The sequence below is a fragment of the Glycine soja genome, chromosome 10 (assembly GCF_004193775.1).
Source record: "Glycine soja cultivar W05 chromosome 10, ASM419377v2, whole genome shotgun sequence".
Lineage (NCBI taxonomy): Eukaryota > Viridiplantae > Streptophyta > Magnoliopsida > Fabales > Fabaceae > Glycine > Glycine soja.
Window position 1 is genome coordinate 19124204 of NC_041011.1, and position 72089 is coordinate 19196292.

General features: G+C 36.2%; 2 protein-coding genes and 1 non-coding gene across 5 annotated transcripts in view; 2 read left to right on the forward strand and 1 right to left on the reverse strand.

The window, feature by feature from the left end:
• LOC114371916 overlaps positions 1-4547 on the forward strand; it is a 6569-nt gene extending 2022 nt beyond the window's left edge. Inside the window, exons 2-5 of the mRNA XM_028329236.1 lie at positions 1335-1447; positions 1524-1895; positions 2277-3042; positions 4316-4547. Of these exons, the coding sequence (XP_028185037.1) occupies positions 1335-1447; positions 1524-1895; positions 2277-3042; positions 4316-4386 (1322 nt within the window). The 3' untranslated portion in view covers positions 4387-4547. The remainder of the gene's footprint in view (positions 1-1334; positions 1448-1523; positions 1896-2276; positions 3043-4315) is intronic.
• Positions 4548-8781: 4234 nt separating this feature from the next.
• On the forward strand, positions 8782-16018 carry LOC114372458. 3 transcript variants are annotated; one of them, XM_028330023.1, is made up of 6 exons: positions 8782-9325; positions 11833-11945; positions 12052-12423; positions 13420-14170; positions 15450-15524; positions 15576-16018. In XM_028330023.1, the coding sequence occupies exons 1-5, from the start codon at positions 9109-9111 to the stop codon at positions 15518-15520; spliced, it is 1524 nt and encodes a 507-aa protein (XP_028185824.1). In that variant the 5' UTR covers positions 8782-9108; the 3' UTR covers positions 15521-15524; positions 15576-16018. The 3 variants fall into 3 exon arrangements, with proteins under 3 accessions (XP_028185824.1, XP_028185825.1, XP_028185823.1); XM_028330024.1 differs by having other exon boundaries at positions 15459-16018; XM_028330022.1 differs by having other exon boundaries at positions 8783-9325; positions 15450-16018.
• Positions 16019-29067: 13049 nt separating this feature from the next.
• LOC114372730 lies at positions 29068-29174 on the reverse strand. Its single transcript, XR_003658298.1, has one exon. It is a non-coding gene; the product is annotated as a small nucleolar RNA R71 (small nucleolar RNA).
• Between the last annotated feature and the right edge of the window lie 42915 nt (positions 29175-72089).

Here is a 72089-nt window from a genome sequence, read left to right on the forward strand (position 1 = left end):
AATTCTATATGAATAAAATCATTATTAGTAATCATGGCTTGGTGATAAGTAACTGTACATGTAAGCAATGTTGTTACTAAAAGTGTATATATATATATATATATATATATATATATATATATATATATATATAATATAATTTTGAAAAGTAACTCCTATCAATATGATTTTTTTTTTTGGTGCAGTGCCTGTAATTTGACTCTATTTTGCTTTATTTTATTCTTTTGCAAATTCTTTTCCTAATATAAGAGTAAAGGAACAAGTCAGCCGCTGGAAATGTGTCGGCGCTTGTGCTGTTTGAGTTGAGAAATTAGATATTTTGTTTTTGTTCTGGATATGGTACTGTAATGGCTCAGACCATGGAGTTTAAAATTTGATTGAGGTTTAAAGCTATGGATATAAAATTCTTTTAGTTTAAGCTACATGGAATTATTAGCACTCAACTGGAAAGGTCTCCTCTTGTTTTGTTTTGAGCTTTCTTTTTTATGGCTGCTTATAATTTTTATGTCAGTTTCCTACTTTACTTTTGTTTCAAGAGCTATTTATTATGTTGTCAAGTCCTACTTTACTTTTAAATGTCTGTTGAACAACTTTACCTAATGTCAATTGATTTAAGATGAAATCTAACACATTAGATCCTGGCTTTACCTAATGTCAATTGATTTAAGATGAAATCTAACACATTAGATCCTGGCTTCTGCACATGTTACCTGTCTTTGATAATTGATAATTAATGCATCTGGAAATTAGAATAAAGTTTTATAAATAGGGACAGAAGGGCTAATTGAAAATAGTATTAAAAAATATCCTTTGATCACATTAGTATAGTTACTGCTTATTGTAAGTTAAGATAAATTCAAGATTGAGCAGCCATACATGATATTCAGTTTTTATTTTGTTAGCAAAATCCAATTATAATAATGTTCACCTTTAAAATTGACAAGTTATTTCTTCCAGTTTGGTATTGGTCTTATGGTGCATTACTTTCACAGGTCTTTCGACATGCGGCTGAGTGTGGTTCTCAGTCTGATAGTAGTACAATCTTAATTTTTTAGATATAACACACAATTTCTGAAAATGCATTTTGACTGAGAGCTGTGTTGCCTATTCAAAATTTGTATGTGATGCAACATTTTATGATGAACTATTGAATGTTATCTTCGATTTTGTGATATATGAAAATGACCTTTTAATTATTATATATTTGTAAGCTTCTAACTCATGTTACCTTATATTATATTATATGATTTATATGAAATTAGAGGCTATGTAATTACTGACATAAGCATGATTATCTAATCTTTTTACTTAATGACGTTGTTTTACTTTTCCAGATCATGATATTGTTGCAAGCTTTTATGTGCAGAAGCCAGTTTCATTGCTAGAAGACAACATCTTGCTACTTTCTAAGGACATTTTTGAAGAGATAGGGGTTCCCTCTACCAAAGTACCTCCCTCACTAGTTTCCTTTTATGAAATTTTTTAATATTTGATATTGTTATCATTCTTATATTTAAAATCAGGTGGTCATCTTGTCCCTAGATCCCTTACCACGGTCAAACACGACAAAAGTGGTGTTTGCAGTTGATCCTGATGGTAAATATTCAGAAATGTCTGCAGCTGCCATTAGTTTGATAAGAGCATCATTTAAATACCTGGTTATACGCCAATCATATCTCCAGCTCACTACATCCTTGTTTGGTGTTCCCTCTGTTTTTGAGGTGCTGAAATTTAAAGGAGGGATCACTATCATTCCACAACAGAGTGTGTTCCCTCTGCAAACGGTGCAAACGTTATTCAACTTTACTTTGAATTTTTCCATTTATGAAATACAATCAATTTTTGATGAGCTGACAAGTCAGCTGAAGTCTGGACTACATTTGGCACCTTATGAGGTTTGTCACTATCATCTCTCTTCTTACTGTTTTTGTTGTATGGCTTTTGATTGTAATTATTTTATGTGCCTTCTATTCTAATGTTCAACTTCAGTTCTGATGTTATGTCAAATCTGTGAATACCGCTATGTTCTTGTGTAATTACTCTATGTGGATTCTGTTGTGGGATCTGTGTCAGTTTGATATTAGACTCTAAGCAGAAAAAATAATAAATAGCATGAAAAATAAGCAAGCTTTCTTGCGTGTACTATAATCTTTTTATTTCATGATGATGAGAAGAGTATACTATCCCTGCCTAATATACATTACTTGCTCTTAATACTTGGAAGATTTCCAATGATATACTGGTCTCACCAAGCTGATTTTCTTGTTGGTATGCAGAACTTGTATGTCATCTTATCAAATTCTGAAGGTTCTACAGTTACTGCTCCTACTGTTGTTCAATCATCTGTCCTACTTGCAGTTGGGATTCCACCATCAAAGGAGAGGCTAAAGCAACTGGCACAAACCATAATGGGACATCATTCATGGAACCTTGGGTTGAATAACACTCAATTTGGTAGGGTTAAGCAGGTTCGACTTTCATCTATCTGGCAACACTCCCTTCATGGCAATGGTGGTAATGGCTCACCTTCCCCTGCCCCTCAGCCTCATCCCCATCCTCACCACCATCACCACCACCACCACCACCATCACCATCACCATCACCACCATAGTCACCACCACCATGCCCACGTATTTCCTGAAACTTCACCTGCACCTGCACCTACACCTACACCTACAACTGGGGAAGATTCTACTTCACACAATTTTGGTGCCCCTGCTGCCCCTGCGAGAAGTTTGCCTGCTCCATGGAGAAGTTCTTATGCTCAACCTCCTAATTGTCGATTTGAGCATAGAAAGAGATCTCCCCGGAATACTCAAAAACATGCTCATCTAACACCTGCAGTTTCCCCTACTAATGTTCCACATTATCCTGTTGCCTCACCAGGAGTTGGACCCCCAGCACATCATGGCTTTCATTCTTTGGTTCCTGCTTTGAGTCCTTTACCAAATGTAGCATTTGCACATGCTGAGCCCCCTCCTAAGAATGATTCATCAGCTGAACGTCCTAAATCACATTTTCAATGGCCATCACCGTCTTTTTGTGAGTATTTTTAATGATAATTATTTGCATTAGCTAACATATTAACTCTAAGAGGCAACAAATGTTACAATTTTTGTTTTTTTTGCATTCCCATGTTTTAATATATCATTTATCAACAATCCTGGAGTTAGAAATGGTAAGCTTGATGAAGTTGAGCTTTCAACTTTCAAGGCATGTAGGAAAAGGAGGAATCTTCTCATTGTGTATGGGCTCAAACTAACACCTCCGCATATGTTCTGAAAAGGTTCTTTCACTGTTTTGCATTTAAGCACACTTTCATGCTAGGGACATACAGTGTATAGACTATAGAATCTACTACTTTGCTTTTGTTTTTATTTGCCCTCTTTTTTTTCTCCGATCAAAATGTTCTTCATCTTGAAGACCGGCAGACTTGAAATGGAGGTTTCTAGTTCTTCAGTATTAAATTAGGATTCCAACATCATATTGTTTGATACATTCTTAACTATTGAGTGAATTTTATAAGGGTCCTACTAAAGAGCGCAGATTTAGGTTTTTTTACATGAAATTCATCTGATAAAGAGTGAGTTGGAACTACTAAAAAAAGAGTTTGAAAAAGTATGTTACTAACCTCTATCTCACTTGCTCTTCCTTATGTTTGATTATTCCCTTCGTGATTGCCTGAGCTTGAGACTTGAGGGTTTCACTGTATCTGGGTATTAACTATACTTGCAATGAGATTGTTTAAGTTTTTTTTTTTTTCTGAAGGGGCATCTCATTATACATTTCCATGGTTAAGAAAATGGTACTAGAATAGCCGGTTCAATTAAAAAAAATCGGTGAACTGGTCTGGTGTTTAGTTCATTTAAAGTCAGAACTGGCTGATTTTATGACCGGCAGGAACCGTTTGAAATCCTATGAAAACCAGTAGACAACCATAGAGAACTAATTGTTTTCTTATCTTTTTTATTTTTTGCATTCTCTTAATTTTTATTATTCAATAAAAAAATACTGATTTAACCTAATAAAGGCTGAATCTTAGTTACAAAGGTCCGTACACAAGGCTTTATTTTTTTATTGCTGACTTTAGGTTACACGATATCTAATATGGCCTTTTCACACATTTAAATTTTATTTGATTGTATTTTTTATTATTTTGTGTTAGTTTATATTATATAATGTTATAAATACATAATTAATAATTTTCCATTCAACTGTGAACTATGGTTTGATTAGTCGAATCATTGAACCATAAATATTGTATATGACCATGATAAAATATTGATTCCTTTTTACTGACATTTTGATTTTGCAGCTTCTGCAGGTTGTGTTGGGACTGTCAAATGGACATCTTTAGTGTTTTTAGTAGTCGTATTACTTGTATAAACAATTTCTGAAGGTGAGCTACGCAAAGGCTAGCTTCACATCTGAGTGGATACAAGTTGTCATTAAGAGTGTAAATAGTTGATTAAAAAGATCCAAGATCAAATATAATGATCAATCAATATACTTATAAATTATTAATCAATTTATTTAGTCCCCTGAAATTATAATGACCAATCAATTTTAGTCCCTTGAAATTAAAAAAAAAAAACTGGTTTATGAAATTATAAATTAGCAATCAATTTAATCCTTCCATTATTAGTTGATATCATCCAACACAAATTAAAAAAAAAAGAGAGAGAGAGAGATGAATTCTATGGTGGGAAAGTAAAGTTTTTCCCAGACCATGGAAGAGTAAATTTTAACTATTAGATTTTTTTTAAGTTTTCATCTAATGGTCCATGTTTTTCCTTTTCTGCCAATCTTTCCTAATTTGCCCCTTTTCTTCTACCTTTCTCTCCTTCCCCTCTCCTTCTATCAGCCACCATCGTGCACCACCACTGTCTCTTTCTTGTACCTTCCTGCAACAACCAAACTCGTTCTCACGAACCCCACCCTCAACGAACTCGTTCTCACCGTCAACAAAACTCAGTCAATGGGGTTCCAGACGGTGCAGAAAGCGATCTCCCCCTCAGGCCAGCTCGTGGTGCGGAAAATCGCCAAACTTGATATTCTTTTTTGTTCATGTTGGTGGACTGATTTCATAAAACTGATTGAGGGTTTATCCCCCTTTTATGGATGAACCAGACGCATCCTTCCCTGCTTTGTTTCGTTGTTGGAACGAGGAGATCGAACATGATCTCTTTCGCGGATCAGAAATCCGTTTTCTTGCGGCTGAGGTGGTGAGGGACGAGGCGCGACAATCCTCAATCACAGAAATAAACCAACAGTCAACCCAAACAAAGCAAACCAACACCAAAACAGTGTCTGAGTTCTCATCGTTAAACTCTTAGTTTCATTTTTTTCGGTTTCTGGGAACGATTGATCGGTTTCAACTATCGAGGGTGATGCCGCAACGCTTGCAAGGGTTAGGAAAAGGTTTCTTCTGCTTTTGGGTTGTCTTTCTTTTCGTGAAAAATTGTGTCTTCTGGTTCGAGAAAAAGGGAAAGGGGTTAACTTTGTGAGTTTTGTTTATTGGGGAGGAAAGTGACTGGTGGCGGAGGCAGAGATGGAGTGAGGAAGGTGCGGTGCGGCAGTAGGGGGTGCAAATGCGAGATTCAAACGCTGATTGAAACTACGAATGTGATATCTGTGGTGGGAACAACAGAATCTACAAACCCTAATTGCTCTGGTGTTGTGTGTTGGTGAGTGGAAACAATGGTAGTAATGGTGGTCTACGGCAAAGAAGAATAGGGAGAAAAGAGACAGATGAAGGGGAAAGAAAAGATAATTTGGGAAAGTTATAATGTTTCTTATTGTTTACTGTTTGGTGGTTCACATACCACATTAACTTTGGTAGGAATTCCTTGGTAAAGAGATGTGAAAACGGGCCAGCCCGGTCCACGTGGGTTAGTATGCAACGGGTTAAGTTAAAAGTGGGTTGGTCCAGTTCGGTCCATTTTTGTGTGAGTTAACAAAATATCAGTTTGGTCTGGCTCACCAAGAGTTGGTGGGTTATGCGGGCTAGCCTACTTTTCTGTCTTTTTTTTGTAAAAAAAAAATTATTTCAAACAATTTAAAATAAAATCTAATATAAAAATTAAACTAAATTAAATCCAAACATTCAATATTAAAGTGATAGAAGTCTTCAAAATAAACATTCAACATTAAGATAATTGAAATTTAAATGTCATAAAAAATAAATTTCTAAACTATTGAAATTAAACATTAGAGTCATGCACTATGAAATCCAGAACAATATCACTAACAAGTCAAATAAATAAAACAGCACACCGATAACAAACTAAAAATTATGGAAAAAGAAATGTAAATTACCAATATCTTCAAAACCATTTATCTAATTTTGGGTTAATATTAGTGCTTGAACATTGGAAGGAAGAAACTAGCACAATACTTGTTTAGCACACGAGCACCAATGCTAAATGTCGATTTACTAGCAACAGTTGTTATAGGAAGACTTAACACCTCACATGCCAATCTACAAAGATTTGGATAACGTTCTTGGCAGTCCTTCCAATAACTCAAAATATCCAACTTAGAAAAAATTTTTGGCTCAAGCGGTGTCTCAGCCAAATAGAGATCTAATTCAGACTTGTCATTTACATTAACATTTTGGCTCACATAATTGATAATATTCCTATGACAATATAAGAGAAAAATTAAATTAAATAAATTGAATCATAAAACAATTAAATAATCAAACAAAAGAAAAGACTAACATTATATGGATTATTCATCTCTTGATTTTCTTCTATACTGAAATCTTCTTCGAACAGTAGGTTGTTGAGAACTTGATGTAGTAGATGAACTTGACTTTACACTCATATATTTAATTTCTTAACTATTATAAATTTATAATAATAATAAAATAAAATAATATATTATTTAAATTTGATGGGTTGACGAACTGACCCACCAATCCACGGGTTAAGCCCACCTAACCCACAGGCTAAGTAGGTCTGGCTAGTATCGATATTTTTAAAAAAATTGAGCCCGGCCCACCTCTAGCTCGCAGTGGGTCGGATTGGCCCACGGGCCGGAACCCATTTTGACGGCTCTAGATATATAATTCATTTCCACACTTTGATAATATGCTTCCAGGTGTATCTTTGATAATATACTTTCAGATTTAATGATTATTCTCACAATATGAGATTTCTTAATATGTTTTGTTCTCATTCCTATGTATTTTAGAAAAATTTTGAGAAAATCACTAATCTTATAACTAGTTCAACACAAATATGTTTAATGATTAAACTTTACCAAAAAGTCAACGCATAAAAATAAAATAAAAGAAGAATAAAAATATCTTAACCATCGTATCAAACCTAAAAATATCTAACGGTAAAAAATTAACTTTCCAATGGTGGAGAAAAAAAACTTTACTTTCCCACGGTAAAGGTTGTCTAAAAACAATTTTAATTAGAATGTTACATGTTAAGTGGTTGAGTGATATTCAACTAGGCACACGTTTGAAGTTGTGTGATAAAGGATGAAAATGATTGAAATATTTGAAAAATTATAATGGATTTATCTTTTTCTATTAATTTTTGTTCTTTCTTTAGTTTTGCATTAGTATTCTGATTTATCCACTAATAAAATGTGGAAATTAGTCTTTTATCTGCCCATTAAAGAAATTTTATTAACCACTAAAATTAAGTTGTTTGAACAATAAATAATTAAATGAAGTAACTCGACCTTTCTAATATTATTCAAAAGTTTGAGACCCTCCATTTAATTAGGCATGCAAGCTTCACACAACTTGATCTTTGGAGATATTACATTGACATTTTCTCACTTGATAGATTAGAAGAATAATGCAAAACTAATGGGCGGAGTAAGAAAAAATAGGTAGGATCGAAAATGAAAAATTGATTATTATTCCACTAATCTATTAGTCATTTTTATTTTTCATTCGATAAAATTTAACTTTTATATTGGTTAGATATAAGACAAAAATAAAATATATAAGTGAGAGACATCTTTTATTTCATAAAGTAGCTTTTAGATTAAATTAGATTCAAATTTATCAATTTATCATTTTTAAAGACATTCTATAAAAATCAAATTGATTTTAAATTTATAATTTTACATATCACTTTACTATTTTATTAATTTTAAAGACTAATTTGATTGACTATTATATTTGAGAAATTAAATTACTGATATATTTTGTAAAAGTATATTGAATAAACAAAAGTTCACGAATCTAATTGAAAAAATTGTTTAGAAACTTAATTTTTTTGAAATAGTTTAAGGATCTGCTAAGTAATTCTTAAATTCTATTCAAAATTTTACTATATTCTCAACTCTATCTAAACTACTTCTAAATATGGTATTGTCATTTATTTAGATTTGTAACCAGTATTTTCAACTCTTATAGGTTACTATTCTCACATCTCTATTCTAGTATTCTCACATTTGTGGATTCTTAACTTAGTATTTTTAACTACAAACTCTTCAACAAATAAATTAAAGTTTTTAAAAGATTAAAAACATAACTGAATCTAATTTGAAAAGATAAATAATAGTTATTGAATTAAACAACTTCATCACAAATTAATCTTGAAATAAATTCATCTTTCAACCTTACTCCATCATAAAAACTAAATTAAAAAACCAAATTAGTAACAATTTCTGTCAACTTAAAACATGATCACTCCTTACATTACAGCACCCTAAATTTAATGAAGTTGTTTAATTCAAAAACTATATAAGTTGGTGTGAAACTTTGAAAACAAATCATCATTTTCTTTTAATTTTTTTTTAAAAAAGATAAACCAACACCACCACAGTCCACACCAGTCTGGAAAAGTCCTGTCACTTTTACAACTCAAGTTCTCTCTCTTTCCTTCCTTCCTTCCCATCTTCTTCCCCAAACTTCCTTGAAACTTCAAACCCTAAACTAAATAAAACTTTTAATTCCCCCATCAACCCCTCATCTAATTACTATTATTTTATTCAAATAATAATTATTAAAAAAAGCATTACTCAAACTCACTCATTTTTTTCTGAAATTTTCTTTCTTTCTTTCTCTGGTTCTTAAAAATGGGCACACCAAACCCAACCCAACCCGACAATGGGCCCTGATTCATTCCGCCGGCAATGGGAAAGCCCGGAGAACACCACCTTCTGCCTTCCGGTGTCGCCGCCGAGGATCCGCGGCGGAATGCGGCGTCTCCGCCGGGATGCGCCGTCGGATTCCGATGCCTCGTCGTCTTGCTTTTCTCGGTCGCGGTTTTCCTCTCCGCACTCTTCTGGCTACCACCGTTCGCTCACTTCGCAGATCCCAAGGATCTGCATATAAATTCTAAGTACAAAGGTGGGTTGTTAATCGTTTTTGGAACTGAATTTTCGATGATGTAACTTCCACTAATTCGCAGTTAACTTTCTTTATTTTTATTTTAGGAAAAGTTTTAATTGAGAAAATAAAATGACCGTGGAATTAATTGGTGGATCTGTTTCTCATTTTCTATAATTGTTTTAGAAAATAACAATGTGAGGGAAGATGTAGAGAAAGGATTGGTTTATAACTTATATAGGTATTTAATTTTTATTTTTTAATATTAGGTTTGTTATAAAACTTGTTAATATTTCCGCGTGTCGGCAAAATAGAACGGTCCATTGCGGTTTCTAATTTTCGTATTTTTTTTAATTGACCGATAGAAAAGATTGGTATTTGTGGGGGAAAAGTGACTTGTTTGTTGGATCGTGTTTTGGTGTTTTATTGTTATTATTTATCACTTTCCTGCATTTGATGTTGTGGACATAAGAAAATGCATCTGATATTTTCGAAATATGTTTAGAACTAATTGCAATTTTAATTATAATGATACACAGAAATTAAATTAATGGTGCACCTGAATACAAATAGTTTCCCAGTTTTAGGATCTGACAAAATCATATGCGTTGTCGTGAATTGTGATTTTCTTCTGAGAAGTTAGATCTTAGAATTTTGAAGCTTTTTTTGCTTGTTGAGAAGAAATTTCTTTAAAAGGTGTCTATGATGTCCACCATAGCCACTAGTTGCTAGGTGTAATTGTTACTCCATTGATATTGATATGAGCACTGAACATATCTTTCCTCGTAAGGATATGTTTGATTTGCATAAAACTTTACCTATCAGTGAAAGAATGAATGGAGGTGTTGAGAGTGATAACTTGAAGAACTATCAGAGGAGCTAATAGTGGAAATGAAAATTCAACAATGAGGGCTTGTTTGTTTTCAGTTTTAAAAACAAGAAAAGAAACAAACTCATTTGATTACAGTAGTTTTTAAAAGTTATTTTCAAAAGTAGTACATCTTGAATTTTTTAAATAAAAAAATCAGAACATCTTTAAGCTTTTTTTGTTTTTTTGTTTTTTAGTTCTGTTGTTTATACTCTTCCTTCTAGTATTCCATTTTCCTCCCCTATTCTTACTATCTAAAAATTAGATTTTGAAAATTGTTTTATTAAATAAAGTTTAAAAAACTAAAATAAAAAACACAATTAAACACACCCTAGGTGGTTAAATACTTGAGCAGAGAAAAAGTAACGGTGGAGGCAAGGGACATAGAAAATAAAATTAACAAGAGGAAAATGGCAATTTTGTTGGCTCATGCAATTTGGGGGCAGTAAGCACTGGCATATACGTAATTCTAAATATATTTCCTTTGATAACATACCTTTTTGCCTCATGCTTTTGCATGGAATGTCTACGATATCCGACACAATATGGTCATCTATGCTGCATCAAATTTATTTTCTTGTTGATATCTAGTTTAATTGTTGGAATGTTTAATGGGAATAATTTGCTTAGTTCATAAAGACATTAAATTAACTGTCTTTATGTGTGTTTTTGTTTTCACGTGTACTGGATTTAATAACAAAATAAATATTGAATGATTAATTCTATCTGAATAAAATCATTATTATTAGTAATAATGGCTCGATGATAAGTAACTGTACATGTCAGTAATGTTGTTACTTAAGATATATATAATTTTGATTGAGGTTTAAAGCTGTGGATATAAAATTGTTATAGTTTAAGCAATATGGCATTATTAGCACTCAACTGAAAAGGTCTCCTCTTGTTTTGTTTTAAGCTTTCTTTTTATGGCTACTTACAGTTTTTATGTCAGTTTCCTACTTTTGTTCCAAGAGCTATTTATTATATTATGTTGGAAAGTCCCACATCTCTTGCCCTCAGTTCTACCTAATGTCAATTGATTTAAGATGAAACCTTTTACTTAGTTCCTGGCTTCCTGCACATGTCACCTGTTTTTTTTATGATTGATAATTTAGAATAATATTGAAAAATATCCTTTGATCACATTAATATAGTTGCCACATACTGTAAGTTAAGATATATTCAGGATAGCCACATATTCAGTTTTTATCTTGCTAACAAAATCCAATTATAATAGTGTTCACCTTTAAAACTGAGAAGTTATCTCTTCCAGTTTGGTATTGATCCTATGGTGCATTATTTTTCCTGTGTCTTTTGTCATGCTGCTGAATGTGCTACTAAGTCTGATACAATCTTAACTTTTTTAGAGATAACATCCAATTGCTGAAAATGCATTTTGACTGAGAGGCAAGTGTTGCCTATTCAAAATGTGTATATTAATATGATGCAACATTTGATGATGAACCATTGAATGTTATCTTCAATTTTGTGATATATGAAATGACCTTGTAAGCGTATGTTTGTAAGCTTCTAACTCTCATATGTTACCATATATTGTTATATATTATACTAAATGCTTTATATGATATTGGAGGCAATGAAATTACTGATATAATCATGATTATCTAAACTTTTTACTGACATTGTTTTACTTTTCCAGATCATGATATTGTTGCAAGCTTTTATGTGCAGAAGCCAGTTTCTTTGCTGGAAGAAAACATCTTGCAGCTTTCTAATGACATTTTTGAAGAGATAGGGGTTCTCTCTACCAAAGTACCTCCCTCACTAGTTTTCTATTATGAACTTTTTTATTTTTTGAAGGATATTATGAACTTTATTAATATTTGATATTGATATCATTCTTATATTTCAAAACCAGGTGGTCATCTTATCTCTGGATCCCTTACCACAGTCAAACACGACAAAAGTGGTGTTTGCAGTTGATCCTGATAGTAAATATTCAGAAATGTCTGCAGCTGCCATTAGTTTGATTAGAGCATCATTCAAATACCTGGTTATACGCCAATCATATCTCCAGCTCTCTACATCCTTGTTTGGTGTTCCCTCTGTTTTTGAGGTGCTGAAATTTAAAGGAGGGATCACTATCATTCCACAACAGAGTGTGTTCCCTCTGCAAATGGTGCAGACATTATTCAACTTTACTTTGAATTTCTCCATTTATGAAATACAATCAAATTTTGATGAGCTGACAAGTCAGCTAAAGTCTGGACTACATTTGGCACCTTATGAGGTTTGTCATTATTATTTATCTTCTCACTGTTTTTGTTGTATGGCTTTTTATTGTAATTATTTTATGCCCCTTCTATTTGACTCCCTCCGTCTCATAATGATTGATGTTTAAGGTTTTTTCACATAGACCAAGAAAGCAAGTATTCCAAGAGAATTAACATTTATTAGGGAATAATTTTACTAAAATATCCTTGTTCTCTCGCTTAATTTCAATATATTGAGAAAAACCTAAGTGCCACATTGAATAAAGATAAGGCGAAGATAGAATATAAAAGTGGGGGACAACTCTCACCCCATGAGCTAGCTTTTGGGGTTGAGTTAGGCCCAAATCCACATTCTAAGGTGATATCAAAACCTATCCTAGATTCATTAAACATGCCACCCATCATAATATTCATGCACCAAGCCCAACAGTGCTGGACATGAGGGGCTGTATTGGGCAGAACCTAAGTTTCACATTGGCTTGAGATAAGGCAAATAGAATATAAAAGTGGGAGGCAACCCCCCATGAGCTAGCTTTTGGGGTTGAGTTAGCTCAATCCCACATTCTAAGACAATATATATGTATTAATGTATTATTAAGTCTTCTAATACATTATTTATTACAGGGCAAAATTGAAATTGATGTTTTAATATCTCATTGAAAAGTAAGAACATAGTCAATTTGGAATTTTTTTGAAAGGCTAAAACTGCAGTCATTTCTGATGTTAATGTCAAACCTGTGAATACCGCTATGTTCTTGTGTAATTACTCTGGATTCTGTTGTGGGATCTCAGTCAATTGCAAGTGATTCATGTTTGATATTAGACTCTAAGCACAAAGAATAGTAAATAGCATGAAAAATAAGCAAGCTTTCTTGTGTGTACTATAATCTTTATTTCATGATGATGAGAAGAGTATTCTATCCCTTCATAATATACATTACGTGTTCTTAATACTTGGAAGATTTCCAATGATATACTGATCCCACCAAGCTGATTTTCTTGTTGTTATGCAGAACTTGTATGTCATCTTATCAAATTCTGAAGGTTCTACAGTTACTGCTCCTACTGTTGTTCAATCATCTGTCCTACTTGCAGTTGGGATTCCACCATCAAAGGAGAGGCTAAAGCAACTGGCACAAACCATAATGGGACATCATTCATGGAACCTTGGGTTGAATAACACTCAATTTGGTAGGGTTAAGCAGGTTCGACTTTCATCTATCTTGCAACACTCCCTTCATGGCAATGGTGGTAATGGTTCACCTTCCCCTGCCCCTCAGCCTCATCCCCATCCCCATCCTCACCACCATCACCACCACCACCATCATCATCACCACCATAGTCACCACCACCATGCCCACGTATTTCCTGAAACTTCACCTGCACCTGCACCTACACCTACAACTGGGGAAGGTTCTACTTCACACAATTTTGGTGCCCCTGCTGCCCCTGCAAGAAGTTTGCCTGCTCCATGGAGAAGTTCTTATGCTCAACCTCCTAATTGTCGATTTGAGCATAGAAAGAGATCTCCCCGGAATAGTCAAAAACATGCTCATCTAACACCTGCAGTTTCCCCTACTAATGCTCCACACTATCCTGTTGCCTCACCATGGGTTGGACCTCCAGCACATGGCTTTCATTCTTCGGTTCCTGCTTTGAGTCCTTTACCAAATGTAGCATTTGCACATGCTGAGCCCCCTCCTAAGAATGAGCCATCTGCTGAACGTCCTAACTCACATTTTCAAGGGCCATCACCATCTTCATGTGAGTATTTTTAATGATAATTATTTGGATGAGCTAACACATTAACTCTAACTTAGAGGCAACAAGTTTTACAACTTTTTTTTGCATGCCCATATTTTAATATATCATTTATCAACTATCCTGGAGTTAGAAATGGTTAGCTTGATGAAGTTGAGCTTTCAAGGGATGTAAGAAAAGGAGGAATCTTCTCATTGTGTGTGGGCTCAAACTAACACCTCCGCATATGTTCTGAAAAGGTTCTTTCAATGTTTTGCATTTAAGCACACTTTCATGCTAGGGACATGCAGTGTATAGACTATAGAATCTATTACTTTGTTTTTGTTTTATTTGCCCTCTTTTTTCTCCGATCAAAATGTTCTTTATCTTGGAGACCGGCACAGTCTTGAAATGGAGGTTTCTAGTTCTTCAGTATTAAATTTAGGATTCTAGCATCATATTTTTTGATACATTCTTAGCTATTGAGTGCCTTTTACGAGGGTCCCGCTAAAGAGCGCAAACTTAGGTATTTTTTACATGAAATTCATCTGATAAAGGGAGAGGTGGAACTTCTATACAAAGAGTTTGAAAAAGTATGTTACTAACCTCTATCTCACTTGTTCTTCCTTTTGTTTGATTATTCCCTTCGTGCTTGCCTGAGCTTGAGACTTGAAGGTTTCACTGTATCTGGGTATTAACTATACTTGCAATGGACCATTGTTTAAGTTTTTATAAGTGGTAACTCATTATTGCCATGGTTAAGAAAATGGTACTAGAATAGCCGGTTCAATTAAAAAAAATCGGTGAACTGCTCTGCTTTTAAGTTCATTTAAGTCAGAACTGGCTGATTTCGTAACTGGCAGGAACCGTTTGAAATTCTATGAAAACCAGTAGACAACCATAGATAACTAATTGTTTTCTTATCTTAATTTTTCTTTCTTCAAAAAAAAAAAAACTCTTCTTAATTTTTGCATTCTGTTAATTTTTTTATTCAATAAAAATACTATTTTAACTTAATAAAGGCTGAATCTTAGTGACAAAGGTCCGTACACAAGGGTTTAATTTTTTATTGTTGACTTAGGTTACAGGATATATAATATGGCCTTTTCACACATTTAAAATTTCATTTGATTGTATTTTTTTAATTATTTTGTGTTTGTTTATAATATATAATATTATAAATGTATAATTAATTATTAGCCATTCTGGTTTGATCTAGTCGAATCATCGGAGTTGAACCATAAAACATTGTATATGACCATGAGGAAATATTGATTCCTTTTGACTGACACTGTTTTCGCAGCTTGTGCAGGTTGTGTTGGGACTGTCAAATGGACATCTTTAATGTTTTTAGTACTTGTATTACTTGTATAAACAAATTCTGAAGGTGAGCTACGCAAAGGCTAGCTTCACATCTGAGTGGATACAAGTTGTCCGTAAGAGTGTAAATAGTTGATTGAAAAAGATCCAAGATCAAATGTACCCTTTAAAAAAGGGAAAAAGAAAAAAAATCCAGACAGTGCATGAGTATTCAGGTCAAAGTCTACAAGTGACAGGCCTTGATTATATGCATCACTGCTGTTCTGTAACGTTAGATGGAAAAAGGAAATGAAAGGAAGAGATTTTTTTTTATAACAATTTCCCGTTTGGTTCTCATGGCTTATACTTGATTTTGTATGGTTCACTAAGCCAGCTAAAGATGTTGGCCTAGCTAGACAAGGGTTATTGCTTTGGGCATCAGTTGAATTGCTGGTACCCCCAGTAAATTTTGTAAATCCCAGTGTTATCCCTTCCTATTATAACTTCCTGAGTTGAATTGCTGGTACACCCAGTAAATTTTGTAAATTTCAATATTATCCCTCTCTTATAACTTCTTGTTCTGTGCTTTCCTTATCCATGCGAGATTTTTATTTCGTTGCGTTCACCTTCCTTCTTGTGAGAGATCTTTCGTGAGAGTTGCTCATTCGTTGTTGTGTACTCTTTGATGGAGGTGTGTTGTTTACGGTGGTTTGTCGGTAAGTAGTGGTTGTGTTGGTGGCTCTGGTTTGGTTATTAACGTCAGAGGTAAGGTCTTGATTTGGTTTTTTTTGCGTAATATTTATGGATTGATAATTTGTAAGTTATATAAAATTTATAGATTGATAATCCATAAGTTTTATGTTACTTATGGATTGTCAATCTGGGATTGTCAATCCATAAGTTCTTTTTAATTTTTTTTTATAATTTTTTTATTGTTTAATTAAATGAAATTAGAATTGTTAATTACAAAAACTTTTAAATAGATATAGTTTCAATATTCATTCGAAACTTGTAGTTTGTATAGTTTAAGTGATATTAATGTGAAAAGAATTTATACTTTTAATTTAATTTAGTCGTTTTAACATAAATTTGTTTTTTTGTCCTTTTTAATTTAATGTATTATATTAATAAATGCAATAAAAAAATGCAAAAATTATGTGATAGTATAATTAGGATGTGGTTAGGGATTTTTTTGTTTGTTATTGAAATTTTTCAATGTTTTGTTAAGATCGACGAAGATCAGTAAATGTATGATAACATAATGTCCGAAGAAGTTGGTATGAATGAACAAAATGAAGACGAAGTTAATGTGAATGAAGAAGTGTTCATCCAATGATGCAATGGATCATATCTATGTTTCTATTGAACTTCTATTATTTTCACATATGACCAAATGCTTCTAAGAAGTGTTGAAAACAGTTGTTTCCTTTTATTTATTTATTTAATTTAATGCTAATGAGCATGGGTACAATGTTTCCTTCATAATCACAATAATTAAAGAAGCTTCTCTAGTGTCATCATGATTGATTATTGAAGAATGCCGTGTGACCTCTATTACAACCTAATATTCAATATGCTTCCTTTAAGGTTTGCACAACAGCATGTCTAGATCTATGCATTCAAAACTAAAAGTATGTTAGAGCCTTGCAAGTTACAAATAATACTGAAAAGAATAAAGAAAGAGGAAGAAAACAAAGAACATAAAAAGCATTGATAGGATGGGAGAATATTTGTTAGTGTTTCAAAATTCAAGCTTTCAATTTTTATATTGCATGTTTGTCTTATTGACAAAGGTTAATAATTTTTTTTAACAAAAATTAATAAATAATCTTCAATTCTCAAATCAATTACGATCAAATCAAAATAAAAGGAAAACTACGTTTAATATAGTTAAAAATAAGACTTTTAAAAAAGAAGTAGAAGTTGTGTTAGCTGTATTTATTTATAGCTTATAAAGTCCATTTAAGTCAAAAGTTGTTCGATTAAAATTTTAAAAGTTTTACTTAAAACTAGTTATCTCATCAAATGAAAAAAAATATATTTATAAAATATCAAATGCTAAATTATTCGCTTGTCTCCTTAACTTTATTTTAACTTATAATTTGGTTCCTAATTTATTAAAATTTTTAAAATGGTTCCTTGAGTAAAATAGATCATTTTTATTTATTTTTATTTTAGGGTACAATTTTAAATTTCTTTTTATTGATTCAAGATGTGAAATTTATCTCATTGGATTAATCTACATAAAAATTATGAAACACAACAAATGCTAGGATCCAAAAAGAACATAAAAAGATAAAAATTGAATGAAAATATCTCACGAACAATAAAAAACTGAAATATATCTCAAATTCAAGCAAAAAAATTGTTCATAAAACTTGTTTTTCATGTGATTTTTCACCATGTTTATATTCCTTTTTGGTTTGAGTTTTATAATTTTCATGTCGATGAATCTAATGGGACAAGTTTCACGTCTAGAACCATTAAAAAAGTTTAAAATTGTTCCCCGAAATTGAAAACCAATAGTGTTTCAAAAAATATAAACGTGTTATAAAAGACATTACTAAAAAGATCATTTTACTGTTATTAATAAATAAGGAACGAAATTGTAACTTAAAATAAAGTTATTAAACCCCATGAGTAGTTTAGCCAATAAAGAAAAGTAATATGTAAAATTAACTTAATTTACATGAAATAATTTCAATTATAACAATGAGCAAAAATATTAGGTTTAAATAATTTTTAGGTTCCTGATATATATCCGATTTTTATTTTGAGTCCCTGATAAATTTTTGGTTAAATTGTAATTTTGGTCCCCTAATTTCTCAAATCCATGATTTTGGTCCCCTAATTTCTCAAATCCATGATTTTGGTCCCCCAGTCTTATAAATTGATGGTTTCAATCCTCCTGATAGATTAATTACAAACAATTCAAATTAATTGACTTATTATAAATTATTTAAAACTATTAATTATTAAAAATTAAATAAAAAACTATTAATCTTAATTTTTCACAACACTGTGCTCCTTCTCTTCTCTTCAAATACCTCTCTACCTTGACTGCTAACGCGACTCCATCAACAGTAACACTATGTTATGGTTAACGGTTTTTTATTAATTTTTTTAATGATAAATAATTTTTATTTAATTTATAATTAATTTAATATCTCTAATAATCACAATTATTAGTTAATAACTATAGGGGGCCAAATCGTAAATTTATAAAATTAGAAGGACCACATGTTACAACTAAAAATCAAGGGGACAAAATCACAAATTTGGAAAACTAGGGGGACTACAATTATAATTTAGCCTAAATTTTTCCGTTGTTTTGAGTCTTTGATATATTTAAAATTTTGTTTCAGGTATCTGTCATCTGTTAAGTAATGATGTGACACCATCCTAATGATTGATATATATTGGATGAACTGATGATATGATGTCACATCATCACTTACTGAAGGCAGAGACCCATAACAAAACTTTTAATATATTGGAGACTAAAAAAACAAAAAAATTGATTAGAGACTCAAAATAAAAATCAAATATATATCAAGGATTTCAAACATATTTAAGCCAAAATATTTTAAAAATTTATTTTAAAAAATGTCAAGATTAATTTAATTAATAAATTATTTAAATAATGATTTACAAATAATATATGTAACATTTATTGAATAAATTAAATTATTAGTATAAATGATGAAATAATTAAGTTATTCTATATTGTTAGAACACTTAGAAAAACGGTTACAAGAGTTTGAATGCTTGAGATAGAATTTATTACATGTTTGTAATTTCAACACTTCAAGTATTTATAAAGTTGCTGAGGAAGTAACCGTTGTGTCTAAATAACTACCTTCTTTTGTTTGATCATCGTCTGTTAGTGGAGCGATCCATTAAAGCATTAAATGCTTGTCACCAACTTGTCAATAAATTTTATAGAGCATTCTGCTTATCTTCCTTAATAAGCACTCCAAATATTGAAGTGATCAAAATATCACAAGAAGGGACTTGAATTGTGACTTTGCCAAATTTTCTTGAAACTTTAATCTTTTTGAATTTTTACTCAAGATTACCTTGGTGTTAAAAAAGTCTTGACATAGAAGTTCAAACACTTAGATAACTAAGCTCTCTAAGTGATTAGTCACAACACTCATTATTAAATGTTTGATATGATTATGTGAACCTAATTTCAATGCATATTTGCTCATGGTCAGAAAATCAATACTTAAATAAAAATATTTCTCATATTACTATTATTATGAAAGACCCAGTTTATGTTATGTAGATAAAGTACTCAAAATGTTGTGCTCAGAAAGCTATTGTTCAAAATATTGTTTCCAACTTTTCACCCCCAAAACTCTTTTCATGTTTTATGAAAGCTTTCATACTTTGATGCATATAATTGAACTGGTTTAAAATAGATCTTATGATCACAAAGATGAATTAGTTTCGATATGTCATTTTGCAAAACAATTAAGCTTTTTATGAAAACCTTCTTATGTATGCATTTTGACATGTGCCATTCTGATGCTCAAAATGCTCCATGCTCATAATGTAAAAAGGAGGGAAGAGAAGATTCAACATAGGCATTTTTATACTAGTTCACCCCAACCTTGGGCTACATCCAATTCTCACCCAAACTGATGAGATTTCCACTAACACAACCAACAACATGCTAGAACAACCAACTATTGGATTTTTACAACCTGCCAACAACCCATTGGGCTTCCAAACTAGCCAACTACTAGACCAACAACCCACTGGATTTCAACCTTGCCAGCCACTACTCGACTTACAATAGTAAATAGTTTCTATGTTTTTGACAACTTAAACACATATCTTTCACCTTTTTGAGGGATCCCATTTAGGGATGTAGTCTCTCTCTTCTATCTACTATCTATTACAAATTAAAAACTCAATATAGAAGTGGGTCACTCTCATAGAGAGGGTTTAAGAAGAAAATGCAGATTTCTCACTCAAAGATTTTGCTCAAGTTGTTCTTGTTTGGAACCTTCAACTTAGCTTCAAGATGCTCTTCAAAAAATCCCTTAATGCTTCCAAGAAGACTGTTGAAGTGGAGCCCACACAACTGATAAGCTTTTGGTGCAAGTAGACAGACATGACAGTTGTCATTATTCTTGTTGGGCTAATCGGGAATCTAGAAGGGGGTGAATAGATTCTTTTGAAATCTTTACCACTTCGTTAGTTAACTCAATTAAAATGACCCTCTTGATTAATCAACTTTTTCTCAAAAGATTGTTCCAAAAAGATTATCACAATCAAGAAAACAATGAAAACAAGATCATATGAAAAACATAGTTTTATGGTCCTTTAACATCAATGTTGAACAAGTGACCTCAATAACTTAAGAGGGGGGTGAATTAAGTTTACAAATTTCCCCTAATCAAATTTTTAATTCCCTCTTGAAATAGAATATGCAGACTTAATATGAATGAAGTAAAGAGCAATTCAATTGATACTTCTTTAAAATAAGCAAAGTAAAAATAAAATGCAATAAATTAAAGAAGTTTAGGGAAGAGAGCAATGCTTTGAACCACATAGGGATACCCTTCCCTTGTGTTCAAAGATCTTTACAAATCAAGAGACCCACTGTCTCTTGAATAATAGTTGTTTGCTTTGAAGTACGAAGAAGATTTCTCTCTTATAGAGAAGAATGTTGCAAGATGAAGATCTTATAAGAATCCTTATTGATTTTGCAAGTGTTTGACCAAGACATTCTTTTGAGAGGATAGGACAATTATTGTTCTGAAAAAATCTAAAGAATTTCGAACTCAAGTCACATATTTATAGGCCTTTGATGACCTTTCAAAAACTTGTGAACAGTTGTGACTTTTCAAAGTTATTTTCAAAATTTCCTCATTAGTAATCGATTACAGATATATGGTAATTGATTACACAGTTAATTTTGAGGAGTTATGACTCTTCAGATTTTTGAATTTCAAACTTTCGTGACTGGTAATCAATTACACAACTGTTGTAATCGATTACAGGTTTAAAATTTAAATTCAAAACTTTCTGAAAGTTGTTTAAAATAGTTTTGTCTCTGGTAATTGATTACAATCTCTTTGTAATCGATTACACATTCAAAATTCAAATTCAAATGTTTTCTAAAACTGTTTAAAACTTATTTTTGCTTCTGGTAATCGATTACAACTTCTGGTAATCGATTACCAGAGAGAAAACATATTTTCAAAAATAGCTTTACTTAAAAACTTTTGTAAGATGTTTTGAATAATTAACCTAAGGCCAAACCTTTGCAGTCTCTTTTAAGGGATTCTTTTAACATACAATGGACTAATTGTTAATCGTTTCTCTTGAATTCTTGATCTTGACTTTGATCAATCTTGAATAGCTTTCATCTTTTTGGCATCATCAAAAGCTTCATACAACATATGCTTTTACAATCAATTCCATTTCCAAGATTGAATTACAAAACTAAGGGTTTGGGAGAAAGAGAATCACACAAGAGTTTATGTTGGTTCAGTTCATACATGACCTACATCCAATTGTTCTAAGACCACTTAGAATTTCCACTCTTAGAGAATTAAGTACAAACATTATGCACATGCAATTCTCTAGATTCTACTTTTCCCTTGATCCCTACAGGAGAGACAATAAAAGTTGAAACCCTATCAACTCACAAAACTCTTGGTAACCCTAACCAAAAATTGAATCCAAAAAGAATTTCAGAATAGGAACGAAAACAATTGAATTTGTAGATCTCAATATCTTCAAGCTCTTCTTGTAAGATGATCAAATCACGATGCAAAATGAATGGATCTTTGATCAGCTTCAATCTCCAAAAGAAATGCAGTGAAATTCCTTAGATGACTCTGTTGAAGTATTTCTCAAAGATTGAATGTATCAAGAGTCTCTAAGGAAAAGAACATAAGAGGGTATTTATAATTTTGACATTTAAAGCAGATTTAGTCAATTATAGAATATGGTAATCAATTAATACATCAAAATCCTCTTTGTTTTGCATTTCCAGAAACTTGGAAATTGATTACATGAAATGGTAATCGATTATTTCATCACACAGTGAGCTTCTTAAGTTTAGAGAAGCAGTCTAATCAATTATCTGCTAGGGTAATTGATTATCCTAAGTTACATAATCTTCCTTCTTCTAAAACTGGCTTCCATAATTGTTTACTAAACCAAGCAGTCGATTAATTTGATAGTGCTAGCCAAATTTCAAGTAGAAGTGAGATCTGGTGCTGACTCTTAGAAAACTTAAGAGATCAATCCAATTGTTCCACATTTTTTATCCTCACTAATCATGTAAAAGAACTGAATCTATATATCACACAACATGCCTAGTCTAAAACAATCAATACAAGTGTCACATCTATTAAACATGTTTGGTATTGTAAAATTATCAAACCAAAACTAAAACAAGGGGCTTTAAGCTTTGATCCAATAATCTCCCCCTTTTTGGATTTTGATAATGCCAATTCCATATGTGTTTTGATGTTTTTCTCCCCAATGTACCTGTTCTACAACATGCTTAGAAAAGACATTAGTAGCATCTTTCAATCCAAGCAATTAGGTATGTTGACCTTCTTCCACAGTTCCTTTTTCCAAAATTTGTAATTACTCTTTTTACGCATAAGTGGTTTACCGGAAAGTGCACCGGATCGTCAAGTAAATAATTAAAACGGAATGATCCGAGTATCAAACACAGGGAACTTGTTCATTTAGCAAAGTTGTGTTCAATAATCAGACATTTTGTAAATAGAAATTAATATGTGTGAATTGAAGTAAAAGTGTACTCTATCCTAATGAAAACAATAAACGCAAGCAAGAAAGTGTGAAAAACAAATTATCTAAAGGCGTTGGGTCTTCCTACCAAGCATGTTGATGCAATTAAAGATGTTTCTCTAATTAAGGATGTTCCTGTGTTCTATGCTGAAGGCTCAAGTACTAAACCTCGATGTCTCACAATTTTAGACTAATTTAAACTAAACTTCGTTCTTAGATCCCTCTTGTTGAACTTGGATTAATTTAAACAGCATTATAATCACATCATAATAAAAACTAAAACCCTGCACCCTATCCCTAGCAATGCAGTTATCTAGCCCTGCTCTATCAATTTCTAAGGAAACAATACATTTCCCAATGCTAAAGTTCCTAACAGCACACACCAATGGTTGATCAGACCAAAAGCATGCAACAATCAAGCACCGATATAAGCAATGAACACATAAAATACACTTAATTAGATATGAAAAAGGTTTTACATCAACTATTCAATAGAAATCCCCAACTGAGGGGTTTAGCCTTCCATGGCAAGGAAGCTCCTTTTACAATAAAGAAAGGGAATCAAGAGAAATTGCTTGCTTACACAGGAGGGGGGATGTCTCCTCCACCTCTTGGCACCTCACAATCACTCAAAATCTCCCTAACCTCTCTAAAAGTTGAGAACTTGCCTCCATGCTCTGCTTCTTCGTTCTCTGTAGTCCATACTCAGAGGCTCTCTGTTGTCTCCCTCTAAAAGCTCTCTCCTCTTTTATGTGCAAATCAGGCTTAAAAAGGGCTCAAAAACCTAAACGTCGTGCTTAGCGCTAATTTCACGCTTAGCGCGAGTAAGTGAATTTGAGCTTAGCGCCAATCTTGCGTTGTGCCTGGAAAGCGACAGATGACTCGCTTAGCAAGCTGATATCGCGCTAAGCGCAAGCTTGCATAGCAGATGCTCTTCCAGATTCCCTTGACTTGCTAAGCACTCTTGTGCTGGGCTTAGCCGTTGATACGCACTAAGCGCACGAAGCTCACTTAGTGCGACATCCACTTTGGCACTTCTTCAAATTTGCTCGTTTTTGCCTGAAATTGAAGAGAATTTAACATTAATTCCATATAAAGAGGCTTCTAATGAACAAAGATCAAAGAAAAGAAAAATTCATGTACAATCCTAGAAAAGAACTATAAATTGGGGAAAATATACATATTTTGTAAAAGTTTTCTGTACAAAAGTTAGTCGTATAAGACGACTAACAAGGTACAACTGAACAATACAATCAATCATCAATCTTTCTCCCCCTTTTGTCATCGCAAGGCCAAAAAGTGTGTATAAAAAAGAGAATAACAAATAAAATCATGACACACAAGGTAGGAAAATAGAGCGATAGCATATTTCATTGATTAAAAGAAATCTTACAAGCATGATTAATCATATCACAAAATAACCAAAGCATAGTAATCATAGCAGAAAACATAATGTTAAGCCTAGACTATATCCTAAAGATCTTAGAGGCAAACTATCCTAGGCTCTAAGGAGGTCCTAGGGGGATAGCTAAGGGGTTAAATGTCATCCACATGAGGTGTGATGCAATTCTCCCTAGGAAGGGACCAGTTGTAACACCCTAATATATATCTATATATTGTTAGTAAATATGTTTGATGTTTGATTATATTCGTTGTGTTATTTTTATCCGTAATTATTTTCAAGGAGGTGAGTTTAATTAATAGAGAGGTGTGGGTAGATAAGGGTCTAGCTTCTCAAAGAAGCCTCTTGAGAAAACTTCTCAAAGAAGCCACGATGAAGCTTCTTGAGGAAGCCTCTTAATGAAGCTTCTTGAGGAAGCTACATGAGCTGCCTCGGTAAAAATGCTTCCCAGCCTTCGTTAACTGTTGGATCTTCTGGAAATGAGGTTTGCAGCTTCACAAGACACTTGTCCATGATCTAACCGTTGGGATCTTTGAGAAAATGTCTGGAGTATGCGCAAAGCTTCTATTCCCGAGAGTATTTCTCATTTATGGATTTCAGCCTTTGCTTTCGTGTAGCTTAGGAAAAACACCATTTCTTCTTCTTTCTTTCTTCCAAAGCCATTTCTAACGTCCCAAGCACTTTCTCCATCACCCACAACCACCATTAGCCACCACAAACTGCTGTTGTTCTCCGTTGCAACCCCACACTGAGAGGAACCCTTCGATCGAAGCGGAATCTTCCAACTTGGCTCGCGGTTTCGGTAAAGAACGAAATCCTAGTCTGACCTTTCGTTTTCCTTCGAGGTAACCATGGTTCTACGCTTGTTTCTTGTTAGTTTCAACTTGTCTTTGCATCTTTTCTGACTTTGGAACAGCCATTGCATGTCTTATGCTTCCTTTGAAAAACCCTAGAGAAAGAGACTTTGTAAACGTTATCCTTTCATGAAATGCATGTTATTTTCGTAACCTACACTGAACCCCGGTCACATTGGCATGGTCAGAATTTCCAAATGATGTTCCTTTGTAAAACCTGAAATGCTCTCAGCGCTCTTATGTAGTGACGTGGGTGTTTGACCCAGAGCATTGTTATTAGCTTTGTTTTCTAAAATCCATATTAAGTGTCCTTCGTTTTGGTATGGTAGAGGATTGCATGGAACCGACGAGCAAGGAAGAAAAGGAATCTTCAAGTGACGCGACGAGGAACACGCGGGGTAGCTCACGATAGGTGAGGGGAGTTTATTATAAAATTTACCGTTTTAACACCATAGTTAGGGTCAGGGAACCTAGCTATGAGGATATTTGCCTGTCCCTGTTGCATGCTGATTTTTCTTCAAAGAAAATTACGTTTTGACTAATGGGATGCGATAAAATTGTTATTGATATGCATGCTGGTTTTTTTTCAGGAGAACCTATGTTTTTGATGAATGGGATGCGATATATATATGTGTGTGCGTGTGTGTGTGTGTGTGTGTGTGCGTGTGTGTGTGTGTGTGTGTGTGTGTGTGTATGTGTGTGTGTGTGAAATGCGATTTGTTGTTGATGTCGCTATTAAGGATTTTAATTGATATGTGATGATAATGATAATTATGATGATATTGATTTGAGATGACGTTGTTAATAAAGACCATGTCAACATGAATTGTTATTATTGATGAATATGTGAATATGAAATGAGGTTGCTGTTGTTGTTGATAACGTCATTGAGATGAGATGATATTTATGTTGTGAATGACATGGAAATGGAATGTTGATTGATGTTGGAAATGCATTGGCATGTGCATGTTGTGGAAAGAAAAACAAGAGAGAAAAGGAAAAGGTAATGAAAGAGTGGAAGAAATAAGTCAAGATGAAAGAGAGAAAATAAGAGAGGAAGAAAGAAGAAAAATAAAGAAAGAAATGAAAAGAGAAAGACATGCCTCCTATAGTAGTTGATGTGCCATTATTTTATCCTATTTCTTAAACCTTTTTGCACCATTTTAATTACTGATTAGTCTTAATTGTCAAATTAATTAGGCAGTTTTATTATTTGGGCTCATTCAGCTAATTTGATGTTTTTAATCTAATTTCAGGAATTAATGAAGTATTGAGCTTGAATCCAGAATTGGGCTTGGACTTGAAGAGGGCAGACTATTTTATTCTACAAAATTTTATCTGATCTAGACTTTATTTATCTTATCTAGATATTATTTAGATTTGATCTCATCTAGATATTATTTCATCTAGATCTTATCTTATCAAGATTTTATTTTATTTATGGGCTTGGATTTAAAACAGATTTGTAAGCTTTGGGGCTGGGAAACTATATAAGAGCACCAAGGTTCTAATTTAGTTCTCTTCTCTCTCTCCTCTCTCTCCTGTTTTTCGTTTTTAGTTTTAGGCTTTTCTTCTTCTTTTAGACACTTTTTCGTTTCGCAATTCCAGTTTTTACTTTTCGTTTCAGCAATAAAATTTCGTTCTTCAATCTATAATTTTGTTCTCTATTGATTAATGAAAGGCTAACTCTCCAGCGTTGTTTTCTCTTGAGGATCAAGCACAGTTCTCTTTGAGGTTCTATTATTACTATTAAATTCTGTTCAGTTTTTCCTCTTCACTAATTACTCTAATTTGTTGCTATTAATTCATGCATGCTTAGTGCTTGACTAATTGTCTCTGCGCTTAATTTACGTTCATGCTTAATGATCGTTTATGATTAATTGGTGTATGTGTTGCTTAATCACATAATGAATGCCTTATGTTAAATTTCGCTTAGTAATTTAATTTAGGGTTAGATTAAGTGGTTGAACTGATAAAGGATAAACTCTCGTAGCCTAGGATAAGAGACTTGCTTGTGAATCAAGGGGAAGCAACGTGTTTTAATTCTGATATTTTATAATTCACATCTATTCACTGTTTAATTTACAAAAGCAAACAACCCCCCCCCCCAATTCGTTACTATTTTCCTACTATCTGTTATGAACATTTGATTTATCATTGCTCGTTGGGAAACGACCTAGGATCACTTCCTAGTTACTGCATTTTAATGTTTATTTGATTCGGGTACGGCGTCGATCAAATTTGGCGCCGTTGCCGGGGAGCAGTGTCCAAAGGTTCATAATAACTAGTGATTCGTGTTTTATGTTTAGTTGTTTTAAGTTTTCGTGTTGTGTTAGTGTTGTTTAGTGTCGTTTAGTGTCTTGTTATTTTGTTTAGTGTGGTGTTTTGTTTTAGTTTTTCTGTTTAGCGCTTTCCCTGTTTCAGTTTTTGTGTTTTGCTGTGAATAGTGCTTTGCGATGGATTTAGCGACCACTTTTGCTGATATGGAAAATAGAGTTGTAGTGCAAATCCCTTAGCGACTGAATTAGTGACTACTATTGACAATTTAATTGGTGATTTTTGTTTTGATAGTTAGGGTTGTTATTTTTGGCTGAATATTGGTGTTGTTGGTTCTTTTGATCCATATTTTGTGGGAAAAATAGCTGGAGCCCTTAGTTTGGTTAGATTTGAAAGTTCCAAAAAAAAAATTAGAGAGTTTGATTTTTGTCAAAACTTCAAACGGCCATAACTTTTGCTCCGAGTATCAGAATGACTATTATTATATATGTATTTGGGGTAGAAAAAAATCTCATGTTTACTAGTTTTTTTTTTAAGTTTTATTGTTTTATTTTTCTAAACTTTCCTTAGGTAGTTTCCACAGTTAGACTTTGAATTTTTGTCTGAAAATTTTTGTGCTATCTTTTCATGATTTTAGGGTGTTGCTCACAAAATTTCAAGTCATTTGGATATTATTTGAGGGTAGTTGTAGTTCAAGCCTACACTGTTACTTGCATAAGAAGGCAACTAGTTGTGCATGCTGAATGTAGTGTATGACTAGAGGCAATCCATCTGACTTACAACCCTTTGATCCTGAGATAGATAAGACATTTCATAAATTAGTTAGGCATCATCTTGTACCTTTTGAGCATCCTGAGCATTCTGTTATTGGTGATTTTGAGCATCCTGATTTAGAGCATTATAATTTTGAACATTCTGAGAACATGACACAACCTCCACCCCGTGAGAGGACTCTAAGGGAAATGGCTGCACCTGATTTCACTTACGAAAGCTTGTGCATCCAATACCCTGATGAGGATGTCCCATATGTTCTTAAAATTGGACTGATCCATTTGCTTCCAAAGTTTCATGGCCTTGTAGGTGAAGACCCGCACAAACATCTGAAAGAATTCCATATTGTCTGCTCCACCATGAAACCCCCAGATGTCCAGGAGGATCACATATTTTTGAAGGCTTTTTCTCATTCTTTAGAGGGAGTGACAAAGGACTGGCTATATTACCTTGCTCCAAGGTCCATCACGAGCTGGGATGACCTAAGGAGAGTATTCTTAGAAAAATTTTTCCCTGCTTCCAGGACCACAACCATCAGGAAGGATATCTTAGGTATTAGACAACTCAGTGGAGAGAGCCTGTATGAATACTGGGAGAGATTTAAAAAACTATGTGCCAGTTGCCCTCACCACCAGATTTCTGAGCAGCTTCTTATGAAGGACTCAGTAACATGGAGAGAAGTATGATTGATGGTGCCAGTGGTGGAGCCCTTGGAGACATGACCCCTGTTGAAGCCAGAAATTTAATTGAAAAGATGGCTTCCAACTCCCAACAGTTTAGTGCCAGAAATGATGCTATTGTCATTAGAGGAGTGCATGAAGTAGCCACGAATTCATCTTCATCAGCTGAAACTAAGAAGCTTGAGGGTAAACTAGATGCCTTGGTTAACCTAGTAACCCAACTGGCCATGAATCAAAAATCTGCACCGGTCGCAAGACTCTGTGGTTTATGCTCCTCTGCTGACCACCACACAGACCTTTGCCCTTCTATGTAGCAACCTGGAGCAATTGAGCAGCCTAAAGCTTATGCTGCAAACATTTACAATAGACCTCCTCAACCTCAGCAGCATAATCAACCACAACAGAACAATTATGACCTCTCCAGCAACAGATACAATCCCGGATGGAGGAATCACCCTAATCTCAGATTGTCTAGCCCTCAACAACAACAATAGCAGCTTGCTCCTTCCTTCCAAAATGCTGCTGGCCCAAGCAGACCATACGTTCCTCCACCAATCCAGTAATCGCAACAGCCCCAGAAACAACAAACAGTTGAGGCTCCTCCACAACCTTCCCTTGAAGAACTTGTGAGGCAAATGACTATGCAAAACATGCAGTTTCAACAAGAGACCAGAGCCTCCATTCAGAGCTTAACTAATCAAATGGGACAATTGGCTACACAGTTAAATCAACAACAGTCCCAGAATTCTGACAGATTACCTTCTCAATCTGTCCAGAATCCCAAAAATGTGAGTGCCATTACATTGAGGTCGGGAAAGCAGTGTCAAGGACTTCAACCAGCAACATCCTCCTCATCCGCAAATGAACCTGCCCAATTTCACTCTACTCCAGAAAAAGATGATGACAAAAATTTAAAGAGTAAGTTACCTAACAATTTCTATGCAGGTGAATCTCCCACTGGTAATTATGATTTACAGAAGCAACATATCCCTCTTCCATTCCCTCCAAGAGCAATTTCCAACAAAAAAAATGGAAGAGGCAGAGAAGGAGATCTTGGAAACATTTAGAAAAGTAGAGGTAAACATACCTCTACTGGATGCAATAAAGCAAATTCCAAGATATGCTAAATTCTTGAAGGAGCTGTGCACTAATAAGCGGAGGCTTAAAGGAAGTGAAAGAATTAGTATGGGTAGAAATGTCTTCACATTGATTGGTAAATCTGTTCCCCAAATCCTTGATAAATGTAAAGATCCAGGTACATTCAGCATACCTTGTATTATAGGGAACAATAAGTTTGACAATGCCATGCTAGATTTAGGAGCTTCTGTTAGTGTTATGCCTCTGTCTATTTTTAATTCTCTATCTCTTGGTCCTTTGCAGTCAACTGATGTGGTAATTCATTTAGCTAATAGAAGTGTTGCCTATCCTGCTGGTTTCGTAGAGGATGTCTTAGTTAGAGTTGGTGAACTGATTTTCCCTGTTGATTTTTATATTTTGAATATGGAGGAGGGATTTTCTAAAGGATCAGTTCCCATCATTCTAGGCAGACCTTTTATGAAAATTGCTAGAACTAAGATAGATGTATATGCAGGCACACTATCTATGGAGTTTGGTGATATAACTATTCATTTTAATATTCTTGCATCTGAAGATCTTTCTGTATTCCGCGCTGAAATAATTGACCATATTGTTGATGAATACATGATTGATCTGCATTCTAATTTGCATGCCTGTCACTCCTCATGCATTGAATTTGAATTTATACTTGATCATATATCTGAATTTGATGTTGAGAGTGAATTTGAATTTGATATTGATTACATGTCTGGTGATGTTTTACCTCTTGAGATTGATTTTAAAGAGTCAGATAGAACTAACCATGTTTCAGGAAGTACACATACTTCTGACTTTCTTTATGAGGTACAGGCTGAGAAACCATCTCTTTCTACCACTATCCAGTCGACCACACCAGAATTGAAGTCTCTACCATCAAATTTAAAATATGCTTACTTGGATGATAGCAAAAGTTTTCCAGTAATTATATCTGCCTTCCTTGCTGATGAGCAAGAGGAGAAGCTGTTATCAGTTCTCAAGAAGCATAAGAAGGCAATAGGCTGGACCCTAGCGGACATTCCTAGTATTAGCCCATCCACATGTATGCATTGGATAAATTTAGAGGATGGGGCTAAACCAGTAAGACAGCCACAAAGAAGACTCAACCTGGTGATTCTTAATGTAGTGAAGAAGGAGGTAACCAAGCTTTTGCAAGCTGGAATCATTTATCCTATCTCCGATAGCCAATGGGTGAGTCCCGTCCAGGTAGTCCCGAAGAAAACCGGCCTCACCGTCATAAAAAATGAGAAGGAGAAGCTGATTCCTACTCGGGTGCAGAACAGTTGGAGAGTCTGCATTGACTATAGGAGGCTGAACCAGGTTACCAAAAAGGACCATTTTCCCCTGCCATTCATTGACCAGATGCTTTAACGCCTGGTAGGTAAATCTCACTACTATTTCCTTAATGGTTTTTCTGGTTACATGCAAATCACTATTGCTCTTGAGGATCAGGAAAATACCACATTCACCTACCCCTTCGATACTTTTGCCTATAGGAGGATGCCTTTTGGCCTGTGCAATGTCCCCAGTACCTTCCAGCGGTGCATGATTAGTATTTTTAGTGATTTTTTAGAAAATTGCATAGAGGTGTTTATGGATGATTTCACTGTATATGGATCCTCTTTTGATGTTTGTTTGGATAGGCTGGAAAAAGTTTTGAATAGATGCACTGAAACTAACCTTGTTCTAAATTTTGAAAAATGTCATTTTATGGTTGAGCAAGGTATAGTTTTAGGCCACATTATTTTCAAAAAGGGCATTGAAGTTGATCCTGCAAAAATTTCTGTTATTTCACAATTGCCTTACCCCTCCTGCATGCGAAAGGTGCAATATTTTCTTGGTCATGCAGGATTCTACAGGCACTTTATAAGAGATTTTAGCAAAGTAGCCCTTCCACTATCCAACTTGTTGCAAAAGGAGGTGGAGTTTGACTTTAATGATAAATGCAAAGAGGCTTTTGATTGCCTCAAAAGAGCACTGACTACCACCCCCATCATCCAGGCACCCAACTGGACAACCCCTTTTGAGCTTATGTGTGATGCATCCTTTTATGCATTGGGGGCTGCCCTTGCTCAGAAAATTGATAAATTGCCCAGGGTGATATATTATGCTTCTAGGACTTTAGATGCTGCCCAAGCGAATTATACTACTACTGAGAAAGAGCTACTAGCCATAGTTTTTGCTCTTGAAAAATTTCGTTCTTATTTGCTTGGTACTCGCATTATTGTTTATACTGACCATGCAGCTTTAAAGTACTTGTTGAAGAAGGCTGATTCAAAGTCTAGGTTGATCCGATGGATGCTCTGACTCCAAGAGTTTGACTTGGAGATCCGTGATAGGAGCAGAGCACAAAATTTAGTTGCTGATCATTTGAGTCGGATCGAACATGTGTCTGATGAGGACTTACCTATTTGGGATGATTTCCCAGATGATCATTTATATATATTGTATAGTATTTCTGATTCTCTTTCTACTCCCTGGTTTGCTAACATTGTCAATTATTTAGTTGCTTCTGTTTTTCCTCCCTTAGCATCTAAAGCTCAAAATGATAAAATTAAAAGTGATGCTAAGCATTTTATTTGGGATGACCCCTACTTGTGGAAATTGTGCAGTGATCAGGTCATTAGACGATGCATTCCAGATCATGAGATTGACTCAGTCCTGCAATTCTATCATTCTTCCGCACCGGGAGGTCATCTGGGTGTTCATAGGACAACTCACAAAGTTCTTGTCTGTGGCTTTTATTGGCCCACCATCTTTAAAGATGCGTGGAAGATTTGTAGCACTTGTGAGCAGTGTCAAAGAGCAGGAAGTGCACTTACATGGCGACAACAAATGCCTCAGGAACCTATGCTATTCTGTGAGGTGTTTGATGTCTGGGGCATAGATTTCATGGGCCCTTTTCCTATCTCTTTTGGTTATGTTTACATTCTCCTTGTAGTTGATTATGTTTCAAAATGGGTGGAAGCCAAGCCCACTAGAACTAATGATGCCAAGGTTATTGCAGATTTTGTCAGATCTAATCTGTTTTGCAGGTTTGGAGTACCTAAAGCAATTATTAGTGATCAAGGAACCCATTTTTGCGACAAATCAATGCATGCCTTGCTTAAAAAGTACAGGGTTGTACACAGGGTATCCACACCATACCACCCCCAAACCAATGGACAAGCAAAAATTTCTAACTGGGAGATCAAGAGAATTTAAGAGAAGATTGTGTAGCCAAGCAGGAAAGATTGGAGTACCAGGCTTGATGATGCTCTTTGGGCACATCGGACTGCCTATCGGGTTGTCTTTGGAAAGGCATGTCATCTTCCAGTGGAGATTGAGCACAAAGCATTCTGGGCAATGAAGACTTGCAACTTCTCTATGGATCAAGCTGGTGAGGAAAGAAAGTTGCAACTGAGTGAGTTAGATGAGATCCGCCTAGAAGCCTACGAGAATGCCAAGTTCTACAAAGAAAAGACCAAGAAGTTCCATGATAGCATGATAATTAAGAAGGACTTCATGGTTGGGCAAAAAGTGCTATTGTATAATTCTAAGCTTGGACTTATGAGTGGTAAGTTGAGGTCTAAGTGGATTGGTTCTTTTGTTGTTACTAATGTTTTTCCTTATGGTACAATTGAGATCAAAAGTGACTCCACAAACAAGAGCTTCAAGGTCAATGGACACCGACTTAAGCCATTCCTCACAAACACTTCTTTAGTGGACGTAGTGGTGGAAGAGACTTCCTTACTCCACCCTACTCTTCCTCCACCATGACTTAGGGAGTTTTTCTTTTCCTATCTCCTTCTTTACTTTTATTACATTTGTCCGATTCTATTTGATGGTTTAATTGCTTTTAATCTTTTACTTGTGCTACATTGAGGACAATGTGTTGTTTAAGTATTGGGAGGACAATGTTTTGTTAATTTTATTAGTTTTGTTGGGTTTCTAGTTTAATATTTTAGGTCAATTCTGTTTGCACGTACAACTTTGCATGTTTTTCTTTGAATTATAGGATATGTTCAAGAAATGGGTAATTGTTATGAAAATAAAAGTCTCTTGACATTTTGTGATTTGAAATCCTTGTTTTACCTCTACATGTCATGATAGTTTCAAAAGCTCAATTTGGAAGTGATAAGTTTACCTTTGTGAGAATTTGAGCCATCCATCATCATAATCTTTTGGTGTGTTTTGCCCCATTGATTGCTTGCACAATAGCCTTGGCTTGATTCTTGTTGATGCTTCCTAATTCACATGCATATTTGGAAATGATTTAGGCAATTTTGTTCTTATAAGCCTTTAGCCAAATGGACTTACCTTGAATTAATTCCTTTTATAGCCCTTTTGAGCCTTGTTTCCCTTTCCTTGTTTTGAAGCTCACTACAAGCCTTAAGTGAAAAACCATGATATCACCTTACCCTTAAGGAATTTTGGAGCTTTGGAATTGTTTTGGGAATAAGTGTGGGGGGTTTTGTTTGATAACATATTTCGTTGGCTATGCTTGATGATGTATTTTGGGCCATACTTGATGTACATTGTATACTGGTTAAATGTTGGACATGCTGAATGATATGCTATTTCTCAAATGCTACAGTGCAAAAAAAAAAAAAAATTTAGTTGAATCAATTCGAAAAAAGAAAAAGAAAAGCAATAAAGTTGAGTGAATAAGATCTTAAATGGAAAAAGAATGATGAGACTCTTGGCTCTACTCTTTGCGTTTAAATTTTATCTTTAGGTTTTCTTATTTTTTCTTAATGCACTTATTCCCCATTGCTCCTCTATTCCTTTGGGATTTAGCTACTTATTCCATATTTTTCCCTACCTTGTCCTTGGCCCCATTACAACCTTAAAAGACCTTTTGATACTCATGTGCTTGTGTTTATGGGTTGATTGTCAATTTTAGAATCTTGCCAAGTTTATGTGGTGTTGGTTTTCATGGGTGCTTTGAGGGTAAATAGTAGCCTAGACACTTGAGAGATAAAGTGTATATCTTGTGAGGCTTTATCACTTTTCATTCTTGAGTTGATTAACTATTTTGCCATGATTGGGTTGCTTGGATGATTTTCACGAATGTCCTAACTCTTTGGATCTCTTCATGTTAGATGTTACCCATTCCTTTCACGAATGTGAGGCAGTTTTATTATTTGGGCTCATTCAGCTAATTTGATGTTTTTAATCTAATTTCAGGAATTAATGAAGCATTGGGCTTGAATCCAGAATTGGGCTTGGACTTGAAGAGGGCAGACTATTTTATTCTACAAAATTTTATCTTATCTAGAATTTATTTATCTTATTTAGATATTATTTAGATTTGATCTCATCTAGATATTATTTCATCTAGATCTTATCTTATCTTATCTTATCTTATCTTATCTTATCTTATCTAGATTTGATTTGATTTTATTTATGGGCTTGGATTTAAAACAGATTTGTAAGCTTTGGGGCTGGAAAACTATATAACAACACCAAGGTTCTAGTTTAGTTCTCTCCTCTCTCTCCTACTTTTCGTTTTTAGTTTTAGGTTTTTCTTCTTCTTTTAGACACTTTTTCGTTTTGCAATTCCAGTTTTTACTTTTCATTTCAGCAATAAAATTTCATTCTTCAATCTATAATTTCGTTCTCTATTGATTAATGGAAGGCTAAGTCTCCAGCGTTGTTTTCTCTTGAGGATCAAGCACAATTCTCTTTGAGGTTCTATTATTACTATTAAATTCTGTTCAGTTTTTCCTCTTCACTAATTACTCTGAATTTGTTGCTATTAATTCATGCATGCTTAGTGCTTGATTAATTGTCGCTGCGCTTAATTTACGTTCATGCTTAATGATCGTTTATGATTAATTGGTGTATGTGTTGCTTAATCACATAATGAATGCCTTATGTTATATTTCGCTTAGTAATTTAATTTCGGGTTGGATTAAGTGGTTGAACTGATAAAGGATAAACTCATGTAACCTAGGATAAGAGACTTGCTTGTGAATCAAGGGGAAGCAACGTGTTTTAATTCTGATATTTTATAATTCACATCTATTCGCTGTTTAATTTACAAAAGCAAACAACCCCCCCTCCAATTCGTTACTATTTTCCTACTATCTGTTATGAACATTTGGTTTATCATTGCTCGTTGGGAAACGACCTAGGATCACTTCCTAGTTACTGCATTTTAATGTTTTTTTGATTCGGGTACGACCTCGATCAATAGTCATGACTATTGCAAGAGTTTAAGTGAAGAACTTAGCGACTATTATAGAAGGCGCCATAGTTCACATACTAAACATCGTTCCCAAAGAAGAGAAAAGGATAGAAGGCTTCAAGAGGTTAACATTAGTCTCCCATATTTCCATGGAAAAGATAATGTTGAGGCCTACTTAGATTGGGAAATGAAGGTTGAACAACTCTTTGCTTGCCATCATATTAGCGAAGAGAGAAAAGTTCCATTGGCTACCCTTAGCATTCAAGGGTATGCCCTATATTGGTGGACTTCCCTTGTTAGGGAACGAAGGATTCATGGGGATTCTCCACTAGAGTATTGGAATGATCTTAAGAGTGCCCTTAGGAAGAGGCACATTCCCTCTTACTATGATAGGGAGCTTATGGACAAGCTCCAAAGGCTTAGACAAGGGAGTATGATTGTTGAAGAATATAGACAACAAATGGAACTACTCTTTTTAAGAGATGGACATAGGGAGGAGGAAAGAACAAGCATAGCTAGGTTCCTTAGTGGGCTTAATATGGAAGTGAGGGACAAGGTTGAACTCCTTCCATATAGGGACCTAGATGAGCTAGTCCAACTTTGTATAAGAGTGGACCAACAAATTAAAAGAAAGCCTTCTTCAAAATCTCATGGCTCTCACTCTTGTCCAAGGAAGGACCAAGCCTGTGGAATTTTGGGGGCTGCACCTTCAAAACCCAAGGAAGCTAAGGGTAAGACCATAGAGAAATACACCCCTAAGACTAGTTCCCAAAAAAGGACTAGCAACATTAAATGCTTTAAATGTCTTGGGAGAGTTGTTAGTCGGTGAATACGACTAACTTTTGTGTATAAAACTTGTGTAAATTGTATCAAACTCCTCCAATTTATGGTTATTTTGTAGTGCTGTAATTACTTTTTGTTAAAGATAGGTAATAAATACGTAGTACTCCCATTTTGTATATTTAATAATCATTTTCTCTCAATTTCAGGATAATTAGGCAAGTTTTGAAGTGCTAATTTTCACCCTCTCGCTAAGCCAATCTGTTGGCTTAGCGAGCTATCCGCTGAGCGCAACAATCCTCAGCTAAGTGCGAGGAAGAATCTGGAAGAAGGATGAGCTATGCTTGTTCACTGAGTGAAGGGCCATCCTGCTAAGCGAACCGCTTCGATCCATCCGCTGAGCGAGAAAAGTTGCACTAAGCCGAAATTCACTAATGCGCGCTAAGCGGTTCAGAATTGGGCTAAGCGCACGAGCACGAGCAAAGCCACCTATTTAAGCCTGAAATTAGGTTTTGGAAGGGAGTTTGGCCTTTTAATGAAGCTTCTACATAATTGGAGAGTTCTAGAGAGAGACAGGTCCAAGTTCCAGAGAGTTCGAGAGATTTTGTTGTGTGAAGATCTGCAGAGACCAGAGCTGGAAGACGAAGCCGTCCTAAGAGCTTGAGATGACTTTGTGAGTGATTGTGAGGTCCTAGAAGTAGAGGAGACATCCCCACTACTTGTATTTCTGCAATCTTTCATCTTTCTCTTCTCTTTGTTGTAAAGGAAGCTTCCCAGTTATGGAAAGCTAAATCCTCTGTTGGATCTTCCTTGTAGGTACTTGATGTAAATATCTTTTTTTATCTATTTAATGATGTTTTGTGTGTTCATTGTGCTGTCAGATCTTCATTCTACCATGCTTTTGCCTTGATCATGTAGATGCATGTGTTTTTAGGATCATTCAATAGTGGAAACTGGTCAGATTCTTAGAACTTGATAGGACGGGGCTAGTTTGTCGTATTTTCATGAGGAATCGGGGTACGGTAACCTAGTCTTTGTATGTTTGTCTTAATGTGGTCCTGGCCGAGTTTAGTCCAACAAGAGGAATCTGCGGACGATGCTTGATCAGAATTAGGCTAGACTATCATGAGGAATAAGGGTTTAGCATTTTAGGAGACACCATAGAACACATGAGCATTGTTAAGTAGAGAATATCCTTCCAACATCAGGCACCTATTAGGAAGACCAACGTGTCGTCTACTTGTCTTTGTGCATCATTACTCACGTGATTTTCCCTTTTAATAGTTAGTTTACACATCTCTGTTCACGCTAGACACCTATTCACTGAAATAGCTTTACCAAGTAACACAAGTTCCTCGAGAGTTCGATACTCGGTTCTTACCGTTTTATACTACTTGTGCGATCAGGTGCACTTGCCGGAAGAGAGCAAGATTTTGGCGCCGTTGCTGGGGAACTTTTTTTTATTTGGAAAGTTAGTTCGTTTTTAGGTGCCTATTCTTTATTCGTTATTCTTTGATTATCTGTGAATATTTGTTCTCAATTCTTATTTGTCTTTTCTTATTGAATTGGATAACCACTGTGTCTGTTAGTATTTTATATGCATAGATCTCCCATAGGAAATTTAGTTCCTCTGGACTTAGAAATTGAAGCTACATTGAGAAGGAACAGGGCCAAGAGGAGAAGGAAACTTCTGCAAGACAGAACAGTTGCATCCATTCTTGAGGAAGAAACTCATTTTTCTGATTCATTATCACCTGATTCACCATCATTAAGGGAATCCGCTACTCAATTGCCTGAAGCCACTATCATGGCAGACGAGCAACACCAGAGGATCATCCTTGAGGATTATTCAAGCAGCTCAGTACCACAATTCTTTACTAGCATTGCACGTCCTGAAGTGCAAGCTCACAACATCAACTAACTGTATTCTTTAATTCATTTAATACAGGGGAATTTATTCCAAGGATTACCCAATTAAGATGTGACATCCTAGAATTTCTACCCGGAATTTTGTAAGAGTTATATTTTAAATAATTATATATACATACATATATATATATATATATGTATGTATTATTCAGTATATATATATATATATATATATATATATATATATATATATATATATATATATATATATATATATATATATATTCTTTTGGTAAGTATGTACATTGGGGGAAAGATACGCGGGTTAGACTAATTAGCGAAGAGAAATCCATAACTGGACAGTTATAGATTAATCCTCCATGAATTAGTCTAAAAATTATCGTTTTGTGTGCAACTTAAAATTTAACAAAACCAACCTCTGAACCACGCCCAGGGTCTCATTCGGAGCGTTTTGATATATATTTTGCCTACTTTTGAAAACAGGTCCCGACGGGTGCAGAGAAACATGGGGAACTGGAACCAGAGAGGCAGCACGCAAACTGAGGCAGGATTTCAGCATCCAAAAGGTCAAATTTTCCTCTCCTTGTGGCTGAGTATGAAGTCACATCAAGGGGGAAAGGTGGGCCCCTTTTTGCTCCACTTAAAATGGGACAAGTGGCATTGCTTTATGAGAAAAAAAAAGGGAAAAGAAAATCATTTTTTTAATAAAAGCCAAATTCTCTCTCTTCCTTCAGCAAAAATTCAGAAGCTTTTCCTCACCTTCCACGTAGCTTTTTCTTCTTCCTTCTTCTCCACCATTGTTGCCCTTTGAAGCTCCAAAATTCCTCCACATTTCTACTCCAAATCGCAAGGAGAAGCCATTTTCGGAGTCTTGGAGCACACCTCTACATTGTGGGGCTTCGAATTTCAGGTATGGGTAGACTTCTTCTCACATGAAATTCGTGGGTATTGGGTTTTTGGGAGATATGATGGGTAGTTCAACTAGGCTAATGCCTTATGGTAGTTATTTGTGAAGGAATTTGTTGAAAGCATGCTAAACTTGACATGTTTGATGTGAGTAAAGCTACCCATTCTATTTTAGGGTTTTATGATGATGCTTTGTGATATTTGTATGCTGAAATTGTTGATAGAAAACTGGTAGAGATGATGGGGAGAGTTAACTTAGGGTTAAATGTGAGAATGACAATGTTGTAGGTAGAAAAGTGTGAGATTTTGAGGGTTAGAAAAGCCAAATTTGGGGTTAGTGGAAATTGGAGTCTAAAGTGAGTTGATTCTAGTTTAGAATGTCAATTAGGACTTGTAGGAAGGCTTGGGCAGAGCAAATGAGAAAATGAGTGACAAAGGTGAAAGCAAGAGCCATTTCTAGGGTAAATTGGGTGTTGAGGGGTCAAATTTTGAATCGGTAGAGTTTTCACCTTAAAACCAGTTTGAACAAGTCTAAATCAATGTTATAGACTTGATTGAGATGAGAGTTTACCCCAAAATTACCCAATTCTCATTTTCACTTCTCAAACCTTGAAAATCGACTAAATTGATGGGTTTTGGATACCTAGATTTTGATTTACCTTGATCTGAAGCTTGTCTTTGGTTTAAATATGATTTATACATGATTTAGGACTTGTAGGATCCAATTTGAGAAAAATTGGATGTGGGCAAGTTGGATTTCGAAATCTGCCACATTATGTAGAAAAATGTTGTCAAATTGTGCAACCAACTTGACCAAATGTGTAGAAAAATGCTTGTGCATTGCTAGTCATAAGAAGAGTAGTACATTTCGGGTTCCAGGCATTTTATAGTAGATCCCAACGGTCAAAATGTAGATTTATGTACTGGGAACCTCCAGTAAAATTTTCAAGTCGATCCGATGGTTAACGAATCGGAACGAAGGAAATGTTACTGGGGTATATGAGGAAAGCTGTGGTATTTGAATGTGCTTTGGCCAGAGTTTTTTGCCTCTACCCTATTTTCTTGGTTTAGGGTAGTTTCATGATATTTGGAATTGAATTGCTTAGATATTGGGGAAGCTTGGAGGGATTGATGGGGACCCGGTGCTGAGAGGAACGAGAATAAGGGCTACGTGGGAGTGCGTGAGCTCAGTTGAAAGGTAGGCAACTGGGGATGGTGTGTTTATGTTTGACTTGTGGAAGTGGGAGAGTTGATTTGCGCCATTGCCCGATCGCCACCTAGTACCACATATGACGAGTACCCCATAATCCACTAAGCTTGATGTGAGAAAGCGTGGAAGAGTCAGTCTTCCTACTTTTGTTTGTTGACCACAGAGTGGTACCTGGAGATATGTCGCGGGGGTCAGGAGACCTTGGGGACGTCAGGTGGGGTGCTATTGCCCAAAACCAAGTTTGACTAATCCCGACCCAACCCGGGCATAATCAGTCAGTGAGAACCTGTGATGTACCTAAACAGGCGAGGTCCTGGCAGTCAACCAATAAAAGAACAAAGTCCACAAAGCAAGGAGGCTTGTGTGGCGGCTGACCAACTATGTATCTTGGGTGGTATCTGGAAATTAGCCTCTGGTAATCAATTACCATTCGTGGGTAATCGATTACAGGGCTTAAAATGGAGACAGGATGTTAAAATGGCCTCTGGTAATCGATTACCAATGGGTGTAATCAATTACACAGAGTGACAGGGCACTAGTAATCGATTACCAGTTGGGTGTAATCGATTACATAGGGAGATAGGGCACTGGTAATCGATTACCATTTAGGTGTAATCGATTACACAGTGTAATTTGTAGATTTCCATGTGCAAAAGCTGTGTAATTCGTGTTTGGGCACTGGTAATTGATTACATACTTTGGTAATCGATTACTAGAAATGAAATCCCTAGAAAAAGATATTTTGACCATGCGTAGCCGTTATGGGACACATTGTATTGTTACCTGTAGTTAGATTTCTTGTGAAAGAGTCTACCCTCTTTCTTTTATTTCTTGTAGATCGCGATGGCAGCGCAGTTGATCCATGATCGTGTTGTGATGGAGTTCCTAGAGGGTGTTTGGGAGACCCTCGAAGGCAATGAGAGGTGTCGATTCCATGGCACGATTCGACTCACTGCTACTTCATTAGTACATCCGGAGGAACCCGCACGCACGCTTCAGCAGTCTGTGGAGTGGATACTACCTATACCTACTCCATATCAACTAGTGGAGCCAGTTCAAGTGATAGAGGTGTCATCCTCTGAAGAGGATCTTGAAGAGGACCCAGAGGAGTTACCTCCTGAACCTACTGTGGATGATCTTGACTTACCTGAGGATGATGAAGACCCACTCCCTGATGTTGATTTTCCAGAGGATATCATGTTAGCATCTGAGGCAGACTCTACAGAGGAGAGTGGCCCTGGAGGGACAACGAATAGTGACAACTCTTCATCGTAGCAGATGGCTCCTTAGACTAGGCGTACATACTTTTTGTGGGTGGGAGTATTTAGTTCAGACTGCTAGGTTTACTCTTTTGATTTTTGGGTGGGTAGACCTATTGTATAGAAATTTTGATGATTGTATATATGTGGCTGAAGCCACCATAGTTGATACCTTTGCTCTAGATGTCACTATGTATTTTGCAAACTCCCATATCTTGGACAGTTTTAGATGATGAATGTAATTATGTTTAATCTTGTTATTTGAAAAGGAAGTGTTAACAAACTTTGTTGATAAGAGTTTACCGATCGCATCTTATTATTTTTCACGTGACGACCTAAAATGATGGCTGGTATATTTTTCTTTTTGAAAGAGCAAAATAGTTTAGAGGTTATGAGTGATCAGAAAGAAATGACTCCCAATAGAGTTGTGAACTGGCCATTCAGGACTCTATAGTGATAATTTTCCTTCTGAATTTAATTACTGTGAAAAAGAGAGAGAAAAGAAAAAGAAAAAAAAATTTCCCATGGTTTTCTGCTATTTAATTTATTACTATTAAACCAGTCATTATTTAGGGACGCCACAGAAGACCCCTATGCACATTTGGAAAAGTTCATTGAAATATGCAACACAGTTAAGATTGTTGGTGTGCCAGATGAAGCTATTAGACTCAACCTATTCTTATTCTCATTGACAGGAGAGGCCAAGAGGTGGCTTCACTCATTTAGGGTAACAGTCTAAAAACCTGGGAAGAAGTTGTTGAAAAATTTCTAAAGAAATACTTCCCAGAGTCCAAGACTGCAGAAGGGAAAGCTGCAATCTCTTCATTTCATCAGTTCCCTAATGAATCTCTGAGTGAAGCATTGGAAAGGTTCAAAGGTTTATTGAGAAGAAATCCCACCCATGGGTTTTCCAAGCCAATTCAATTGAATATTTTCATAGATGGGCTGAGACCACAAACCAAGCAATTGCTAGATGCTTCTACAGGGGGAAAAATAAAGCTGAAGACCCCGGAAGAAGCAACTGAGCTAATTGAGAATATGTCAGCCAATGATCACGCCATTCTGCGCGATAGAACCCATCAACCCACAAATAAAAACTTGTTAGAATTATCATCACATGACGCTTTATTGGCACAGAATAAGTTGCTTTCTAAGCAACTTGAGATTTTAACAGAAACACTTGGTAAGTTGCCAACTAAACTGTCTATTGGTCAACCTTCACATTCTTTTGTTTTGCAAGTTACAGGTTGTACCATCTGTGGTGAGGCTCATGAAATAGGCCAATGTAATCCCATTTAAGAAAACACTTAAGAAATTCATTATATGGGAAATCAACAGCGACAAGGGTATACTCAAGGAGGATTTTTAGGCTTCTAGCAGGGTCCTTATAATCAACAAGGACAATGGAGGTCACACCCTGATAATCAGTTCAACAAAGACCAGGGTGGACCTTTGAATAGGCCAATCCAACAAGGGCCTAACATTTTTCATAGGACTACTAAGCTGGAGGAGACTTTGACTCAGTTTATGCAGGTAACAATGTCAAATCATAAAAGCACTGAGTCAACACTGAAGAACCTTGAGGTCCAGGTGGGACAACTGGCCAAGCAGATAGTTGACAAGTCATCCAACAGTTTTGTGGAAAATACAGAAAAGAATCCCAAGGAGGAATGCAAAGTTGTGATGACAAGGAGTAAAAGGTTTGTGGAGGATGAGGATGAAGAGAGTGTTGTGCACAAGAAGAAAGCTGCTGAAAAAAAAGGTATTGATGGCATGAAAAATGATGTGAGAGCTGAAAGCAATCAGGAAAAAGAGAAACAAATAATGGTCAAGAAAAAAGAATTTAATGACCAAGAAAAAGAAAAAGAAAAAGAAAAAAGAAAATAAAAAATTGAAAAAGATGAAAAAAATGAAAAGGAAGGGAAGAGTAGAAGTGATAAAGTTGTGAAAGAAAGTATGGAAGTACCATATCCTGTGGTACCTTCCAAGAAAGAGAAGGACCATTATTTGGCGAGATTTTTAGATATTTTCAGAAAACTAGAAATAACCATGCCCTTCGGAGAAGATTTACAGCAGATGCCACTATACTCCAAGTTCTTGAAGGATATGTTAACAAAGAAACATAAGTATATTCACCAGGAAAACATCGTAGTGGAAGGAAATTGTAGTGCTGTGATTCAAAAGATCCTTCCACCCAAGCATAAAGACCCTGGGAGTGTAACTATTCCTTCTTCAATTGGAGAAGTCACTGTGGGAAAGGCTCTTATTGACCTGGGAGCCAACATTAATTTAATGTCACTCTCCATGTGCAGAAGGTTAGGAGAATTGGAGATCATGCCCACAAAGATGACTTTACAACTGGCTGACCGCTCCATTACCAGACCATATGGAGTAATTGAAGATGTGCTGGTCAGAGTGAAACATTTTATCTTCCCGGAAGACTTTGTGGTATTGGATATCTGTGAAGATACTGACATTCCTGTAATATTGGGAAGGTCATTCATGTTAATTGCAAGCTGCATAGTTGATATGGGTAGAAAGAAGCTGGAGATGGGTTTTGAAGATCAAAAAATTGATTTTGATTTGTTTGTTGAAGATAAGCCTACTCCATAACAAAATGTTTGCTTACAGGTAATGGAAGTGGGTCAAGAGGTTCTGGAGGTAAGAACCAAAACATGATATCACCCATTGAGGTTGTCAAGCTAATGATGTTAAAGAAATGCTTCCTGGGAGGCAACCCAATTTTAATTTCTGCTATCTTTGTTTTTCATGCATATATCATGTGGAACTTGCTTTATAATCAGTACATTGGAGTATATTAGCTTATGCTTGAATTTTAGATATAAGGGTTTCAATTTCTTGAAAAAAAAAGAGACTGAAAAATAACTCAGAAAATATTTTCTGAAAAACAGTCCTTTCGCTAAGCACAAGCCTCATGCTAAGCGCATCTTTGGTCATGTGCTAAGCCGAGAGTCTAAAGCGCTTAGCGCCCAACCCTTGCATCACAGACTGATTTGGTCCGCTAAGCTGGCCAAGGCTAAGCTAAGCCCATTTCAATTCGATCTGAATTTGGCTAAGCGATGGCCTAACCGCTAAGCGTAGTATATTGTTTGGCTAAGTGTAACTCGTTGCCACGAAGCTCATTTCCTTGCGACCAGAACTAGGGTTCATGGAGCTAAGCGCTAGTCACGGTGGGTAAGCTGAATTCCTTGCGGCAATGTAAGCGCTAAGCGATTCCGTATTTGCTAAGTGCTCTCTCCTCTGTACTTAAGATGCATCATTTTAGCTAAGTCGGCCCAAAGCCTGGCTTAGCGAGAGTTGCATGTTTTTTTTATCTGCATAACTCGCTAAGCGGTCTTATCCGAGCGCTAAGCCAAGCCCTCCGTGTGTTGAAAAAAAAAAAAAACTGATTTTGAATTTCAAATGTCGGCTAAGCGTGCGGATCCGCTAAGCGAGCCTCATTGAGAAACCAAACGTCTCTCTGGCTCGCTTAGCGTAGCTGTCCGCTAAGCGAGAAGGTCAAAAACTGCTTAAGTGAGTGTAACGCTAGTTATACTCACAATTGCCAGATTTCACAAAATTCTTCTCTGCATTCTCTCTCTCCAAAAATTTGTGCATTTTGTATCTGTGCTTTCTTTTTGCATTATCTACTTCCAATCACAAAGCATCAACGATACAAGTAAGTTCCTTACTTCCTTTTCTCTTTTACTTGTCTGAACTTTAGGGTAGAAAACCTTACATTTAGCTTTAGATTTTTAGGGTTTTAATGTTTTTTTAGAAATAGTTTAAGTTTAGGACTTTATATACATTTGTACTGTATTGATTATTTTTGGGAACATTGCATGTTTGATATGCCTTTTAGAGGCTTGAAAAGTGCAAGAAAACGAACTGCGTTTTCTGCATTTTCTGGAAAACGCGATGAACTCGCTAAGCGAGCATGCTGTGCTAAGCGAGTTCATCAGTATTCATTGAATATACGCATTCTTGGAAGAACTCACTAAGCGCACCTACCACGCTAAGCAAGTTCATCTTTTGAGGATGAACACTCACCCTCTTGCTGAGATGCCTCTGACTAATTGAGGCTGAATCGCTAAGCCCAGGTAACTTAGTCAAATTTTTTGTTGATATTCATGCGCTAAGCCGAGCTTTCCTGAGCTAAGCGCATTTTGTCACGGCATCCATCGGGCTAAGCGAGCCCCGCTCGCTAAGCTCCCATACTTAGTGTATTTTTTGAACTGTATGGTGCCGCTAAGAGCAGCCTTTGAGGAGCTTAGTGCAAATCCTTGTGGCAGACGTTCGACTTAGCGGGCATTTGCCAGCTAAGCCAATTATGCAGAAGCTGAAGTTCTGCAACTTCCACTAAGCGGCCCCACCTGTCGCTAAGTAGTAGTTTGTTTTTGTGAAAACCAGCTAAGCGGACCATGTCTCGCTAAGCCGCCAATACCTTTTCAGTTTTATTTTTCAGTTTTTGAATTTGATCAATGTGTGTCTTGTTTAACTGTTTGGTTCCTTTATATGCAGATGGCTTCGAGGAAACGCAAAAGTATTGGTTCTAGACCCACAACACAATATGATACAAGGAGATTTTCGTCCTTAGATGCTTGGAACTGGTACACAGATAATGTCTTGGGGAGAAACATCTTGCCTGGGAGGAAGGTAAAGCTCTATCACACTGAGCTAGATGATTTTAAGACTGAATTGGAGAGGCGTAATTTCCATAAACGCCTCACCAATTTGGTTGATGGGAGCATAGACTTGGTTTTGGTGAAAGAGTTCTATGCAAAGTTATACAGCTCTAAGGGCCCTTCACCAAAGCAATCCAGAGTCAGAGGCCATTTAGTGAAGATTGATGCTGACAGTCTCAACACATTCCCGGAGACACTTGTGATATTGGCAGAGGGTGAGACTTTACCCACATACTCCAGATACTGTAGGTTGCCCACAAATTACAGAGAGATTGAGGTTGCCTTATGCATACCAGGCCGAGGGTTCATCTTGAACACTGAGGGCCATCCTGGGAAGATTCTCAGGAAGGATTTGACTACTCTAGCTTAGGTGTGGAGTGTTCTCTCATACTCCAACCTGGCCCCCACTTCACATACCTCTGATCTGACAGTGGATAGAGCTAGGCTGATCTTTGGCCTAGTCTCTTGCATGGACACGAACATAGGAGCTCTTATTTCTGGCCAGATGACTTCTATAGCCCAGTCTAACACTTCTAGACTTGGGTTTCCTACTCTGATCACCGCATTATGTAGAGCCATAGGGGTTATCTCTGATAGCCATACTTTTGAGCGCCTGAGCCCGATCATTAACTTGGCCTACATAAGGAAGAACTATTGGAATCCTGAGGATCTAACAGTTTCTATCTGAGGGGCTAGGAGGTAGAGGGCAAGACTAGCTGAGCTTCCTTCCACTTCTGCAGCTCCTACTCCAGCATCCACTTTAGGAACTCCTTCTGTCCCAGCCCAAGCAGATTCTTAGCGCTTTGAAGCCATGCTTCAGAGCATTCATCAAGGATAGATCATTTTATTACAAAGTTTACAAGTGGTGGCGCCTCCAGGATCTATTCCTTCAGTTGAGCAGTTCAGGGAGATGGTAGCCTGGCCTGGGACCCAACCTTCTCTTCACAGGGAAGATGAAGGTCCCACAGTCCAGGTACTACAACATGTGGAAGATGAGTCATCTAAGGCCACCATCCATGAGCCATTTGTTATAGGGGAGGAGGCAGGTGAGACAACTGCTACCACTCCTGAGTGATCTCTTGTGGCCACTTCAGAGCCTCCTGCACCAATTGATGTAAGCTCCATTGGAGCTTGTAGGCCTAGGATCTTCTTCATCAATGGATTCCTTTGCTTCTTGGAAGATGAATGACAGCGGAATGAAGAAAGGAAGAGAGAGAGGAGACGCCACTTCAAGGAGAAGATGAGTCTTGAAGAAGCTCACCTCCATAGGAGGCCATGGATAAGAGCTTGGAGGAAGAAGGAGATGAATGAAGGGAGAGGAAGAGAAGAGCACGAAATTTTGTGCTCTAAATGAGCTTTGAAATCTGAAGTTTAATATTCAAATGATCAAAGTTCCAAAAAATGCACACACATGACCTCTATTTATAGCCTAAGTGTCACACAAAATTGGAGGGAAATTTGAATTTCAATTCAAATTTTACTTGAATTTGAAATTGAATTTGTGGAGCCAAAATTTCACTAATTATGATTAGTGAATTTTAGTTATGGTTCAGCCCACTAATCCAAGATCAATTCCAAGATTCTTCACTAAGTGTGCTTAGGTGTCATGAGGCATGTCAAGCATGAAGGACATGCACAAAGTGTGACTATATGATGTGGCAATGGGGTGTAGTAAGCAAATGCTCACCTCCCCCTCTAAAATTTAATTGGATTGGGCTTCTACCAATTCAATTAAATTTATTTCCAACCACACACATCATATATTCACTTAGTGCATGTGAAATTACAAAAATACCCCTGATACAAAAACTAGTCTAGGTGCCCTAAAATACAAGGGCTAAAAATCCCTATATTTCTAGGGTACCCTACCTACATTATGGAGCCCTAAATACAAGACCCAAAATTAATGAAACCTTATTCTAATATGTACAAAGATAAGTGGGCTCGTACTTAGCCCATGGGCCTGAAATCTACCCTAAGGCTCATGAGAACCCTAGGGCCTTCTCTTGCATCTTTGGCCCAATCTACTTGGAGTCTTCTATCCAATGCCCTTGCAGGGTAGGATTGCATCACCAGTGGTGGACCAACCCTCACCTCAACATACAACAGACCCCTCCATTCTTCTTCTAGAGATGCTAGAGGACCCGACTACACCAGTCCTGGCTATGGACACTTCTCCTCCAACTACTCCAGTACTTCATCTGACAGATGAGGAGGATGTTCAGACACAGGACACCCAGGACCAGTCACAGGAATTCTAAATTCCTGATGATGCTTTTTGCTTTTTAGATTATTATTATGATTATGGTTTCAGTACAATATTTCTTTTATGATTATATACACTGCTAGTTTTATTTATGGGTAGTTGGTTTGCTCATTCTGAAGCATGTGGAACAGTTTGACTTGATTTTGATGACATGACAGTAAAAAACTTTTATCTTTTTGTGAAAATTGGTGTATGATTTGGTTTTGAATTGAATGCATGATTGTGATGGAGGCTGTGTTTCTTTTCATGAGTTGAGCAAGTGTGTATGTTAGACAAAGAAAGAACAAGAATAAGAACTTGCAATTAGAATTGTTAGTCAGTAGACAGATTGATTGTGAAAGAAAATCTTGAACCATAACCGGTGAGAGTGTGAACTTAAACTGTGAGTAAATGACTAGCTATGAGTAATAATCTTTGTCATCGTCTGTCTTGACTACACGTGTGTCTTTGTTAAAGGAGACAATATAACCATTGTCACCAAATTGACTTATGCTCAATAGGTTATACTTCAGACCTTTAACATATAAGACACTATCTATGGAGGCTAGTAAGGGCATACCAACTTTACTTATGCTAGTGATGTGCTTAAGCCCCCAAAGGAGATGACTCTACCTTCAATTGGATTTAGGTATAGGAAAATAGACCTTTCTCCCGCCATATATCATGAGAACCCATTGTCCAGGTACCAACTCAAACCATAGCCTTTTCCTACCAAGGATATTTTAATAGGAATAATCTAAGACACATCCTTGATTATTTGTATCTACCATCAAACAAAGTAGTATAAAACGGTAAGAACCGAGTATCGAACTCTTGGGGAACTTGTATTACTTGGTAAAGCTATTTCAGTGAATAGGTGTCTAGTGTGAAAAGAGATGTGTTTACTATGAACAGGTGTGTAAGCTAACTATCAAAAGGGAAAATCACGTGAGAAAAGATGCGTAAAAACAAGTAGACGACACATTAGTCTTCCAAATAGGTTCCTGGTGTTAGAAGGATATTCTCTACTTAACAATTCTCATGCGTTTTATGGTGTCTCCTGAAATGCTAAACCCCGATTCCTCATGACAGTCTAGCCTAATCCTGACCATGCATCGTTCGTAGATTCCTCTTGTTGGACTAAACTCGGCTAGGACCGCATTAAGAAAAACATACAACAACTAGGTTACCATACCCCGATTCCTCGTGAAAATACAACAAACTAGCCCTGTCCTATCCAATTCTAAGAATCAGACCAGTTTCCATTGTTGAATGATCCTAAAAAAACATGCATCTACGTGATCAAGGAAAACGCATGGTAGAATGAAGTTCTGATAGCATAGTGAACATACAAAACATCATTAAATAGATAAAAAGATATTTACATCAAGTACCTACAAGGAAGATTCAACAGAGGATTTAGCTTTCCATAACTGGGAAGCTTCCTTACAAAGAAGAGAAGAGAAAGATGAAAGATTGCAGAAATACAAGTAGTGGGGATGTCTCCTCCACCTCTAGGACCTCACAATCACTCACAAACTCATCTCAAGCTCTCAGGACGGCTTCCTCTTCTTGCTCTAGTCTCTGTGGATCTTCACACAATAAGTTCTCTCAAACTCTCTAGAACTTGGACCTTTCTCTCTCTAGAACTCTCTAATTATGAAGAAGATTCAAGAAAAGGCCCAAACTCCCTTCAGAAATCTGATTTCAGGCTTAAATTGGTGGCTTTGTTTGTGCTCGTGCGCTTAGCGCAATTCTGAACCGCTTAGTGTGCATTAGTGAATTCGGCTTAGCTCGGCTTTTCTCGCTCAGCGGATGGACTGAAGCGGTGCCCTTAGCAAGATGACCCTTTGCTCAGTGAACATGCACATCTTATCCTTCTTCCAAATTCTTCCTCGCGCTCAGCATAGGAGTGTTGCGCTCAGCAGATGGCTCGCTAAGCCCGAAGATTGGCTTAGCGAGATGGTGAAAATCAGCACTTCAAAACTTTCCTAATTAACCTGAAATTGAGAGAAAAATGATTATTAAACATACAAAATGGAAGTACTAAGTATTTATTACCTATCTTTAACAAAAAGTAATTACAACACTACAAAATACTCATAAATTGGAGGAGTTTGATACAATTTACACAAGTTTTATACACAAAAGTTAGTCGTATTCACCAACTAACATCTTTGCATGTATTTCCAAGGGGATTTCTATTGCTTCATGGTGTAAATCAAGCCCCATTGAACATATTTGAAAGTGACACACTGTGTAACATCCTTGATTGTTGACTTCTTGGTGGCTTACACACTAAGACATTTCACACGATGACACTTCACTCAACATCCTTATTGGTCCCCTCCACTATTCAAAATCCTCCATATGTAGCCCTTTTTGATACCTCGACAATCCGCTTCAGCTGCTTTTAGCTTTTAGGATCAATGACTGTCCCCACAAATCAACACGAGACTTTTTAGCGTGCTTTGTCCTCGCTCACATGCTTTTGGGAAACTTCCTAGAAGGTCCCTCATTCTATAACTACTCCAAGCCAAGCACGCTTAACTTTGGATTTCTTAAGTGATAGGTTATAGAAAAATAGATACATCTTGGTGGTATAGGTAGTACAAATTAGTTCCTTTAAGCCATCCTTAGCTATACAGTTCCATACTATTACAAGCTCTAGATCCCTCTCATTTTGGTGTGATTTGATTGGGGTGTTACATGTCCACCACCTTCTACCTGGTTCATCCTAGAGCCACACCATATTGGGAGAAAGGTATACTCTAATACCATTTGTAATGCCCCTTATTGTTGACTTCTTGGCGGCTTTCACACTATGATACTTCACACGATGATACTTCACTCAACTTCTCATTGGTTAGAACCCTCCACCAGTTATAACTCTCCGTAGGCAGCTCTTTTCGAGGCCTTGACAATTTTCATTGGCTGCTTTTAGGATCAGTGATTGTCCTCACAAGCCAACATGAGATTTTTCAACAAGCTTTGCCCTTACTCACATGTTTTTTCGAGAAACTTCCTAAAAGGTCACTGATCCTATAACTACTGAAAGTCAAACATGTTTAACTATGAAGTTCTTAAGTGATAGGTTACTAAAAAGTAGATGCATATTGATATTATAGGTAATATCTATGAATTCCTTTAAGTCATCCTCAAATATTCCCATACTTGCATATCCTTTAGATCCCTTTCCTTATGGTGTGATTCATTTGGGGTGTTACATGTGAGTCACAGGTTGCGATGCAATGCTGGTATGCAATTTATTCAACACTGCTAGAGCATAGGGGTGCACTTTTCTCCCAACCATTTTGGGTCTTATAAGTTGGTTCTTTCATTATGAGGATGGTCACCAACTTTGGGTTTGATCATGTGATCATGTGATGACTACCAGTGGTGCTCAACTGTATGGATGCTCAAGATGCTTGATTTGAGGAGCATCACTAGCTGATGACTGAGAGCTTCTTTCAGGGTCAAGCTCCATCTTAGGGAGGTTTATTTTCTTTTTCCTTAGTTTCATATTAGGATGCCTTTTCTCTCATTTTAGGTTGTCTTTTATTTTGTTTTATGCATTGAGGGCACTACATGTATAAAGTCTGAGGAGGGGTATCATCGCTTCCCAACTCTGAGTTTATATGATAATATATATATATATATATATATATATATATATGTGTGTGTGTGTGTGTGTGTGTGTGTGTGTGTGTGTGTGTGTGTGTGTGTGTGTGTGTGTGTGTGTGTGTGTGTGTGTGTGTGTGTGTGTGTGACTTCTTGCATTTATATTGATTCTATGACTGTGTAAAAATATTTTATTAGGTTTAGAATTTTTTGTTTTCAGTTCTTCCTTTATAAATAAATAGGGTAAAAATTGAGATTCTCTTTAGGAGGGATCATTAACATGTAAAATTGTGAGCTGCTCTTAAGAGCTACCCTCAAATATGTGAGTTTTGAGATTTAATTCTCTTGATATGCGTGATTTGATCCTTTTCTGTAGCATTATTCTATTCTCTTTTTTGACATGCATATCCTTTTTTGAATTCTGAATTTTTTTTTGAAAAGATAAGACATTAGTAGCCTTTCTTGAAACTTGTGATTTTCTTTTGATAAATTTTCCCTTAGTTTACCTTTTTTAGCCTAAATGATCAATTCCTTTGGTCCCTTGCACTATGGTTATGCGAAATATTAATATGAGGAGAAAGAAGGGGGAATGAATGTATTTGGCAAGTTGTGCCAGTAAGTAAATCCCAAATCCTTTTCTCAAGTGAAATAAAGAAAAGAAAATAAATATAAAGGGATTGACAAATAAAAAGAAAGAAGAAAAGAATTTTTTTGAGATAAAGCACATAAATAAAAAGAAAAAGGAAGCAATCCCCCAAATAAAATAAGAAAGAGAAGGAAGAAGGATAAAAAAAATAAATTAAAAGGAAGGTGCAAAAATAGGTGAAAGTTTCCACAACTATTGAGTGTGTTTATATGATTAAGTAAAACCCTTTGATTAGTCTATTTCTTCGAGTACTACCTTACATCACATGCTTTGCCCTATTACAATCCATTATGTCTCACTTGTTTTGAATTTTTGGGATTTATTTGAGTTGAGTTGGTTGATTTACAAAGTTGTGAATGTGTTATTAAATTGTGATTATGAGTGTAATTATTCATTTGTCCAAAGATTGAGAGATAGTGAGAAAAGTGAACTTGAAGCTTTTTAAAGACTGTTTGAATGTTAATTATAAGACTAATGTATTCCTGAATTCATCTCTGATACCCTTGTGTACGAGTGTTACTTGTGAATAAAAGGGGATCTCAAATGCTTGAGTCTTGACTTAAGATACTTTGTTGAATTGGAAATTAGAATAATTGCTTGAGTACAAGCAATGCACAAGTGTGGGGAGGTTGATAAACCATATTTTGAGTGATACTTTGTATGAGTTTTTGTGCCATTTTCATGTATTTTCTTGAGAAAACTCATGTTTGGAGACTAGTTATATGTGAAATACAATAAATCACTAAAATAGGGGTTGAATAGTGTGTTAGAATAAACATTATTAGACTTTTCATAATGAAAGAGATTGTTGATTAAGGCTATTTTTAAAGTACTATTGTCCAATAAAAGGAAATTATTTCCTTAAACAAAAGTGGACTGTTGTGTGGTGGATTACAAAAGACAATTCTTGATGATGTGTCAATAATATGCTTTATAAAATACTTTGCCAAGCTAAAGGAAAGTAGTAGAAACATTTAGTTTTATACTGGTTCACTCGATCCAAGTTACGTCTAGTTCTCCATTACTAACCAGTAAAGGTTCCACTAATTAAAGTTGATTACAACAAGTATTTTATCATGTCGCTCCTGGTTTACAAGTATTTGTTTAGCCCATTACTAGCACAATCCTTAGACTCCCTATGAATCTAGGAACACCCAAGTATTATTTAGTCACTAAGTCACTCTTGGCTTTCACAAACAACAGTTTGATATCGAATCAAAGATTCTTTAACACACACAGAGTGCGTTTACAATGAAGATCTTAATCTCAAAAACAAAACTTTGTAATACAAAGAATAAAACTTTTAAGCTTAGTGTTTCTGTCAAAAATGATGTTCTTGTGTTTCTCTTTCGAATGCACGATTTTTCACTTTTCTACTTGTTTGTCGTCCTAGTTTGAGTCCTCGATGTCCTCTTTATATTGAGAGATATGTAAAGTAGGAGAGGATATTCAACGTTGAAAATATGACTGTTGTTGATCTTCAATTCTTGTTTTCAGCTATTGGCAATTATGCATGTCTTTGATTGATTCTGGATCAATACTTTCTAAATATGTCCTTCATAGCTTAACATAACGGTTAGATATATAAAAGGAAAGATAAAATAGACTTACAAATATGTTCCTTTTAATGATATCATTTAACATGGCACACACGAATTTATTTTAAGAAGTATTGATATTTAAATATGTATTTGGATCGATTGTACGATAGTTAATCAATGAAGAATTTTATGTCTTTCTTCAAGTGGACGAGGTATGCATATTTGTAGAAGTCTTACCTCATGTTGCTTCCAGTCATCAACCCTGTTAACTTACATATAACCAAATAGTTAACACATTTATATCTTTTTTTCATCAAAACCTTAAGAGATGTGTGGATCATCCAGTGATGGATTGTCTAGTTTCTAACAATCTCTTCATTTTTTATGATGACAAACTATATAAATTTTGATCAATAAAGAAAGCAGGTTTGTTATATGTATTAGAGAAATATCAAAATAAATCTGATATGTATGATAAAATATTAGAGTACTATGTATGGAAGTTCTCAACTCCCCCTAAGTTAATAGTTTAATGCATGATAGTATGTAAATAAGAACATATGTATACCGGACTTTTCAAAAACCTATTTTATTGAGTAGTAATGGTATTTACATAAAAAAAATTGCATAAGAATTTTCCCCTTTTGCTTTAGCAAAAAGACAATGGGTTTGAAGGTGAAATAAGTGATGAAAGACATCATTGTTGTCCTTGAGTAGGGGATGGAGCTGGGATGGTGGTGATGGTTAGGAGGCAGTGGTATATCAGAGTTGGTGATAGATGTGGAAAATGTTTAAGGGTTGGTTGATTATGGTAAAGGGTCAAGGCTAAGTGTTTGGGCTTGGACGAAGGATGGAAGAGTATGTGCAACACCCTGATATATATATCAATATATTATTAGTAATTATGTTTGATGTTTGATTATTTGTTGCATTATTTTCATCCGTAATTATTTTTAAGGAGGTTAATTTAGTTAATAGAGGGGTGTGGATAGATAAAGACCTAGCTTCTCAAAGAAGCCTCTTGAGAAAGCTTCTCAAAGAAGCCACGAGGAAGCTTCTGGAGGAAGCCTCTTAATGAAGCTTCTTGAGGAAGCTACATGAAGCTTCCTTGGTAAAAACGCTTCCCAGCCATCGTTAACCGTTGGATCTTCTCGAAATTTGGTCTGCAACTTTACAAGACACTTGTACATAATTTGACCGTTGGGATCTTTGAGAATATATCTGGAGTGTGCTCTAAGCTTCCGTTCCTGAGAGCATTTCTTATTTAAGCACTTCAGCCTTTGCTTTCGTGTAGCTTAGGAAAAACGTCATTTCTTCTTCTTTCTTTCTTCCAAAGCCATTTCTAAAGTTCCAAGCAGTTTCTCAATCACCCACAGCCACCATTAGTCACCACAAACCATCATTGTTCTCCATTGAAAACACCCACACCAAGAGGAACCCTTCAACCGAAGCGGAATCTTCCAACTTGGCTTGCGGTTTCGGTAAAGAACGAAAACCCTAATCTGACCTTTCATTTTCTTTTGAGGTAACCATGGTTCTATGCTTGTTTCTTGTTAGTTTCATCTTGTCTTTGCATCTTTTCTGACTTTGGAACCGCCATTGCATGTCTTATGCTTCTTTTGAAAAACCTTAGAGAAAGAGACTTTGTAAACGTTATCCTTTCATGAAATGCATGTTATTTTCGTAACCTACACTGAACCCCGGTCACATTGGTGTGGTCGGAATTTCCAAATGATGTTCCTTTGTAAAACCCGAAATGCTCTAAGCTCTTTCATGTAGTGATGTGGGTGTTTGACCCAGAGCACTATTACTAGCTTTGTTTTCTGAAATCCATACTAAGTCTCCTTCGTTTTGGCATGGTAGAGGCTTGTGTGGAATCGACGAGCAAGGACCAAAAGGAATCTTCAAGTGACGCGATGAGGAATCCGCGGGGTAGCTCACGATAGGTGAGGGGAGTTTATTATAAAATTTACCGTTTTAACACCATAGTTAGGGTCAGGGAACCTAGCTATGAGGATATCTACCTGTCCCTGTTGTATGCTGATTTTTCTTCAAAGAAAATTACGTTTCAACTAATGGGATGCGATATATATATATATATATATATATATATATATATATATATATATATATATATATATATATATATATATGTGTGTGTGTGTGTGTGTGTGTGTGTGTGTGTGTGTGTGTGTGTGTGTGTGTGTGTGCGAAATGTGATTTGTTGTTGAAGTCGCTATTAAGGATTTTAATTGATATGTGATGATAATGATAATTATGATGATATTGATTTGAGATGACGTTGTAAATAAAGACCATGTCAACATGAATTGTTATTATTGATGAATATGTGAATATGAAATGAGGTTGTTGTTGTTGTTGATAACGTCGTTGAGATGAGATGATATTTATGTTGTGAATGACATGGAAATGGAATGTTGATTGATGTTGGAAATGCATCGGCATGTGCATGTTGTGTATGTTCGTGGGGGGCACTGTGCACTGACCTTCATGGGTCTTTGGCACTAGCTTTTGGTCACGATCATACGTCGTATGGAGTGTATGTCATGGGGGGTAGAGTGCACTAACCTTGTCGGATGGCCCAGACGTGGGTAACTAGCATGGTTAGAGAATCTAAGCATTTTCTGAGGGGATGCTTAGGCGCTTTAATTGGTCCATGGTCTTTGGCACTTACTTTTTGCCGTGATCATAGCTCATACGACACAGGAAATAGAGTAATTGTGGCCAAGTGTACTTTGTACTAGGGGGCTGTCACCTGGTAGGGAACACCTTTGGGCTCCCAAGCTGATCACCTATGGGAGGGGGGCTGTTACGTGCACAATCGGGTGGTCTCGACAAACTCAGCACAATTCCCTAAGTGAGAGTGTCGTGTGGACACGCTTGGGCTATTTCCTGAGATTTGGTTGTTGTTGGTACTTACCACATTGCATCTGAGTGTTGAGTCAGGTGCATGCATCATTCTGTGCAGTCTTGATTGGGCCCATGGATGGATGATGAGTAATTGTTGGATGTGAATGATGAATATTTGTTGGATATGAGTGTTGAATAATGATTGTTGCGTATTCTTATCATGTTTGCCTATGTTCCTTGCTAATTGTGGTTATTCGGAATCGGTATTGGTTCTTTTATAATAAACTCACCCTTGCAATTTTGTATCGTGTGGTTGATACCTGTGATGATCATGAACCTTGTTCATGGGAGAAGAATGACAGTGGCATGGTGTAGGGAGTAAGATTCTGGTGAGGAGCCGTCGAGCCGACATGATGACGTTGGCGTTATTTTGGGAGAGAGTTGTGTTTTGTAATCAACTCCTTCGTAGTTGGTTTTTAAGTTTTATTTTGAGTTAAAGATGTAAAACTAGAATTTTAATTATATATATGAACATATTTAATTTTCGTTATGTGTATGACATGTACCGAATTATTGTTTCTATGTAATTATGCATATTCACTTAAGTAATGGCGTGTTGTTGGACGAATTTATGTTGTGACAAAATCACTTCTATTTTCATAAGCAAAAATTAAGGAAGTTCTTTTTATAAAAATTGAAATTATTGAATATTAGAGTGTGGATACCGTAGCGACGACCCGGGTCGTTACATTTAGTGGTATCAGAGCAGGTCGAACCTTTCGGCCAGTGAGTTGTGAGTCTGCTATGTTTTTCCGTGCATTCTCTGGTTGTTTTGTTGAATGCTTGGTGTTGGTTGTTTGCTGATGTTTGATGTTCGTTGTTTGCTATTAGCACTTACTCACTAGTTGTGTTTTAATGAGCTATAGAGATTTGATTGTTGTAGTCGTATTGAATTTGTTTTTCTAATGTTTGCTATACCATGAATTTCAATGCCGAGTCACGAATTATTAGACTGGCCATCTGTATAATTTGTGAAGGGCAATGGAATGATATGGAAAGCGATCAGAAAATGCAAATGATGGAAAGTGGGTGTTAATGTCTTGAGGTATCAACTCTCAAGAGTAACTGAGTAGGAATTTGTGATGGTTGTGATTGTTGTGTGGTTCTTTGTTTGTGTGTATTCCTTCCACGTCTAACTCCCTGGTGTGTATAGGGAGTGATGGCTGGACAGAATGATCGTGCGATAGCGGATGCCCTTCAAGCCTTAGCTTAGGCTATAGGGAATCCAAATAGAGGAGATTTCTGGTTGGACATTCTTGATTGATTTGATTTGTTTGCCTTTGAGCCAGATTGATGTTATTCTTGGTATGGACTGGTTATATTCCAACCATGTCTTGTTGAACTGTTTTGATAAAAGTGTGGTGTTTGATGATTCTGGAGTGAGTAAGGATATGATGTTTATCTCTGCCAATCAAGTATACATGATCTTGTCTAGCCTAGAAGTAGAGACAAAGGTTTCTATGTGTGACCTCCTTGTTGTTAAAGAGTTTCCGGAAGTGTTTCCTGAGGATATATCCGGTCTGCCACCTGAGAGAGAGATAGTGTTTTCCATAGACTTAGTACCTGGTGCTAGACCCATATCCATAGCTCCTTATAGGATGTCTCCTATAGAGTTAGCTGAGCTTAAGAAACAGTTAGAGGACTTGTTGGATAAGCAGTTTATTAGGCCTAGTGTATCTCCGTGGGGAGCCCCAATGTTGCTAGTGAAGAAGAAAGATGGAACCATGAGGTTGTGTGTGGATTATCGCCAGTTGAATAAGGTAATGATGAAGAATAAGTACCCTTTGCCTAGAATAGATGACCTTATGGACCAGCTAGTAGGAGCTTGTGTGTTTAGCAAGATAGACCTTAGGTCGGGTTATCATCAGATCCGAGTGAAGTCTGAGGATATACCAAAGACTGCTTTTAGGACCCGTTACGGTCACTATGAGTATCTAGTCATGCCCTTTGGTGTGACTAATGCTCCATGAGTGTTTATGGACTACATGAATAAAGTTTTTCACCCTTACCTTGATAGTTTTGTGGTAGTATTTATAGATGATATTTTGGTATACTCCAAGACTAGAGAGGAACATGAAGAACATTTGAGGATTGTATTGCATACCCTTAAGGACCGACAACTTTATGCTATGTTGTCAAAGTGTGAGTTCTGGTTAGAGAAAGTTAGTTTCCTAGGGCATGTGATATCTCAAGGGGGTAAAGCTGTGGATCCCTCTAAGATAGAAGTTGTTCTTAAGTGGGAGAGTCCTAAGTCTGTTTTTGAGATTAAGAGTTTTCTAGGTTTATCAGGATATTACTGGAGATTCATAGTAGGTTTCTCCAAGTTGGCTTTACCTTTAACTAAACTGACTCATAAGGGTCAAGCTTTTGTGTGGGATACCCAATGTGAGCATAGTTTCCAGACCCTTAAGGAAAGATTGACGACCGCTCCAGTGCTAGTTTTGCCTAACCCGAGGGAACCCTTTGAGGTGTATTGTGATGCATCAAAGATGGGTTTCGGCGGAGTGTTGATGCAAAATGGCCAAGTGGTGGCCTATGCTTCTAGACAACTTAAGACTCATGAGAGGAATTATCCCACCCATGATCTAGAGTTGGCTGTTGTAGGTTTTGCCCTTAAGATTTGGAGACATTATCTGTTTGGCTCTAAGTTCGAGGTGTTTAGTGATCATAAGAGCCTTAAATACTTGTTTAGTCAGAAGGAGCTGAACATGAGACAGAGGAAATGGTTAAAGTTTCTTAAGGATTATGATTTTGAGCTTAGCTACCATCCCGGTAAAGCCAATGTAGTGGCTGATGCCTTGAGTAGGAAATCTCTTCATATGTCTTCCTTGATGGTTAGAGAGATGGATCTCCTGGAACAGTTTAGAGACCTTAGTCTTGCATGTGAGGTTACTCCTAATAGTGTAAGATTAGGAACTTTGAGGATCACTAGTGAGTTACTAGGTGATATCAGGGAAGGTCAGAAGATTGATCCTTTTCTAAGGACTCAGTTAGAGGCTATAGAGTCAGGAAGGGACAATAGTTTCAATGTTGGATCAGATGGAGTTTTGAGACTCCAAGATAGGATTTGTGTTCCCAATGTGCCTGAACTTAGGAAGATGATCTTAGAGGAAGGACATAGGAGTAATTTGAGCATCCATCCTGGTGCTACCAAGATGTATCATGATTTAAAGACGATGTTTTGGTGGCCCAACATGAAGAGAGAGGTTAGTGAGTTTGTGTATGCATGCCTAGTCTGTCAGAAGGCTAAGATAGAACATCAGAGACCTTCAGGGAAGTTACAACCCTTAGAGATACCCCAGTGGAAGTGGGACAATATTTCCATGGATTTTGTGGTAGGACTACCTAGAACCCCTAGAGGTTTAGATTCTATCTGGGTTATTGTCGATAGATTGACTAAGTCTGCTCACTTCATTCCCATTAATATCATATTTTCCTTGGAAAAGTTGACCAACTTGTATATAAGTGAGGTTGTCAGGTTACATGGTGTGCTGTCTAGCATAGTATCTGATAGAGATCCTAGATTTACCTCTAGGTTTTGGGAGAGCTTGAATAGAGCGTTGGGAACCAAGCTTAGACTGAGTTCAGCCTACCATCCTCAGACTGATGGCCAAACTGAATGGACCATTCAGTCATTGGAGGACCTTTTAAGAGCATGTGTCTTAGAGCAGAAGGGAAGCTGGGAGAGTTTTCTTCCATTGATAAAGGTCACTTATAATAACAGTTTTCACTCTACCATTGGCATGGCTCCCTATGAAGCTTTGTATGGTAGAAGGTGTAGGACACCCCTATGTTGGTTAGAGCCTGGAGAAGGCCTCACCTTAGGACCAGAAGTGGTACAACAAACCACTGAGAAAGTTAAGTTAATTCAGGAAAGGATGAGAACTGCTCAGAGTAGGCATAAAAGTTATCATGATAAGAGGAGGAAAGATCTGGAATTCGAGGTTGGTGATCATGTATTCTTGAGAGTCACTCCATGGACTGGGGTTGGTCGAGCATTAAAATCCCGAAAACTCACACCTCGTTTTATTGGTCCTTTCCAAATTCTTAAGAAAGTTAGCCTTGTGGCATACCAAATTGCACTACCCCCGTCTCTTTCTAATAATCACAATGTCTTTCATATATCTCAACTTCGTAAGTATATCCGTGATCTATCCCATGTGATTGAATTGGATGATGTACAAGTGAAGGAGAATTTGACATATGAAACATTGCCTTTAAGGATCGAGGATAGGCGAACAAAACACCTAAGAGGGAAAGAGATTCCGTTGGTCAAGGTGATCTGGGGAGGTGCATCAGGAGAAGATGCCACGTGGGAATTAGAAAGTTAGATGCGAGAAGCTCACCCATCCTTGTTTGATTAAGGAAAATTTCGAGGACGAAATTTCTAAAAGGGTGGGAGAGTTATAACACCCTGATATATATATCTATATATTATTAGTAATTATGTTTGATGTTTGATTATTTGTTGCGTTATTTTCATTCGTAATTATTTTTAAGGAGGTTAATTTAGTTAATAGAGGGGTGTGAATAGATAAGGACCTAGCTTCTCAAAGAAGCCTCTTGAGAAAGCTTCTCAAAGAAGCCACGAGGAAGCTTCTGGAGGAAGCCTCTTAATGAAGCTTCTTGAGGAAGCTACATGAAGTTGCCTCGGTAAAAACGCTACCTAGCCTTCGTTAATGGTTGGATCTTCTCGAAATTTGGTCTGCAACTTCACAAGACACTTTTCCATGATCTGACCGTTGGGATCTTTGAGAATAAATCTGGAGTGTGCTCTAAGCTTTCGTTCCCGAGAGCATTTCTTATTTAAGCACTTCAGCCTTTGCTTTCGTGTAGCTTAGGAAAAACGTCATTTCTTCTTCTTTCTTTCTTCCAAAGCCATTTCTAAAGTTCCAAGCACTTTCTCAATCACCCACAGCCACCATTAGTCACCACAAACCATCATTGTTCTCCATTGAAAACCCACACCGAGAGGAACCCTTCAACCGAAGTGGAATCTTCCAACTTGGCTTGCGGTTTCGGTAGAGAACGAAAACCCTAATCTTACCTTTCGTTTTCTTTCGAGGTAACCATGGCTCTATGCTTGTTTCTTGTTAGTTTCATCTTGTCTTTGCATCTTTTTTGACTTTGGAACCGCCATTGCATTTCTTATGCTTCTTTTGAAAAACCTTAGAGAAATAGACTTTGTAAACGTTATCCTTTCAAGAAATGCATGTTATTATATGAACATATTTAATTTTTGTTATGTGTATGACATGTACCGAATTATTGTTTCTATGTAATTATGCATATTCACTTAAGTAATGGCGTGTTGTTGGATGAATTTATGTTGTAACAAAATCACTTCTATTTTCATAAGCAAAAATTAAGGGAGTTCTTTTTATAAAATTTGAAATTATCGAATATTATAGTGCGGATACCGTAGCGACGAGGCGGGTCGTTACATTTAGTGGAACACTTACTAGTGGTGGTGGTAGAAGTTGGATAGGTGGAGGTGGAGCATGAGTAGTAACATTGAACATATTTAGTTGAGCCTGTTAGAGATTTTGAATGAGAGATGCACCAAGGCTGTTGAATTGAATGTTAATTGCCCCTGCATGGAGCATCTAAACTCCTCATTTTCAGCTCTCTACCTTTCACCAAAGCTATCCATGGCTTGACCAATCATGTATTTCATCTCAGATTTGGTCATAACTTATGGAGGCGCATAATTGATATGAGTGGGTCCAAAAGTGGTTGTGTGGACAGTGACAACAAAATTGTCTTTGGATGTGGCATCATGTGAGGTTTCTGATTGTTTGGGTTCAGTCATAGTCTCGTCAACCTTCTCCACTAGTGTCTCAGCAGTTGAGGCAGGAATGGATACATCCACCTCCTGCATTGTTGCAGCAACAATGGGTTTGGAAACCACCTAGTTGGGTTTTGTTTTCACAGCCTCTACTTTGGCTTTTCTTGTAGCAATGGCTTGGCATATGGCTCTTGCATCAGATTTATGTTTTGCCTTAATTTCCAGCCTTGCTTTCCAAATATCTTCATACTAAGCCCCGTCTACTCTTTATTGTTTGTGCAAGTGCTTGACACGAGCTTCGAACTTCTCTGGATCCATCTTTCTGAGGTTGAAGACATTGTGATTGAAAATTGTTAGAGATAGAGGGAGCAACATGAGCAACATGGTGAACAACCTAAAGGCTAAAGCTTGAAGCTCAAGGAAAAGCTTGAAGAAGTTTTGGCTATTACATGCCCAACTCTCTTAAGTGGCATTTGTATTGGTTGTTATCTTGGTTGTTTCTTCTTAGTACATTTGATATTTGTATTGCATCATGCATCATCATGGTTTGTGTGAAGAAAAGTTTCTAAGTTAGAAAAATTTCTTCAGAGGCAAAAACACTATTTTAATCGATTACAACCTTATTGTAATCAATTACGACAAGCTGTCTGAAGCTTATAGAGTTGAGTCTCGTATCAAATTAATCGATTACAGCTATCTCACAATTGATTACATTATTGTTCGAGACAATGACTGATTTATTCAAGAGTCTCTGCTTTAATCGATTACTTCTTTCTCGTTTAAGTGTTTAGAGGTGAACAAGAACACTTTAATGAAGGATCATGTTTAAGGAAGGATTGATTAAATGTTGATTACATTTGATTCATATATGTGTTTGTGATACAATCCATACAAAAGTTTTTTTAACTCTATTTTTTTAAAAAAAGGTACATTTTTTTTAAAACCAATTCACCCCCCTCTTGGTTTATTGAGTTCCCTCATCCTTTGTTTGAGGGTGAACTTTTTTCTTTTTGGCAAACGAGAATGAAAATCTTTATTCAATAATTTGATCCCAATGCATGGAATGCCATCATTAAAGGTCCTTTCATTCCTACTAAAGAACTGAATGGTGAATTGATACCTAAAGAATGGGATGAAATGAGAGATGATGAGAAAAGAAAAGTGAAAGATGATTAAAAAGCTAAAAATATTTTAACTTCTGGTTTATCTTCTGATGAATTCTTTCATACTGCAAGGTGCATAAGTGCAAAAGAAATTTGGAATATGCTTGAAGTCACTCATTAAGGCACAATGGATGTGAGAAGAGCAAGAAAGCACACTCTTATATCTGAATATAAGCATTCCAAAGGAAGAATGGGGAAACCATTTCAGAACTTCAAACAAGATTCACTCACATTGTGAACCATCTCCTTGGTCTAGGAAAAACGTTTGAAGATGAAGAGCTGAACATCAAGATTTTAAATTGTCTCACAAGAACTTGGATACCAAAGATTACAACAATCAAGGAATCTAAAAATCTAGCTACAACGACGATGGAAGCTCTCTTTGGTAAATTGCTAGCTTGTGAACATGAACTGACTCAACAATCTTATGCAAAAGAAACAGAAAAGAAAAGGAAAGAAATTGCTTTGAAAGTCAACTCCTCAAGGGAAGAATACAAAGATAGTTCTAGCAGTAGCAAGATGTAGAGAAATTCAATTTAATGGTAAGAAAATTTTGAAAATTTCTCAGGAAATGTAAGGACAGAAAATTCTCCAAATCCTCCAAGAAGATTGAGAACAAAAACAACAACACATGCTTTGAATGTGGTAAGCAAGGTCATAACAAATCTGAGTGTCCTATCTATCATAGAAAACATGGTGAAAAGAAAGGAAAAAAGGATAGAAAACAAAAGAAAGCCTGCATAGTATGGGAAGATAGTGCATCAACAACCTTCGACTCTTCAAGTTATGAAGAAATTGCAAAAGTATGCTTAATGGCGAAGTCCATGAATGATCCATCAACAAATGAAGAAACTGAGGTAAATCCTGATTTTGAAGAACTTTTAGAAGCATTTAATGAAATGCATGAGGAAGCTCAAAGGCTTGTTGTGTTAAACAAAAAGCTTAAAAGTAAATTGAAATTGCATATCAATAATTTGGCTTCAATACAAAGTGGGCTGAATGAATTGAAGCAAGAAAATGAAAAACTTGTTTCAAGATGTAAAGCCACGCTTGTGATGATACCTCTACTTCCTTTAACATGGATGATTACAAGTTTTTGCAAACTAAGTTTGAAAATTTAAAAAAGGATCACTACGTTGAATGTATGAAATTGCAAACTAAACTTTCCTATTTTAAAGATCTGTTTGGAAAATTAAACAAAGGAAAAAGTGATCTTAATCACATACTTAGCGTGCAAAAGCATACTATAGATAAGACCGGCTTGGGGTATAACAAGCAAACTGCCTTTTCAAAGAAAACCAAGTTTGTATCCTTAAAAGGGGTGAACCCAAATAAGGTCTCCAGAAAGAGGAACATGGTGTATTCTTAGAGAAATGCAAAGACATGTGATTATTGCAAGAAAAAGGGTCATACATCATATAAATTCTATGTTAGAAGGTTTGATGTTCCAAGAGGAAAATTCACGTGGATTCCAAAAGATTTATTTGTGAAGATTAACCCCATTGGACCAAACTTAAATTGGGCACCACCTCTCTCTAACTGATTTTATCTTGTAGGTGTGCCTAAAAGCAAGGGATTCACTATGGTATTTGGATAGTGGTTGCTCTAGGCACATGATGGGTGACAAGTCCAAACTCTCTGACTTTGTGTCAAAAGATGGAGGATACATCACATTTGGAGACAATAACAAAAGAAAAATAATGGGAGAATGAAATATCAGAAATCAACACAAAACTCAAATAAAGAATGTGTTATATGTGGATGGACTAAAGCATAACCTTCCAAACAGTAGCCAACTTTGTCAAAAAGGCTTCAAAATTAAGTTCAACAAGAACTATTGTCTTATAAGTGGAGCCATATCTGATAAAGCTGTCCACATTGGCAAGAGAATAGGTAAGGTCTATATGCTAAATGTTGAACATGCATCATTTCATGAGCTGAGTTGTTTGGTAAGTAATATAGATGATTCTTGGTTGTGGCATCGTAGGGCTACACACATTAACATGCATTATCTTAATCATCTAGTTAGAAAAGACTTAGTAATTGGTCTTCCAAAACTCAAGTTTGAGAAAAATAAACTGTGAGAAGCTTGTCAAAAAGGGAAGCAAGTTAAAAATTCTTTTCAAAGTAAAAATGTTGTTTCTACTTCAAAACCCCTTGTACTTATTAGACCTATTTTGAAGAAAACTCCTTATGAACTGTACAAAGGAAGAAAACAAAACATTTATCACCTGAGAATTTTTGGTTGCAAGTGTTCATTTTAAATAATGGTAAAGACTCTCTTGGAAAATTTGATGCAAAGGACGATGAGCCTATCTTTCATGGTTATTGATTGCATAGTAAGGCATATAGAGTATTCAATAACAGAACTCTGAATGTTGAAGAATCTCTACATGTGCTTTGTGATGAAACTAACTCTATTGTTCAAGAAAATTCTTTAGAAGAAGATACAAGTTTTTAGGAAAATAATTCTGAACTTGAAGATGACATCAAGGCTGAAGAACTAGAACAAAGCAAAGAAATCTCTATGACAATGCCAAAAGAATTTCCTAGAGAATGGAGAATTCAGAAAGATCTCTCCTTAGATGACATAATTGAAGAAATCTCAAAGGGTGTTTGTACGTGTTCTAGACTCAGAATTATGTGTAACAACATGGCTTTTGCTTGTCAGGTTGAACCAAGAAACATTGATGAGGCCTTATGTGATGAGCACTGGTTAATGGCAATGCATTAAGAGCTAAACCAGTTTAAGAGAAATAAAGTGTGGGACTTAGTTCCTACACCAACCTCTCATGAGCCAATCAGAATCAAATGGGTGTTTCGAAATAAATTTGATGAATCTGGCATCATAGTAAGGAATAAAGCAAGCTTGGTTGCAAAAGGATACAACCAAGAAGAGGGAATCGACTATGATGAAACCTACGCTCCAGTTGCAAGGTTAGAAGCTATAAGATTGCTGCTTACATTTGGATGTATCATGAACTGCAAGAAGCAAGCTTGTGTTGCACTTTCAACTACTGAAGCTAAATATATAGCTACAGGAAGTTGCTATGCTCAAAGTCTCTAGCTGAAGCAACAACTAGAAGACTTTGGAGTAAACCTTGATCACATTCCTCTAGAATGTGACAATAAAAGTGCTATCAATCTAACCTAAAACCCTGTCATGCATTCTAGGACTAAGCACATAGAAACAAGGCATCATTTTCTTAGAGATCATGTGTTAAAAGGTGACTGCTACATTGAGTTCATTGATAGTGAGCATTAACTTGCAAACATTTTCACTAAACTGCTTGCTTGAGATAGGTTCTTTTTCAATAGAAATGAACTAGGCATATTAGATGCATCAAGCATAGGATAAAATTTTGTTTGCATAGTGTATCATTCACATTGCTACTCATATTATTTGTTTTGCTTAGCTTATGTCTTAGTTTTTTGATTCACATGTGTTCACTTCCGGCAAGTGCACCGGATCGCGCAAGTAGTATAAAACGGTAAGAACTGAGTATCGAAGTCTTGGGGAACTTGTGTTACTTGGTGAAGCTATTTTAGTAAATTGGTGTCTAGTGTGAAAAGAGATGTGTTTACTATGAACAGGTGTGTGAACTAACTATTAAAAGGGAAAAATCACGTGAGAAATGATGCATAAAACCAAGTCGACGGCACGTTGGTCTTCCTAATAGGTGCCTGATGCTAGAAGGATATTCTCTACTTAACAATGCTCATGCGTTCTATGGCGTCTCCTGAAATGCTAAACCCCGATTCCTCATGATAGTCTAGCCTAATCCTGACCAAGCATCATCCGCAGATTCCTCTTGTTGGACTAAACTCAGCCAGGACCGCATAAAGACAAACATACAACCACTAGGTTACCGTACCACGATTCCTTGCGAAAATACAACAAACTAGCCCTGTCCTATCAAGTTCTAAGAATCATACCAGTTTCCAATGTTGAATGATCCTAAAAACACATGAATCTATGTGATTAAGGCAAAAGCATGGTAGAATGAAGTTTTGATAGCACAGTGAACACACAAAACATCATTAAATGGATAAAAAGATATTTACATCAAGTACTTACAAGGAAGATCCAATAGAGGATTTAGCTTTTCATAAGTGGGAAGCTTCCTTTACAACAAAGAGAAGAAAATGAAAGCTTGCAGAAATAGAAGTAGTGGGGATTTCGCCTCCACCTCTAGGACCTCACAATCACTCACAAACTCATCTCAAGCTCATAGGACGACTTCCTCTTCCAGCTCTGGTCTCTGCGGATCTTCACACAACAAATTCTATCAAACTCTTTGGAACTTGGACCTTTCTCTCTCTAGAACTCTCCAATTATGCAGAAGCTTCAAGAAAAGGCCCAAACTCCCCTCAGAAATCTGATTTTAGACTTAAATAGGTGGCCTTGTTCGTGCTCCTGTGCTTAGCGCAATTCTGAACCGCTTAGCGTGCATTAGTGAATTTCAGCTTAGCGCGGCTTTTCTCGCTCAGCGGATGGACTGAAACGGTGCACTTAGCGAGATGACCCTTCGCTCAGCGAACATGCACAGCTCATCCTTCTTCCAGATTCTTCCTCGGGCTCAGCCGAGGAGTGTTGCGCTCAGCGGATGGCTCGCTAAGCCCGAAGATCGGCTTAGCGAGAGGGTGAAAATCAGCACTTCAAAACTACTTGCCTAATTAACCTGAAATTGAGAGAAAAATGATTATTAAACACACATAATGGAAGTACTAAGTATTTATTACCTATCTTTAATAAAAAGTAATTGCAACACTACAAAATACCCATAAATGGAGGATTTTGATACAATTTACACAAGTTTTATACACAAAAGTTAGTCGTATTCACCGACTAACAACTCCCCAAAATTTATAGTTTTGCTAGTCCTCAAGCAAACAAAGAACAGTTCACTGGTCCTCAAGTGACAATAACATGCAGTTACTATGTACAAAGGTGTATGCAACAAAAGTTATTGATTGCATGATAAGGGAATGAAGCAAAATGCCCTCATCAGTTGTCTTTTACAAGGCATGCAGTTATCCAAAGAGAAGAATAAAATGTAACCTGACCAATTAGATGAAGTTAGGCATAAGACAAATATCAAGGAAAGTAGCTTAAACCATAGTCTCACGGTGACTATTTCACTCACACACAAGTGTTTAAGCTATTCATTAATAACAACTAGCAAAAGCTATAATCTTTGTACTTCATCTCATTCCATAAAGTCAAAAATGTATAAGCAGAATCAGAAGGACTTTCCCAGGCTTGTAGTGAGGTTTGGCTACAAAAATTCATTGATTTTTCTCGGATTCAAATGATTAGATTCTAAGAGAGCACAAATCCAAGACTTATCCAAGTGGTCTTTTTAACACACTTAGCTTGCTCACTAGCTTTTCACTTCCATTTGCTTTTGACCTTATTACATCAGCACACATTTTCTTTGATTGCTTTCTCTTTCTTTTTTTTAACACACAACTTATTTGTTGTGTGTGCTGATGTTTTATCTTTTTTTTCTTTACATCCCATTCAGTTCCACTCCCCCAAATTTGGGGTGAATTTGCCTTGAACCATATGCTCTCCTAGAGTCTAAACAAGGTACCTGGAGATAATCATTCAGGTTCAGGGTTCAATTATTGACAAAATCATTCAACTCACAAAGGGTGCAAAGGGTACAGTTATCATTCAAGGTAAGTGATGTGTCATTATTTTCACCTATTTCATAACCCTTTTTGTCACCAATTTAATTACTGATTTACTCTAATTGTTAAATTTATTATTCAGTTTTATCAATTGGGCCCACTTGACTAATTTGATGTTTTTAATTCAATTTCAGGATAATTATAAGCAATTGGGCCGAGCCAGATTGGACTTGAAGAGAGAAGACAATTTTATTAGATTTCGTCTAATTTCATTTTATTGCGTTCAACTTTTATTTAGTATTTTTATTTCGTTTTAGGTCAAAATAATGCAATCAGGCCCAGTGACTTTGAGTGACCCTTATAAATAGTAGCCTTGGGATTCGTGTAGGGAATTATGTTATTCTATTATTCAGGAGTTTTAGGGTTTCATGTTGTCAGCTTTGCATTACTGTTCACGTGAATGCATCTTTCCATTTTATGCTTCTAATTGCAATTTTGTTTCTGTTCCTTCTTCTGCCTTTAGTTTCATTTTCGTTTTCTGCCTTTAGCTTCATTTTCATTTTCTGCTTTTGTTGAACTTATGGAAGGCTAAATTTCTAGTGTTGTTTCCCTCTGAGGATGAAGCATAATTCTCTTTGAGGTTCTATTTTTATTGTTGCTCTCCTATCGGTTTTCCCTTCACCAATTAACCCACATGCGTTATGTTAATTTGTGCACGCTTCGTGTTCGATTAATTGCCACTCTGCTTAAATTACGTTCGTGCTTAATGAACAAGGGGTTAATTGGTGTATGTGTTGCTTAATCACATATTGACAGCCCTAAATTGATTTTCGCTTAGTAAATTAAATTAGGGTTGGATTAAGTGGTTAACTGCTAGGGGTGAAATCCTCATAACCTAGGATAAGAGAATGACTTCTAAATCAGAGGAAACAACACGTTTTTAATACTATTAATTTTGTATTACAATCTACTTGTTCTTTAATTCAGAAAACAAACACCCCCCCAATTGTTACTGTAATAATGAATCATATTATGAACATTTGGTCAGTCATTGCTCGTTGGGAAACGACCTAGGATCACTTCCTAGTTACTGCATTTTAATGTTTATTTGATTCGGGTACAACCTCGATCAAAAGGCTTGTGTATGCACAATCATGGCCTTCATCATGTCCTCATTTATACATTTCATTCTAAATTTCAGAGATTGATGCAAAGATTATTACTCATATCTAGTCGTTCACTCACAGTTTAAGTTCACACTCTCACCGGTTTTGGTTCAAGCTTT

Excerpts from the sequence above, each read along its gene's own strand:
- LOC114372458 (XM_028330023.1), top strand. The coding sequence starts at position 9,109 with ATGGGAAAGCCCGGAGAACACCACCTTCTGCCTTCCGGTGTCGCCGCC. Across the intron at positions 11,946-12,051 it reads TAGGGGTTCTCTCTACCAAA|GTGGTCATCTTATCTCTGGA; the intron begins GTACCTCCCTCA and ends TTTCAAAACCAG. Across the intron at positions 14,171-15,449 it reads AGGGCCATCACCATCTTCAT|CTTGTGCAGGTTGTGTTGGG; the intron begins GTGAGTATTTTT and ends CTGTTTTCGCAG.